This window comes from Populus alba, chromosome 14, assembly GCF_005239225.2.
Source record: "Populus alba chromosome 14, ASM523922v2, whole genome shotgun sequence".
NCBI lineage: Eukaryota > Viridiplantae > Streptophyta > Magnoliopsida > Malpighiales > Salicaceae > Populus > Populus alba.
This window is the reverse complement of record NC_133297.1, coordinates 16,852,820-16,906,180: the sequence shown is the minus strand read 5'-3', so window position 1 is coordinate 16,906,180 and position 53,361 is coordinate 16,852,820. Positions and strand designations below refer to the sequence as shown.

The window sequence follows — 53,361 nt, the reverse complement described above, 5'->3', positions numbered from 1 at the left end:
TAGCTGGCTACTCTACAGCAGGTAAGTGCGTCTTTATTTATTATTTGTTCTTACAACTGTAAATTTTTATTTTTTTGAAGAAGATCTTAACCCAGAAGGAAGATGCCCACCCTATTCGTGCTATCTCCGTATCTCTAGTTATGCAAGTGACTATTCATTGCTAGGTGGCATCGAACCTCCTAAAGCTCATTGAAAGTCTGAAGCGGTTGGCCAAGTCTGCTCCCATGTTCGACTGTTCCATCGAGGGATCTCCTTTGCTGGAAACCAAACCATCACTGCAGCTATTTCAATGTCCTTTCCATCACCAACCAAGTCTTTATCAATGTCAATAGCATCAGATTTATGACCATCAATGTTGACCGGAGCAGAGTTGTGACCCTTAATTCCAATTGCATCAGATCCTTTGCCATCAAACTTTATCCACTAATTTGGCTTTCGGCCTGTAGACCCTTTTGACACCTATTGCTTTCTTCTTTTCTGGTGGATAAGTCAGCTTCCAGGTATCTTTCTTCTCAATGGCATGTATTTCTTCATCCATTGCTTTAATCCATTTCTTTTCTGTGACAGCTTTATTGAAGCTTAATGGGTCACTATCTGCATGAAAACAAAACAGAGTTGTATCTTCCATAACCTGAGTGGTATCGTACAACTCTTTAAGATTTCGCATCCTTCTTGGTCCTTCTGATGAGAATGCTGATGGTGGTGTTGATGATGATGCTCCTGGTGTGTTCCTCCTGTTGAATACAGGGAAACTGTGTACCGGACTTTGTGGTTCAGCTGCTGGTATAAACACTGGACTTTGTGGTTCAGCTGCTGGCACAATCGGTTCTTCTACAGGTACAATCGGTTCTTCGACAAGTATTGTTGGTACTTCTTCACCTTCAAGGATCAAATCAAGATTGATCCATTTGATTGCTTCTTGATCACCATTCCATTCCCAAGATTTATCTTCTTCAAAGATAACATCTCTACTCGTAATCACCTTCTTCGTGATGGGATTATACAGCCTGTATCCCATCCTTCTTTCACCATATCCGACAAAGATGCATTTCTCGCTCTTATCATCGAGCTTTCTCCTTCTTGCATCTGGGATCTTTGCATATGCCACACAACCAAAGACTCGTAGATGAGTAACACTTGGCTTCCTGCTTGAGTGGTGTAGCCACTTGATGAAGTCTCCCCTTGCTCATATCTGTCCTTGAGAGACAGCTTTGCTTGTAAGGCATGTTCGATGGCCTTATCTCCACTTCGCTTTATAATCTTCTGCTCATGAGCTTGCAAAGAACTCATAAGCTCATCAACTGTCAACTTGTCCACTTCTTTGGACTCTTCAATGGCGACAACAACATGATCAAATTTTGGATCTAGGGATCTCAAAATTTTCTCAGTAATTCGAGAATCGATGAGGGCTTCTCCATTTCTTCTCATCTGGTTGACTATCACCATAATCCTTGTGTGATAATCAGAAATAAATTCTGAGGACTTCATTTGCAATAACTCAAATTCTCCTCGCAAAGATTGAAGACGAATCTTCTTGATTCTGTCAGCACCTTTGTATTTCTGTTGGAGAGCCTCCCATATATCATGTGATGTTTCAGCAGAAGCTATGATCTCGAATGTATCTTCATCAAGACCTTGGTAGATGATGGTCTTTGCTTTGTTGTCCTTCTTTCTGTTGACTTTCAAGGCTTGCTTTTGTGCCTCTTGTAAAACATCTTCTCTTTCTTTGGACTCTGGTTCATCATAACCAGTTTGTACAATATCCAAACACTCTTGTGACCCAAGGAATGCCTTCAATCTGATGCACCAACTATCATAGTTGTCTTTGGTCAGTTTTGGGATAAGTGTATGTGTACCTTCTGTAGTCATTTTGCTCTTTGAATGACTATATCACCTTTCTGGGAGCCGAATTTGGCCAAACGGACACTGTAGATCGATCCGGAATGGTCCAAATAGTAGGGAACCGGTCTGACTTTGTTGAAATCGGGTCAGAAAATAGGTGAACCGGTCCAAAAAACAATTATGTACGGCGGGCGGTTCGCTGGGTTGAACCGGGAATATTCTGTGGAATATTCGGGGAATATTCTCTCGCTCGGTTGCGGCTGGAACGCGGCTCGGCTCGGCTTGGGGCTCGGCTGAACTCGGCTATCGACTCGGCTGGCTCTCGGCTTAGGCGGCTTAAGCGGCTCAAATATGGCGCGCGTGGACGGCACTCGTCGTCTTCCTCTGGCGCGAGTGGCTGCGCGTGGGATACAGTCACCGGATCTTCAGGCGGCGCGTGGGTGCTACCTCCGTCTCCGATGAAGCTGATTCTTGTGACAGTGAGTTCGTCTTGATGAGCTCTACACTGTGGAATGATCAAAACTTGTTTTGGACAACTTTCAAAATTCGGTTATACCCCAAAACTCTTCTGTTTTCCAACGAACGGGGCTCTGATACCAATTGTTGGTGGGAGAAACCACTGGTGGTGGCTTTGAAACACTCAGAGGGGATAAAACACACTGTTTTATTACACAAAACCGAAGCTTACAATAACTTAACAAAAGCTTAACAATTACACGCCCTCTCTCTCTCTATTCTCTTACTTGTGTTCCTCTCAATTCTCTCCACACAAATAAACACAAGCTGGGCACTCTATTTATAGACAAAATCAGAATACGAAAATTCAAACTTTCTTCAAGTGTGAAGGCGGCTGGCGGTCGGTGGAGTGAAGGCGGCTGGCGGCTGCGGCTGGTGGCTGGTCGGCGACTAGTGGCTGGTTGCCTTCCTTGACCTTCTGGGAGCTTCTGGATTGAGTTTAGATTCAACAAATCTCCCCTTTAAACTCAATCGAGAGATATCATGTCAAGCATGAACACTTCTCCTTTCAATGCCTTCTCTCTGCTTGTAGCCTTTATCCACTAATTTGGCTTTCGTCTTGTAGACCCTTTTGACACCTATTGCTTTCTTCTTTTCTGGTGGATAAGTCAGCTTCCAGGTATCTTTCTTCTCAATGGCATGTATTTCTTCATCCATTGCTTTAATCCATTTCTTTTCTGTGACAGCTTTATTGAAGCTTAATGGGTCACTATCTGCATGAAAACAAAACAGAGTTGTATCTTCCATAACCTGAGTGGTATCGTACAACTCTTCAAGATTTTGCATCCTTCTTGGTCCTTCTGATGAGGATGTTGATGGTGGTGTTGATGATGATGCTCCTGGTGTGGACAAGTAGAGCTTGCTAATAGGGAGATCAAACAGATCTTGGAGAAAATGGTGAACCCTAATCAGAAAGACTGGTCTTTAAGACTTAATGATGCACTTTGGGCTTATCGAACTACATATAAAACATCATTAGGTATGTCACCTTATAGACTAGTCTATGGAAAACCTTGTCACTTGCCTGTGGAAATTGAACATAAAGCTTATTGGGCTATTAAAGCTTTCAATTCAAACATTGATGATGCTAATCAAGCTACGAAAATTGCAAATAAATGAGCTTGAGGAAATTAGAAATGATGCATATGACAATTCAAGAATTCATAAAGCAAGAATCAAAGAGTTTCATGACAAGAAAATACTGAGAAAAACATTCAATGTTGATCAAAAAGTCTTACTTTATAATTCTCGACTCCATTTATTTCCTGGAAAACTAAGATCAAGATGGAGCGGTCCTTTTATTGTGAAACATGTGTATCCATATGGGGCCTGTGATATCGAGAATCCAAAGAATGGCAATGTTTTCAAGGTAAATGGGCATCGGTTGAAAGTTTATTTTGACAATTTTTCAGTTGAAAATGACTCTACTAAATTGAGTGATCCTGTATATAAAGATTGATTCTTTTTCTCACATTGTTTTGTGTTTGTTTTGGTGTATCTTTTGTTTTGCTAGTTTCTCTCACCCCGGTCAAATGGCGGATAACGGTACTCCGTGACTCTTAAGTCGGTTCTTTCAGTTTCCTATGATTATTGATATGTGTGTATATAATTGTGCAATTCTTTGCTCTTTCTTCTTTCTTTGAATCTCCCATCAAATTCTCATTTGAAAATGGACACCACTCTTGAAAAATTAAAAAAGTATTTTCCCGCTCTGCCTCAGAATGCGATTACAAAAATTTACCGTGCTAGGTGTGAAAGATTGAGGTTGTTAATGAACCATGGAATTCCTGAAGATATTCGTTGGCTGATTGAAGCAAAGGTCTGATTATCAGGTGAGTCCTCCAATTCTTTCATTTCACACATGCCTGGAACAGGTAAAAGCACTTTTGCAAAGAAACGTTGTGCAAAACGACTGAAAGTCTGTCACAGATGTGCCAGATGGACTTGTAATGCAACATGTCGTTCTTTAGGAATGGTATCTGTAAACCGTGAAGATAAAATACAATTCATTAAGGATGGCCTGAGTAAGGGGTCTTTAGATAATCTTTTGTTGACCCTTGAGTCGCATCCTAGTGGAGATGTGCATCGTGTAATTCATGATTTATGGCCACAATTCCATAAAGAAAATGATCGACTTAGTCTTGGGAATTTGACTAAAAACGACCCTGTTTGTCAGTTTTTAAGAAAACTGGATGGGAAGCCTATCCCCGACCCATAGAGGGCGTTTAAGCCGTTCTTGGACGTAAAACCAAGGGAAGATGTGAGCCACAATCATAACTACTTGTACATACATGCTTTGTCAAATTAAATAAATAAAGAGAGAGAGAGTGTGAGACTACAGCTGGCCTACATATAGGTGGTACGATTGCATTTTCACTTTTTCATCTATAAATTCTTCTCTTCCTTCCCTTCATTTTTACTCATCCCATACATTCATCAAATATAGAAGTGTGTAGAAATGGCAGGTTCCTCAAGTCATCACATAAGAAATATTTGTGTTTTCGGTGGATCCAGCCCTGAGAAAGAAAAAGAGTTTTTAGAATCAGCAAATCATCTTGGTCAAGTACTAGCTGAGAGAAAGATTCATTTAGTGTATGGGGGAGGCAGCCTTGAGTTAATGGGAGGTGTGTCAATGGCTGCATTTTTAGGAGGCAGTCAAGTTTTGGGGGTTGTCCCCAAAGCTTTAGCAAATGGAGACATCATTGGAAAAACAATTGAAGAGGAATTACAGGTCCCAACAATGTTTGATCGACTGAATTCCATGTTTAGCCATGCTGATGCTTTCATTGCCTTACCAGGTGGTCTGGGCACATTGGAAGAGATCTTTCATATTTCATCTTAGGCCCAACTGCACATTCACCATAAACCTATAGGTTTGTTAAATGTTAATGGTTTTTATGATAAGTTGTTGTCTTTCCTTGATCAAGCTATGAAACAGGAATTTCTAACATCTTCAGCACGACAAATCATAATCTCTGCTGCTACTGCTGAACAATTGATTGACCAACTACAATCTTTCATCCCTGTCATTGATCCTTGCATGAGTCGCCTAGATTGGTCAGCTAAGGAAAGCCGTAAAAAGCTTAGATTAGATTTGAGCCTTCATCTGTGAAACCTTGTGTCTTTTGGTTTTATTAATAGCATATTATTTTGTTTTGTTACTTCTTATATTTGTTTAAGTGTGTTTCAGGTTTATCATTATTCGTTGTTTCAGGTGATGTCTTCTATACTCTATCTTTCTACCTTAGGACATTGAGGACAATGTCTCGTTTTGGTTGGGGGGAGAGGGTAGTAGTTTAAAAAAAAAAAAAAAAAACCTAATCCAACTAACTGTTTTTGTTTTTAAAAAACCATTTGGCAAAACTGTTATTACTAGGATGGCAGAGTAAAGAGGAATTATTCTTTAGACGCATCTTAGTAAAAATTTTCTAATGGTTATTTGCAATATTCATAACAAGGCCTATTAGAATACTTCTTGAAATATTCAGGTTTACAAACTCTCGCATTATTATCACTTAATTTTGCTCCTATACTCATTTAACAAGTATTATTAAACCTTCATTTTCACACACACACTTTAACATATGATTTTGGGTTGCACATTGGATTGTTACATTATTTATGTTTTTTTGTTGAAGGTAACAACTAAGGGTAAGGGATAGTATATAATTTGCAAAAAAAAAAAAATTATGATAATATTGATGATAATAAAAACGTAGATAAGTTTGGTTTCGTAGCCTCCCTAACCTAAGCAATTAAGCCCGAAGGGGTGTTTTAACACCTAATACCCTAAAGTCAACTGACTTGGGAGCTATTGGCCCAAAGCTTGTTACATGGGTTAAGGAGAAAAGCTTAAGGGAATCAAATATTGCACTATCTACGTATCAGTATCTGCAACCCGAGTTGTTAAGCTCGTAGGAGTGTCTCAACACCTAATGCCCTAAGACCAACTGGTCTGGGAGTCATTAGCCTAAAACTCATTACATGGGTTAAAGATACATTGTGTTTTAAGTTGTACGTGTATATATAAAAATAAAAAAAAAAAACAAAACAAAAAAGAGAAAAAAAAAAGTAATAATAATAATAATCCCAACCCAAGGAAGTTCACCTTAAACATTTGAACATAATATTGTTTTCTTCCAACAAAAGCCCCATCATCTATGTTTTCATAAATTGAGCACATAAAAAGAAGGTTTATTAATATCTTGTTTAAGAAGTATGAAGCAGTAATATAAATTTAATGAGAGTTTGTTTATCTGGATAGATTAATAGAAGTTGAATGATGAATGCCTTGCTTTGTGATACTTGCAAATTGTTTCTCTATTTTAACGCTTTAGATTACTAGGGACTAGTAATAAGCTGGTTGGGGGGTGTAATTAGTACTTAAAACTGCATGTTTATCAAGGTTTTGTATCATCATTTTGCACTTGAAGTATCAATAACTCCTTAACTAAAGCATGTTTTATAATAACAAGTTTGATACTATAAGATACCTTAATTTATGGTAAATGCTCATCTTAAATGCAAGCCTATCACATAAATAAAAGGATTGATTGATGAGTTTAAGTATTGAAAGTGAAAGGACAAAGAGATGGCCAAACTTAGAAAAGAGATACCGGTGCAGTCCAAACCGGAACATTGCTCAATAATTGAATCATATATGGAGCTCTAGATCTCGGATTTAGGTCCATTTTATATGGATGGAAAGGTAAGATAAAGGCCTACAACTTTCATGAGGAGCCCAAGATTTAAAAAGGCCGTTTTGAAGTCCAAACTGAAGGAACAACAAAGAAGTCCGAAGCTGTCCTGCAGCTCAGACACTATTTAGTGTTCAGCCCATATCTTGAGTTCTAGAAGTTCAAATGACCTCATCTTTTTTTTTGTTGGAAAGCTGAGACAATTTCCTAGAACATTCCTGAGGATTCTGGGCAAATTATGATGTTAGTAATGACATCTTGTTCAGACAAGAAGATAAGGATTGTCACCAAGTCAAGATGTGGCCACCCACTCATCAATTAATTAACAAATCAATAGTTCCAAATTTTGGCCTATAAAAGGAGGCACTTATCATGTATTGAGGCATCTTGGTTTCCAGATCAAGATCATGCTCTTGTTTTCTCTCTTTGTATTGCTTATGTTTTGCTTTCGTTAATATCAAGTTTATGCACTTCATTTCCTTTTCTTTACTTAGTTAACTTCTTTCTCATTTATGTTCTTATCTTGTTCATTTATGTTTCTTTCTTTCATTATGTTTAGCTAAGTTAATTATGTCAAGGTGAAAAGGGTACACTAATGGTGTAAAAATAAGTATAATATAAACTTAACATGGACCTTAACGTTGGATACTAACATGTTTTATATTTGTTATCTTGTTCACTTTTAATACTTTGCTTGTTAAATGGTTAATCTAGATTTATGTTGTATAACACTTGGTACAACAAATACTTGGTACTTTCATAGCCCATACTGTATGGTATAACCGACACCTGAGCTATGAAAGGAACTTGATTTGTTGTTAACATAAGTTATAATCATGAATGCCTGCCAACATTTACAAGTATTAGCTTTATTCGAATAAAATAACTAATGTAATCATGTTAACAATGTATAATCTGATTGGAACCTCCTTTATGTGTGGTTTCCAATTGAGTAATAAGAGTTTATACTATACTTGTTTGAAGTATCATTAGTGGATCCTCTAACCTTGGCATTTGTTTTTATCATTGTTTAATCCTTACATTAATCTTCCAACTCAAAGTTCTCATTAATTTCTTCCTTCTCTTCTTTATTATTGTTATTACTATTACTATTACTATTACTATTACTATTATTATTATTATTATTATTATTATTATTATTATTATTATTATTATCTGTTCATAAACTCAGTATATAGGCTGGAAACCTGTGACCCGATCTTTTAGATCATTCTCAGGTGTAACAACGCCACGTACTGAGTATTATTATTATTATTATTATTATTATTATTATTATTATATTATTGTTATTATTGTTGTTGTTGTTATTGTTGTTGTATTGTTATTTATAATTTATACAATAAACCTCTCTGTGGTTCGACCTCGGTCTTGCCGGGTTATTTATTACTTCGACACTCCTGCACTTGGGAGAAGACATCAATCTTTTGGTCGTGTCAGTAAACATCAATGAAGGCCTTCTTTTGGGTGTCATAAGTCATTGCTCGTGCTGCTTACTAGGGGTGATCTTTTTCGGTTCGGTTCAGTTTTTATCCAAAAAAAAAGTAACCATACCGAAATTTTTCCGGTTTGGCTCGGTTTTTTTCGGTTTGGGTTCAGTTCAGTTTGGTTTTTTCGATTCCAGGCTTAAAAAACCAAAACCGGACCGAACCGGTCGATTTTTTCAAAATTTTAATCGGTTTTTTTTCACGGTTCTGTTTTTTCTGTTATTTTTTTTCAATTTTCTTGGTTTAATTAGTTTTTCAGTTTTTTTGCTCACCCCTACAGCTTACATAAGGCAAAACAACTTACTCGCTTGTGTGTTTTACAAACAAGCCAACCACTTTTTTTATTTTTTTATCACAAAAAAAAAACAAAAAAAAAATAAAAAACCAAAAGCATGAATAAGCCCTTGAAGACAAGGTAATTATTTTTAATTTTAAAGGAAATAAAATTATTTTATTGCACCCTAAGAAGTGAAAAATCTTAAAAAAAAACCCCTATAACTAATTTATTTATTTTTTGCTTTTTAAAAGCAACTAAGTAATTATATCGTAAAAAAAAAAACCTCACTAACCCTATCAATTCTATAATGACTATTGGCCCTTATAAAAAAGACCTTAATATCCCTAAGTAGTTTATTTTTTTAAGAATGAAAAATTAGTAAATTAATTGTTACAATCCATTAGTAAATCAAAGACATTTCTCAAGGATTTTAAATTTTTGTTAATACAATCGATAAAGTTATCCTTTATTATTCTATAATACAATCAGGAAAAAATATTCTAATGATACTAAAAATCTCTTTGTAATATTGACTTTTCTAAAGATGCCTCAATAAATTCAATTTAGATAATTGAAATTTTATTATTCGATTTATTAAACAATAGAAATTAGCAAAAAGTTCAAGAATTTTTTTAATTTGTTTTCAATTTTTATTTTATAAAAAATTGTGACGATTGAGATTTGAGACGTGCTCCTCTTTTATTTTAAAAGTCAAAATTAAAGAAAAATTAGGTTGATCATAGACAAAAGGGTCGTTAAAATGGTATTTAATGAATCAAAAATATATACTAATAATTATTTACTCAAGAATTAGTTTTGAAACTCTTGTTGTATTGTGATTATTTCGATATTTAATCACACGTTTAAATTGAAAAACATCGTAAAAAGAAGCTATGATCATCATTGAAACAATACAGGGAGGATTTGAGAATAAGCTATGTTAGATTGATAGATGATTTACCTATTCCGTACGTCCCAGCCTGATAGATTGGTCACCGTAGAGAGATAATCTTTCCAGATCTGGACCTTCTCCAAATTTTCCTTGAAATTATGTTCATGATCAACGAAGGCTTTCTCATATGTCTCTGAGGGATCCACATAATAAAAAACTGGCAGAACAGTGTGCCCCATCTCTTTCTTGCACTGAACAATCTTGACAAGTTCATCCAAGCACCATGGTGAAGAAGCGTAATCTCTTGAAAATATAATGACTGAAAACCTTGATTCTTCGATGGCCTTCCAGAGAGCAGGTTCGATGGTCTTTCCTCTCTCGAGCTCCCTATCATCCATGTACACATAGATGCCTCTCTGTGCCAGATTAGAATATAGATGACTAGTAAAGTTGTTCCGCGTGTCTTTGCCTCTAAAACTAAGGAACACATCATACATATATAGTGGAGGAGGAGAAGATGAAGATGAGGTTATTCCTTTGACGCTGGTGGAAGCCATGAAAATCCCTATAGCGATAAACTAGTACCGATCCCTTCTGGCCTCAACTAGCTCGCTTGGTTCAGCAATTGTTTACCACGCTATTTTGTATCAGGCCTGCTCCTGTGGTCAAACATGAAACAGAAGGTAAGATCAAGAAATTCGGCAATTACATCTACCAATTAGCAATTTCAAGCTCGAACATGTACAATTCTACTTAGAAATCAGAAAACACCGAATTTCTACAAGTATTTCACGAATCCAGACGAAAACAAACCGTGTGGTAAGTGTCGACTAAAGAGGCACAAGATCCAGCCAAGCCCAATATTTTTTCTTTCTTTTTATTGCAATGACTTCGAATTTCTTCCGGTTTCTTTAGATCAAGAACTCGTACTGGTAAGTTTCCTGGATTTTCTTACTAATCTTTTTCTTACACTGTAAAGAAGATGGAGTTTCCCGTGGAGAAAAAGCAAAAAGAGAAATGAAAAAGATATCGAAATTTGAGTTGCACTGGGCGGCAGAGGCACCTTCCTGTCAAGAGCAGGGGTTGGGCCACACACATCACAATTGAGTCTCTTTCCCTTTGTTGCCTTCCTCACTAACACATGTAAAAAAGTCCTACAAAAATATCTAATTATTTTCAAAATTATTATTATTATTAAACTAATAACTATAAATTTACATTGAGGAAAGTTAGAAAAGATACTCACATTACAGTCTACCAAATCAGCAAGACAGCCTCCATTACTCCATATTCTATCAGCAACACTAAGTACCCTCTTATTTACCCTCCATTTGGTTTTCCCTAGTGTATCTAAACATGAGATGAGCATGTGATAGCATGTGAAGGTATACAAAATTATCAGTATGAGATTTTGTTCAAAGAACATCACATGTTAGTACCAAAAGATGATTTAGCTCAAACAATAAACTATGCATCAGTAACCATGCAATGCATCTAATATGTACAGACCTCAAAAACTGGTTGTAGCTGCTTCCTAGGTGCCCTCTTAACTGCTTCACGTTGCTGTTTAGCACCATGTATCCGCATGACATAGGATGGTAAGAACAAGTGAGCTCCTTTATCATAACTGCAAAGGGCATTGAGGTAAATATCACAAGCTATGACACAATTATCTAAGAAGAGCTTAGAACACACCAAAAAGCTACTTAAATGCCAGGTCCTGATTTGTTGCTAGAAGCAATAGTGGTGTTAAGAGTTGCTACAACTACATGGGAACCAGAATCCAACCACAAAATCATTAAATTCCAGATTAAAGTAGCGTATGTAAGGAACTTGTATGAAGAATTTGTATCCTCCAAATTTGTATACAAGGATCTAAAATTAATTTTAGTTGGGACTATGCTAATGTGCCTCCTGAAACTTGCATGATGATTGAGTGAAAGAGCCAAGACCCACTATAAACTTGCTAGTAAACAAAGTGCTCTTTCCCCGAAACCAATTCATGAAATGGTTTTCGTCGGCTCAATTGATCAATTTAAGATATTCAGAGTTTCTTTTCTTTTTGTAGATAGAAAGTGTGTCCAGGAATCTCATTCCTAATGGGCAATTTACAACCAAAAGCGCTAGGGAACTTATTGTTAAACTTATTGAGATCAAACACAAAAAAAAGGCTAAAATTCTGAATAATCTGTATATTATGAATGCATTGACTTAACCTAAATATAAATAAAGTATATATAGGTTAAACTGAAAGTACTATTCTACCCTTAATAAATAAGACTACATAAATATTATTTAACATCTCCCCTCAAACTCACGATGCGGCAGCTACGAGCATCGAGAGTTTGCCAACTAGAAAACGAAAATGAGAGATGGAATGCGCCTTGGTAAAGAAATCTACAATCTGCAAGGAAGAAGGAACAAAAGGCAAAGTAATGGTGTCATGCTTGAGATGATGACGAGTAAGATGACAATCGATCTCAATGTGCTTAGTTCGCTCATGAAAAACCGAGTTGTGAGCAATCTGAATAGAACTCTGGTTATCACAATACATAGGAGTAGAATGAAAAAAGAAAACTCTCATATTAGCAAGTAACCAACGTAACCAAACAATCTCTTTGGTAGTAGATGCCATGGCACGATATTCTGCTTCGGTGGATGATTGAGAAACAATAGATTGTTTCTTGCTCTTCCAAGAAATAAAAGAATCACCTAAAAATATACAAAACCCGGTAATAGACTTGCGATCTGTGAGATCACTACCATGATCAGCATCAGAGTATGCACGCAACTCCAATGAAGAGGTGGATGAAAGTAAAAGACTCTGAAAAACTGTACCCCGAAGATATTGCAAAATACGAAGAACAGCTGCCCAGTGAACAGTAGTAGGAGAAGCAACAAACTGACTAACAACATGAACAGCATATGCAATAACTGGACGAGTAATGGTGAGATATACCAAACTCCCAACAATAGTGCGGTATAAAGTAGGATCTATCAAAGGTAAACCATCAGAAGAAGAGTACCTTGCATTAACCTCAATATGAGTATCTACAGTCTTGTTATCGGTAAGTCTAGCCCGCTCAAGAATATCTGCAACTATTTCGACTGAGAAAAAAGGTAACCTCTAGGTGAGTATGCTACCTCAATACCTAGGAAATATCGAAGATAACCTAAATCCTTCATTTCAAATCGTCTAGCCAACTCTGTCTTCAAAACTGAAATACCATCAATGTCATCAACATATAAAGACAGAATGATACGACTTACATCAGTGCACTTAATAAAAAGAGCAGAATCATGACTGCTAGGAACAAAGCCAAGAGACGAGATCACAATAGAGAATTTCTCAAACCAAGCACGAAGTGCTTGTTTGAGACCATATAATGCTTTCTTAAGCTTACAAACATATCCAAAGTCATATAAAATACCAGAAGGGGGTGCCATGTAAACTTCTTCTTGAAGATCTCCATTCAAGAAGGCATTTTTAACATCAAGCTGAGAAATATGCCACTGACGAATCGAAGCTACGACAATAAGAGTACGAATAGTAGTCATTTTTGCAACCGGGGCAAATGTCTCTTCATAGTCCATACCATACTGTTGAGAGTATTTTTTTTTGCAACCAGCCTAGCTTTGTATCGCTCAATAGACCCATCAAAATTAGTCTTGATCTTATACACCCAACGACAACCAACAACACTCTTACCAGGAGGTAGAGGAACCAGATCCCAAATATATGTCTTATGCAAAGCAGAAAGTTCCTCATCCATAGCATGCTGCCAAAGCGGATCAAGAATTGCCTCTTTATAGGAAGCGGGCTCAAAGAGACAATGAATAGAACCTAAAAAGGAAGTAAATGATGAAGAATAACAAGAATAAGCAAAATCTGGTAGTTTTATAGACTTACGAATATGGATGGATTGACGTGGAGGTGGATCCACAATCTCAGATGAAGCTTGAGGGGTTGTAGATGAGAATGGAGCTTCAGGTGTGCCAGAGAGTAAAGTACCAGTACCTGCAGAGTTATGAGTACAAATTGATTGAACATGGGGAGAGATATCATTATCAGAATCCTCAGAAAATGGATCTATACTAATAACATCAGATTTATTCGGGTTATGAGTAGTGGATGGAATAGAAAAGAAAGGTATATGCTCAAGGAAAACAACATGATGAGACATATAAAGTTTCTGAGTTATTGGATCAAAACAACGATAACTCTTTTTACCTTCACCATAGCCTAGAAAAACACAAATAGCGGATCGAGAGGATAACTTACTTCATTCTACATGAGGACGAAGAATGAAACAAGTACAACCAAATACTCTAAATGAGAAATAATCAGGAACATACCCATATAACTTTTCAAAAGGAGATAGACCCAAACTATGAGAAGATGGAATTGTATTAATTAAACTTACAGCAGTAAGAACAGCTTCTCCTCAAAACTCACTAGGAACAAAGGCAAACAACAAGAGAGAACGAGCAGCTTCAACAATGTGCCTATGTTTTCTTTCAGCAACACCATTTTGCTCAGGAGTATCTGTACAAGAAGTTTGGTGGATGGTTCCATCTAAGGCAAGCAATTGGCAAAATTTATTAGAGGTGTATTCCCCACCCAAATCACATCTAAAACATTTAATCACAGTAGAATGTTGAGTTTTGATAAGAGCTCGAAAAGCTTTATATATCTCAAAGAATTCAGAACAATGTTTCATTAAATAAACCCAACAATAGCGAGTATGATCATCAATAAAAGAGACATAATATCGAGACCCTCCTTTTGTGGCAACATGAGAAGGTCCTCATACATTAGAATGAATCAAATCAAATGGTGAAGAAGAAACAGAAATACTTCGATTAAAAAGTACAGCAGAAAATTTTGCCAATTTACATCCACTCAATCAGAAATGTCACAAGTTTTTAAATTTCCTAAAGCTCCTATGGATGCCAAAAATCTCAAACGATAAGATGAAACATAACCTAGACAGGAATGCCATAAATAAAAACTAGAAGATGAAAGACTCAAACGAAAGGAAGACAAATCAACGGTAGTAGAAGCAGCGGCAGCAACTGACACTTTTAACTCATCTAAAATATATAGTCCATTCTCTCTATACAACTATCCCAATCAGCTTCTAAGACTGTAGATCCTGTATATAACAAAACAAACTAGAAAACATGACTAAATAATCACCAGAATCACATATTTGACCAACAGACGCAAGATTCAATTTGAGTTTTGGAATAAGATAAACATTAGGGAGAGACAAGTGAGGTGTGACAACAAAACCAACACCTGCTAAAGGCATAGGAGTTCCATCAGCAGTCATAACAGGAATGGAGGACAAAGGGGATATAAATGTAAAAGATGAAAAATCTGGAGACATATGATGAGAAGCACCAGAATCCAAGACCCATTTAGAGTGTGACATACCTGAGGAACTATGAGGCAACTGACCTATGAAAGAAAAAGCGGACACTGCTTGTGGCTGCAAGGAGAGAAACTTCTGAAATTGCTCAACCAAAATATTAGGATTGGTAATAGAGCTTGAGGAAGCTACTGTTGCAGTAATGTGGTGTGGTGGTTTATAACCCTGAGGTGGCCTATGAGCATTAGATTGTGACTGATTTCCAAACTTCCAAGCTTGATTCTGCTATCTCAACTTAGGACATTGAGTCTTCCAATGACCTTTCTGCTTACAAAAACTGCACTCATCGAAGCCAACCTTTGTGTAAGGCTTATTCTGATGATTAGAGAATGGCTTAGAAGGCACTGCTAATACTGAAGGATTTGAAGCAGAAAGAATTCCCTTTTCAGAATAAGACTGAAGGCGTATTTCTTCAACTAATAACTCACTAACAACAGAGTCAACAGAAGGCAGTGGAAAACGATGCAGAATTGAACCTCTAAGTCCTTCGAAATCACTGCAAAGTGCTGTTAAAAACTGTACCAATCATTGCTGCTCTTTACACTTAATATAGGCACCACATGCCTTTAATTGTGCTAATTCTGTAAGAGCTAATTGATCCCAAAGATCTATCATAGCAGAATAAAACTCTTGAATACTCATATTCTTTTGATGAAGAGCTCATATGTCATTCTCTAATTGATACTGTTTTGTAAAATTTGATTGTGTGAATAACCTTTGCAGATGATCCCAAACCTTTTTTGTTGTCTCATACTTTGCCAACTGCATACCTATCGAATGCTCAATAGAATTATTAATCCAAGTAATAATCTTTTCATTATTTGCTTCCCATGTATCTATCAAAAAAGCATCCCCCTCCTCAATATTCTTAGATATCATATAAGTTCCACTAACATACCCCCACATCTTCTTACCCTTAAGGAAATTTCGTATTACATAACTCCAATACGAATAGTTCTTCCCATCCAACCTCACACTCACATACTGAAGCGAATTATCTCTTTCAGTAGCCATAATCAACAGTCACAAAGAACCAAAATGCAAAAGCAGTGGAAAACTAAATACCAATTTGCAGAAACTGAATAGAGATTGCAGAAAACTAAAAAAAAAATCTTCTCGAAATTATACGATTACTCCAAAACACAAAACAAATTTACAGAAACTGAACGCAAATATCAAATTGCAGAAGTTGAAGGGAAGACGAAATACCAAAATAATTACAGAAACTGTCGAAATACCAAATTTTGCAGAAGCGGAAGACAAAATATGACTCCAAAAAAAATTGGATCCGCGAAGCTGTATTCGAGATTAAGCCTCGTTCCATAAAACTAGCCCCGATACCATGTTAAAATAATTGAGATCAAATACAAAAAAGAGGCTAGAATTCTGAATAATCTGTATATTATGAATGCATAGTCTTAACCTAAATACAAATAAAGTATATATAGGTTAAACTGAAAGTATTATTCTACCCTTAATAAATAAGACTACATAAATATTATTTAACATAATTCTCTAAGTAGGACTAGAGATCAATAATGGACCTTTATTCAAGTAAAATATTTCCTTTCTATAGCCAGATGATTAGGATGCCAGTGTTCTAACAGTGGAGGAATCCACATGCGTTGTAATGATGTATTGATATTTTAATGAAGAAGAACTAATGATGTTATGGAATGTTTGAGATTGGTTGGAATATTATAATGTGGAATAAGTGGGTTGATGAGGGTTATGTTTGGAAATGTAGAGAATAAAAAACATATGAAATGGTAGGTTCATGTAAATATATAAAAGGCCACCCCGCGTAGATAGAGACTAATTATTTGTAGTTGTATCGTGCATGCATGATGGCAATCATGTTTCCAGTGGATCAAATAAATAATTGAAGTCCCATGCTATTGTCTTCTTATGGGATGAGTGGGCGGCGGCGGCGGATCAATCTGACAGAGTGGAGGTTGTCTTGTTAGCTAACTTCGATGCCTTCTGCCGCTTCCTAGCCTCTAATGTCAGTTCCATCGGATGCAAGTTTCCAATGCAATGAATGTAGATAAAGATGTTCTTCTGCATATGAATCTGAAATCTTTCTGGATAGGAAGCTACACATTCATTGGTTTATTAAGCTGAACTTCGAGGAAGAATCTCAAATATAATTGATGCGAAAAAGCAAGAAACTAGAAAAGGAAAATGATACATGGAGAAGAAGCATCAGCAAGAGCTTCGGGAGAGAACCAAATTAACCACAAATTCATCAATGTTTATATCTGAACTACCACCTTCTTTCACTGCTTCCTTGGCCAGTTCCTTCCATTTACTAGCATTTCTTTTGATCTCCTCCCCTTCCTCCCCCTCCAATATTTCTCTTATGCAACTCTCTATTGTTTCCCGCATCCACCGCAGCTTTGACTCCCATGTTCCAAACATCTGTGATGTACTTTGCGTTGGTGCTTTGGTCTGTTCGTTGAGGCATTGCCACCATTAGGACTCCTAAACTCAAAGCCTCCAGGCTAGAGTTCCAGCCACAGAGTGTAACAAAGCATCCCACTGCCTCGTGAGCTAAAACCTCCAACTGTGAACACCATCTGACCACCAAACTTTTTGCAGAGCTTTCTTCTGCGAAATCTTTCGACAGTTTAGATTCTTCAGATGCTCTTACCACCCTCAAGAAATAACAATCACTCGTCTTCAATCCCCAAGCTAGCTCTTCCATTTGCTCTGCTTTGAGATCTACCAGGCTCCCAAATGACACAGGTACAACCGAGCCTTTAGGCCTATCATTAAGCCAATTCATGCAAACATCATTTTTCTGCATGAAGAAGCTGAAACCATAGTCATTGTCAAACTCAAGTTGTTTATCTAAATACATAGACGGTATAGTTTGTCCAATGCTTTAAAATGGCCAAAGCTTGGCAAACCAATCTGCCACCTGTAAACCCAAAATGAAAAGAAAAGAAAAGAAAATAAACCAATTTAAGTTAGATTTAATTTGATTTACAGAGCACAAAGAAATGTACATGTGGTGTATACCACACCTCTCTTTTCAACATATAAAATGAGTTGCAGAAGACCCAATCCGCTCGATCAATATTGGAGAACTGATCCAAAAGCATGTCAAAGAAATCTGGGTAAGTCCCCGTATGATAAATGAAAGAGGGCAAATCTTGAGGCTCTAGAGGAGGCAATCCAGGAACCAAAATTTGAGTCTCCGTGACAGGAAGTTTGATCAACCCTCGATGGACATGATAGTGTATGCTATCAACAACACAAGTGTCATGATCCGATTCCCGGATTCATGACCAGTACATAGGCAAAATTCCTCTTCAAGGTTCCATACCTATGCGAACCCAAACTTATATACAAACTTATCCTTTAAGCAACTCAATCAGAGTTCAACGCAGCATTCACAACAAACTAACTTCATAATATAATTTAATTATCTTAATACAAGAGTTCATATAAACTCATAGTTTTGGAGCACTAATTAGACATAAAAGGAATGTACAAATTACAACAACAAAAAATAAAAAAGCAGGTTCGAACGGTTCAATAAAAATAACCCGGTATTAAACTATAAGCCTGAAAAGATAAATAATGAGAGGGTGAGTTCAACAACTCAGTAAGTAGATAACGTTAAATATACACACACGAGGTAATACAACAATGAAAATATATTATATATATATATAATATATATATATATATATAATAATATATATATATATATATATATATATGGTTGTAGATTTTTATAGGAAGGTTTCTCAAATAGGCCATAACAAAAATATCATAAGGTAAAGCTCGTCAGAAAATCAAAATGCAATGAGTATGAGGCTCCGTATTGTGGGATGATTAGTCCACATAGGTTGGTGACTCCCTCGACCAACTAGGGTTCAGATACGATGTGTATAAAGACTAACATTACCCTGTTAGCATGGGTATTCTGATTGATATACCATAGGTTCATAATCATAATCAAACAGACATATTCATATCTCAAAGCTCAACTCATGACATCAATCAAATGAGGAGTTATCAATTCAAAAGTCAATTCAAAATATATATTGGTTTATATCAAGAATTCAGATTCAACAATTGATCATGCTTTATCATAACAAAGATAATAATCAACATATATGTTATCAAGAAGTATGATCCAATTCATATTAACAAATCAAATATTTATAATATTTCTCATGCATATGGAAAATTATTCATTTACTTGACTCGAAAACAAACAAAACTCAAAGCTAATATCAAAGGCAATCCTACTGACATCCCGCCAGTAGAATATCAGGATTATCTGAATACAAATGAGACATATTAAAAAATGACTCAAAAAAACATACAACCTATTTAATACACTTATCTAAGGGTATATTCCATAACCCTATATGTTTTTAGACTAAACTAGATATTTTCTAAAAACCTAAAAATTAACAGTTTTTCCAAAATCTAATCCATAATAAAACAAATAATAAAAATGATAATAATTCACTAAATAAACCTCAATTATTCATCAAACCAATCTGCAAACCTAAAATATTAACCGAACTGGAAAATAACATTATTTATTAAAGGTCAAATTGTTTTTTCGGTTTTTTCATAAAAACCAGAAAAAACTGATCTTCATCACTGACTATACTGAGATTTTCTCGCATGAATTTCAATTCCATTGCTGTTGACGCGCATAGTTCATTCTAAATTTTCAAGCACAAACATTTGGTCAGACAGCATTTAAAAAAACAAAGAAAAAGAAAACATTGAGTACACCAAGACTAGCACATGTTGAATTCCCCTCTCAAAAACTTTCATCTTTTAATACCTATCTCGATTTTGGTGACACAGGTTTTTTTTTGGGGACTAAATTGTAATTTTCAAAAATTAAAGGACCAAACCGAAATTTTATCAATCTTCAACCTCCAGCCCAGAATTTCAATAGAAAACCTATTGTTCTTTCCAAATTTATAACTCAAAATTCACCATTTACACAAATCATATCTCAAATCATCATCTTTACCTACAATCGACTAAACAATCCCTCAAAATGGACTAAACAATCCATTACCCACAACAATCAACCTCATAACATTCAAATTAATTCATCAATTAAACCCAAAACACAATCTTTAAAACCTTAATATTTATTAAAATATAAATTAAAAGCTCAATTAACATACATTTATACATTTAACAACCTAAATCTTATCTTTAAACTTATTTCGTCCAACTCCGTTCTATTACCCTTATAATTTCCCTCTTTTCTTTTCTTTTTCTTCTTTTCCCTTCTCTTCTCACGTTTGCTCTCTAAGAACACAGCTCTCTCTATTTTTTTTCCTATTTATATTTATCATCTCTTTATTCAATTACTACAATACCCCTCATTTAATTATACTTACTCCTTAAGCCTCCAAGGGCTTTATTGTCTTTTCCTACTCTTTAATTAAAAACATTACAACAAGACTGAGTGAAAAAAGCAGCACCAACCAACCCAAATTTCTTAGCCACGTCAAAACCCCAAGGCATAAAGGCGTCATAAATGATGCAATCAACAGGGCAGTCTGAACTACTAAGCTTCTCGATAAGATTGTCAAGAGTTTGCAATCCCACCTTCCAAAAGCGATCAAGGTATGACTTGATGCTTTCTGCGTGATCTATACCTCCTTCATCATATCCATCAGATATAGTTTAGAGTGAAATAGAACTGGAGGATGATCTAAACAAGATGGAATTGGAGATAAAAACGAGTAGTAATTGGAGTTACTTTAACTCCTTTGTGTTCTAAGCGTTTGGAGAATTGAAGCATGGGGTTTATATGGCCTTGGGCTGGAAAGGATAGGACTAAGTAGTCAGCTTTACAACGCTTCTCTATTTTTTATTTTTTTGGTTTTACACCAATTCTCAATTTCTTGTCTGGACTGTTCTTCTCTTGTCAATTTGTCGGGGTTATGTGATCTGTCGGCATTACGCATCAGCTCATTAATGTCAGCTAATTAGTGTTGTGATGATTGTTTTTTTATTTTTTTTTTAAATGTATAAAATTATTTTTATATTTATTATATTTATTTTTAACATAATCATATTTAAAAAAATCTAAAAAAATTTATAAAAATAGATAAAAGGATCAAAAGTGAAAAGAAATAAAAATTAGATTGCTTGGGAGCCAAGCAATTGAGGAGACATAAATTTTTACTTATAAATAGATGGTTATACACACATAAAAGACAAGAGAATTTATGGAGGAGAGCCATAAAAAAAAAACCTAGTGGGGAGAACAAAAAAAATAAAAATAAATGAGGCCAAAAATAAAAATAAAAAAAAAAACTCTTTCTCACATTCTCTCATGAGATACACCAAAAAAACCTAGTCCCTATTATACCTAAACTTAGCCACCAGCTACACATAAAAAAAAAAAAAAAAAAAAAAAAACAAACTACACATCCACATACCCGTTTCCCTTTATCTCTCGGCCTCTACGCCACCATCAACACAAACTAGCCTCCATGCTATTACCAACAACTTCTCTAACAACCCCTATACAAAGTTTCCATCTTGAAAGCAAAACTCGATGCGAAAGATTGTTTCTCTTTACAATCCCTCATTTTTTATTGTGAAGAGACCAAACCTAAAAGTTCACACCCCTTCACCACAATGCCGACCTTTATCCTTTTCACCATAGCTCACAACTATTCTGAGTAGCTCCTTACTATGCAAACCTCAACATTACAGTGCTCTCCTCTCATTTATCCATCAAAAACCACCACAGATTGACCCATCATCGTCAACCAAATTCCACCAACAGTAGGCACCAGCTCTTCAACATCAAAGCAACCTCTACCAGCAATAGATTTGACAACGCCAGCTTTAGCAGCATCGTTGCTGTAAATACCACCACCAATGACTTCTTCTCTCTTTCTAGCAATGAACTAATGACCCATCAATAGCCATTGAACTGGCCCTCCCCACACACGATGCTCCACCTATTTTAGTAGCGACGATGACCATTTAAAGAAAAAATAGTGAGAGATAAGAAGATATAAAAAAAAGGAAAAAAAAAAAGAACCAAAGTGTGTTGTGTTTGTTTCTTGCTTTTACAAGTTTCCCTTTATTACATTACTGGCATATGAATGAAAAGGAGTGGAAGAGCTGCTTAATCCATGCCATCACACACCTCCTCAAATGTCGAAGTGTCACCTACACAATCGCCAATAGCAGAGGCGTGTGAGACCCACGCATTGTTACTCTTCTAATAATCTTGGAATCAAGAAATCATTGATCAACATCTCAAAATTTTGTTGATCTCGGAGGTAAAAGAATATTTTTACTATATAAAAATTAAAAAGGACTTAAATATCCTCGAACAATCTTTTAATGATTAATAGCTTGTAAAAAAACACCAAAACACTCCCAAAATCAATACCATTATTTTTTCACTCAAGAGTAAATTAATAATTTTATTATATAGTAAATTATTTATTATTATAAGGAAACATTTACGCCCTGTATATTTTGTTAAATGTTTGGAAAAATGGGAATAACAAAAGAAGCCATTAAACATTGCATTAGCCAAATCATCAAGGGAGAAAGAGGGAAAGAGATCAAAAGAAATAAAAGAAATTAGCCATAGAGGTTATGGATGAAGGTGGAAGTTCTGATAAGAAGAACATCAATGAATTGGTCTGATTGGCTGCTAAAGTTTTTTTGAATAATATTATTGATTTTATTATGTTGGTACCTAACATAACAAGGAGTTAATCAAGGTCATTTCCGTCATTGTCATCCATGAGATGGGCCATATATTTATTTTAATGTCCATCATTTGATTAAAATAACTATTCCCTGTACCTGTGACTTGCTGAAAAAATAGACATTAATAATGCTTTATATATACAAACACACACTAATTTAATATTTCTTTCATTTCATATTATCTCTAATATTATTTCATATTATCTGAAATATTAATATTTTTAAATATCATTTTATAATTTACTAAAAATTAATTTTATAAAATTAAACTATAACTGTTAAATAAAAAAGCAAAATAATCCAAATTGAAAAATGAGAATGAAAAAAAAAAAAAAACTTGTGATGGTTCATCTTCATTGTTTATATTATTTATATGAAAAATGTTTTCATTCCAAGTTTTTTAATATGTAGAATATACTATATATTTCAACAATAAATACTAATTTAATTTTGAACCACTTTACATGGAAACAATATTTATGTAAATTAACTATGAGGGGTGTAGCTCAATTGGTCAGGCTCTAAGTTTGCTTTTTAGAAGTCATCAGTTTGAGTTTTACAAACTTTAGGGCCACTTGAGGCTTACATGGTTGTTAACTTCAAGACTCATAGAATTAGTCAAGGTTCGCGCAAACTAACCCGGACACTCATATATATATATATACACACACACCACACTCGCTCAATGTTTGAACAAGTGTTAACATGATGCAGAGTTAACAAGTTGAGAATACCTGTATGTGTGTGTATTATGAATTATATGCGTATAGTTAGACAAATTTCAATTGTTTTCATTTAGGTTTATACAATTTTGGTCCCCCTCTAGACAAATTAGTACAATCTGGTAATTTACTACAAAGCATTTAAAGTTAGTTGTGTCATTAGACAAAATTAGAGTGGAATTAGTGCCTCCCTCAACTCTAATACGGGGAATTACTTACCAAGTTTACTTTGACATGTAATATTTTTTAAAAAAGATTAATTTTTCAAATCAATTAAAATGTTTTTATTTATTTTTTATTTCCTTGATCTTCTTTGCATAAATTTTTTTAGAATTTGGTTGTATGCAAAAAATACAAACATATTTTTGTATTTTTTAAATAAAGAATTTTTTTTTTTTTTTGTATTTTTTTCAAAATTTTGAACAAAAAAAACTATTTTTAATATTAGGTTAGTATATTACAGTAAAAGCCTAGAACCCTGATATTAAGTGAAATGATTGAAAAAATATGCAAAGAGCCTATAATTAATTTTACAATGATTCCTAGGTTTTTTCAGAATTTTCGGAAATCATTTGGGGTTTATTTGGCAAAACAAGAAAACAAGGGGAAAATCAATGTTAAAACAAAACAGTGGGGCTTGTTTGCTAAAAACACTCTTATTCAAAAATCAAAGGCACAAAAAATACCTTAAGGTCGTGTTTGGCAAACATGCCTTAAAAATGAAAAAAATCATTTGTTTCCTTTGGTGAAAATCGGATATGCCAAACACGCCCTTATACCTGGAAAGGGCTCAGCCCAAACCACATGGGTTGGGCTTCTTGGCCTGAAACTTAAGCCTAAAAACACGGCCCAAAAAAATCAAAAAAGGGGTTTTATTGAAAATCGATTGACAGCACGAAGAACAAAATGAAGAACCCAGAAATGTGGATCCTTACTCGGATTGAATTTCATGAAATCAAAGACACGCAAATATGTAAAATCATCAATTAAACAAGATTATGAGGTTAGATTAGGACAATAATCAACCAATCATCACAATTATTTGATTTTTTATGGAAAAATATGAATGCAAAACCAAGGATTAAATGATAGGATTTAAGTATTTTAAAGTGATTAGGACTCTAGATTAGTAATCAAAAATCTTATGTTCATGTGTAAGAACTAACAACTAATCAAAAAAGACACGAAAATCAAAGACTTAAGACAATCTTCAACTGAGAAACCCAAAAAACTTGATAGAGCCTAAACCTAGGAAAGGTTTAAAGAGCCTAGAAAACAATCTAAAACTTGAAATCATAACTCAAGCATGCTTAAAACAATTTGTTTGAACCATCAAAATAACAAACAAAAAAAAACAAAAAAATTAAAGCAAGATAGTAATCAAGGCCAAATCAACAAGCAAAATTTGCATCCCATATGCGTATACATTGTTCCATTATTTATTTCCATTTTTTTCAAATTCAAACCTCATGCTTGCAACTTCAAACAAACTTAGCAAGCTATCCAAACAGCTTAATCCAACAACAACATTAATAATTAACATTTCTTGTCATAACTTTAAAATTGATTAACTAATCATTAAAACATGTTAAAATGTATCTCAAACTGACATTTAATCCAATAAACAATCCTAAACATCAAACCAAGCTTAAAAAAAAACTTAAACATACATGTATATTCTAAATTATGGCATAACTAGACTTCTTAAAAACAAACACTCATTCCATTTAAACTAATAAAAAAAATTTAAATGATGTCTGATACAACCAAAAAATTAATGTCTTATCTCAAGTGCAATAGTGTCGAAGTAATAAATAACTCGGCAAGACTAGGGGTCAAACCATAGGGAGGTTAACTATATAAATTACAAATAATAATAATAATAATAATAATAATAATAATAATGAGATGTAAGATTAATGTGAGGATTAATCAAAGATAAAAGCAATTGTCAAGATTAGAGGATCCACTTATAGTATTAGAAATAAGTATAGTATAAACTTTTTTTTATTAATCAACTAAAAACCACACACAAAGGAGGTTCCAATCGGATGATTTATCCTTAATAGTTCATTATAAATTTTTAACATGATCATATTAATTATTTTATTTTAGTAACACCATACTTTTAAATATTGTCAAGAATTTATGATGTTAACTTATGTTAACAATAAATCAAGTTCCTTTCATAACACAAGTGTAGGTTATACCATACGGTTGGCTATCAAAGTGCCAAGCATTTGTTGTACCAAGTGTTATACAACACAAATCTAGATTAACCATTTAACAATCAAGGTATTAAGAATTAATAAGATAAAAAAATAAGACATGTTAATAACAAACTTTCTTGGATATAAACATTGAAGTCCATGCTGAGTTTATATTATACATATTCTAACACCATTAGTGAAACCTTTTTCACCTTGACATAATAAACTTAGCTAAACATAATGAAGAAGAGAAACATAAATAAACAACTTAAGAACATAAGTATAGTAAAGGCAATGAAAAGCATAAACAACAGATTAAGAAAAATATAACATGAAATAAAACTTAAACATTATAAAAATATAAAGAAAAGAAATAAAAAGCATGATCTTGATCTGAACAACCAAGATGCCTAAATGCATGGCAAATGCCTACTTTTAAAGACTAAAATTTGAAACTATTGATTTGATAACCAATTGTTGAGTGGGTGGCCACATCTTGACTTGATGACAATCCTTATCTTCTTGTCTAAACAAAACGTCATTGATAACGTCCGAATTTGAACCAACTTCACTCATGAAAGTTCTAAGAAATTGTCTCAGCTTTTCAGGAAAAAAAAATTAAGGTTATTTGGATTTTTAGAACTTGAGATATGGGCTGAACAGTGTCTAGGCTGCAAGACAGATTCGTACTTCTCTGTTGTTGCTATAATTTAGACTTGAAAACGGTCTTTTTAAATCTTGGACTCCACATGAAAGTTTTAGGCCTATGTCTTAGCTTTCCATCCATATAAAGCAAACCTAAATCCGAGATCTACAGCTCCAAATATGATGTAATTACATAACAGTGTTCTAGTTTGGACTAAACCAGCATCTTTTTTCTAAGTTTGGCCCTCTCTTTGTCCTTTCAATTTCAGTACTTAAACTCATCAATAAATCCTTTCATTTATGTTTTCTAGTTAAGGATTTATTGATACTTCAAGCGCAAAATGATGATATTAAACCTTGTAGAGATTAGATTTGAGTATTAGTACTTAAAAGTGCATTTTTATCAAGGTTTTATATCATCATTTTGCACTTGAAGTATTAATAACTCCTTAACTAAAGCATGCTTTATAATAACATATCTAATAATATAATATACCTTTAATTTATGGTAAATTTTCATCTTAAATGCAGGCCTATCACATAAATAAAAGGATTTATTGACAAGTTTAAGTACTGAAATTGAAATGACAAAGAGAGGGCCAAACTTAGAAAAGAGATGTTGGTTCAGTTCAAACTGGAACACTGTTTGGTAATTGGGTCATATTTGGAGCTGTAGATCTCGGATTTAGGTCTTATTTATATGGATGGAAATCTAAGACATAGGCCTAAAACTTTCATGTGGAGTCTAAGATTTAAAAATATCGTTTTCAAGTCCAAATTATAGCAACAACGGAGAAGTTTGAATCTGTCCTGCAACCCAAACACTGTTCAATGTTCAGCCCATATCTCGAGTTCTAGAAATCTAAATGACCTCAACTTTTTTATATATAGAAAGCTGAGACAATTTCCTAGAACTTTCATAAGTAAAGTTGGTTCAAATTTGGACATTATTAATGATGTTTTCTCAAACAAGAAGATAAGGATTGTCACTAAGTCAAGATGTGGTCACCCACTCAACAATTAGTCATCAAATCAATAGTTTCAAATTTTGGCCTATAAAAGGAGGCATTTGCCATGCATTTAGGCATCTTGGTTGTTCAGATCAAGATCATACTCTTTATTTCTTTCTTTTTATTTTTGTAATTTTTAAGTTTTATTTCATGTTATATTTTCCTTAATCTCTTGTTTATGCTTTTCATTTCCTTCACTATACTTATGTTCTTATATTGTTTATTTATGTTTATCTTCTTCATTATGTTTAGCTAAGTTTATTATGTCAAGGTAAAAAGGTTTTACTAATGGTGTTAGAATATGTATAATATAAACTCAACATAGACTTCAATGTTTATATCCAAGAAAGTTTGTTATTAACATGTCTTATCTTTTTATCTTACTAATTCCTAATACCTTGCTTGTTAAATGGTTAATCTAGATTTGTGTTGTATAACACTTGGTACAACAAATGCTTGGCACTTTTATAGCTAAACGTATGGTATAACCTACACATGTGCTATGAAAGGAACTTGATTTATTGTTAACATAAGTTAGCATTATGAATTTCTGACAATATTTAAAAGTATGGTATTACTTAAATAAGATAATTAATATGATCATGTTAAAAATTTATAATAAACTATTAAGGATAAATCATCCAATTGAAACCTTCTTTGTGTGTGGTTTCTAGTTGATTAATAAAAAGAGTTTATAATATACTTATTTCTAATACTATTAGTAGATCCTCTAATATTGATATTTATTTTTATTATTGTTGAATTATCACATTAATCTTACATCTCAAAGTTCTCTTTAAATTATTATTATTATTATTATTATTATTATTATTATTATTATTATATAGTTAACCTCCTTATGGTTCGAACCCGGTCTTGCCGGGTTGTTTATTACTTTGACACTCCTGCACTTGGAAAAAGACATCAATCTTTTGGTCGTGTCACTTAGATATCTTTGAAAAAAATTGACCCTAAACCCCTATTTTATTCAACTGTAATCCTTTAAGGATGTAATTGATTTTTCATTTTCATCAAAGATCCAGTTTGGTTTCTTCATCTCTCACTCATTTATGCATTTAAATCTCTTTTCGTCTTGTTCTTGCTAACCAAGTTGCTTCTCTCTTTATAAAAAAAGAACAAGAAGAAGAAGAAGAAAACAATTTTGAGGAGCCAAAAATTAGGCTATGACAGCTTATATCATTAATAATATCCTAATTTAAATGTTCATATAGTATTTTGTCTGCTCAAGGACGCGTCCTGAAAATATTTTTGAATTTTGAATTTTATTTTTAGAAAAATGGTGGCCCATCATCTAGCTAATCAAAGATAAATGCCGTTGGGTAGATCCTATTGTAGAAGAGTAAATTAATAGATAGTTCTTGTTAACATATTGAAATAAACAAGGCAGCTGAGCAGCAAAATTGAAATCCATAGTACATAAATGTCACGGGAAAAGATATATTACCATGTAATTTATTTGTGTATCCATCCTCAATCTGTACTGCATTCTCCCAACAATTACATTTATTTTATTAATTTTTTTTTAAATTGTTGCAAATGTGTAATATTTAATATACAGATATTTTTATTATTAAATGAGATATAATTACAATTATGTAAGTAATTATATATTTTTTATTAATGTTTTTTGTCAAGATATAATTACAATTATGTAAGTAATTATATATTTTATTTATTAAAAAGAAATAAGAAGAAGAAAAAGAAAATTTTGAGAAACTAAAAATTAGATTATGACAACTTGTATCATCAATAATATCCCAATTTGAATGTTCATATAGGGTTTTGTCTGCTCAAGGATGCATCCGAAAATATTTTTGAATTTTGAATTTAAAAAAAAAAAATGGTGGCCCAGCGTCCAGCTAATTAAAAATAAATGTTGTTGGGTAGATCCTCTTGTAGAAGAGTTAATTAATAGATATTTCTTGTTGACATATTAGAATAAACAAGGCAGCTGAGCAGCAAAATTGAAATCCATAATACATAAATGTCAGTCGCAGCTCGGGAAAAGATATATGACCATGTAATTTATTTATGTTGTATCCATCCTCCATCTGTACTGCATTTTCCCAACAATTACATTTATTTTATTTTTAAATTGATGCAAATGTATAATATTTAATACAAAGATATTTTTATTATTAAATGAGATATAATTACAATTATGTAAGTAATTATATATTTTTTATTAATATTTTTTGTCAAGATGTTAATTGTTAGCGAGCATAAAAATTTCAAGATGTAAATTATAATTTTACAAAATTTAATTGATAAATGCAATTTTAACCAAATTATAGGATATTAGGGTTGATTTTTTCTAATTAAAATGATGTTAACAAAAAAGATGGAATAAGTAAACAAATTACATTAATTTGATAAAACACTCATTATTTTAAAAATCTCAAAAAAAATTATATATATTTTGATCAAAAAAAATCTTTGCATTTAAAAAATACATACAATCCATAATAATATATAGATAAATAGATCATATCCATGAAAAATTGATTTTTAGAACGACGTTCATTTTAGTTTAATAGAGCTAAGTACTTAATTTTTAGGTATCAAAATATTTCAAAAATAATTAAATACTTCTTTAAATAAGGTTGATGATTGTCAACTTATTTTTTTATTTTCAATTATACATTTTTTTCCCATCTTATCTCCCTCTATTTTCCAAAAGAGAAATAAATAAATTTCTTAGAAACGTGAAATAGATGAAAGGACTAAATTATAAAGATATTAAAAACTATGGGGATTAAAGTACATTTTCTGAAACCATGAGACTATTTTTTTTTTTTTGTCAAAACGACAAGGACTGAATTATACGGGGGGGTAAAACAACAAAATAAGAATCCCTTGTTGGGACTTGAAATCGGGTCTCTCAGATGAAAGTCGAGTCAGCTGATCATCTAGACTGCAAGGCAAACTAATAAGTGAGGCACATTAAATTATATAAATATGTAAAAATCAGAATGCAATTCCCACATTTATGGAAGTGAAGGGGCCCACAAAGCTGAGAAACAGTCGTAGTGTTTTACCAAATCAACACCCAATTCCAAAGCAAAATTTCCTTTCTATCTTCATCTCTGATCACTGATCTATGAAGGAGGAATCCAATTCCCAAAATTTGGAGAAGGAAATGGAATTCAATTCCTCCTCTCCAAGAACCATCCCTGTAGTCTCCACATTGACCAACCCCTTTGACAACAGCAACTCCCTTGCTTGCGTCAACGGCCACACACGAAAGCCCATAGCTTTTTGGCCAGGAATGTACCATTCACCAGTAACCAATGCTCTGTGGGAAACAAGGTCCGAGACCTTTGAAAGACTTCTTGACCCACCTGAAGATGCAACTCCACAGAGTGAATTATTGACTAAAACTCCAAAACAGAGCCGTACTAAAATCTTGTATGGTTTTTCTACTGATTATATTTTAAGAGAGCAGTATAGGGATCCTTGGAATGAGGTTAGGATTGGTAAACTGCTTGAGGATCTTGATGCTTTGGCTGGCACCATCTCTGTCAAGGTACTCCCTTTATTTCTTTCTTCTTTTAAATGAATTTATCTGTGTAGTGATTCGAAGTTAGTTTTTTGAATTGTTCTGGAACAATAGGTGGGTTAGGTTGTAATGAAAGCTCCGGCTTTTTTCTTTGTCTGTGGTCTCAAGGCAAGATTTATGCCTAATCTTATATATATATCGGTTGACGAGTAAGCCATGTTGAGGACCTCTTGCCGTTAAATAAATAAATAATAATAATTTTAAAGTTAGCAATGTTGTGGTTACATTGGCTGTCTTTAATACTACGACATGGGAAATGGATAATGGACCGTATCATATGCTTTGGTTTGTTGGCTTTTTTTTTTAATCTTCTGTATTCCTGTTTTTGATGCGTAAAGAAATTTGATGTGGAACCCCCAACTACACATATTTTTGGATGATTACGTCTGTTAGTTGAGTGTTTCTCAACAATGATTGAATATTTTGAAATGAAATGCTAGTTCATGTAATTTGGATGGAATTTTCATTGCAGTATACAATTCACATGCATCTTCCTTTCCATTTGTGATTGAATGTTTGTTGTTGTATTAGCACTGTTCCGACGATGATAGCACAACACGGCCACTGCTGCTGGTGACTGCTTCCGTGGATAAGATTGTCCTGAAGAAGCCAATTAGTGTTGACGTCGATCTTAAAATAGTTGGTTCTGCCATATGGGTTGGTCGGTCATCAATTGATATTCAACTGGAGGTCATTCAATCCACAAAAGGTACTTTATTCTGGTACCAACTTTAGCTTTAAGATATAGTGTTCCTTGACTTTTAAGAGAGTGGAAATAAAAAGGCAAGACAGAACTGATCCTGATGGAGTGTTCGCAAGTGGGTTTGAGTGTTAGGCCCTTTAGTTATACTATTAGTAAGAATCTTTATACTATTAGTAAGAATCTTACTGTTGCTTTAAGCTGTCTTGTGTGATTCATTCAATCTGAATGCTTCAACATACATTTTGAAGAAGCGAATGAAGAAATGTAAGCAGGACGGCAATTATTTTCTATTATCTCAAACTACATGGAAGTTTTAATATCTGGCTAACCAAATATATTGTTGAAAATCCAATAAAATGGCTCTTTTTTTGCGTTGTCTTTATATTTCTTAATCACGGTAAGTAAATTTGTTTTGCAGAGGGCTCTGACACTTCAGACTCCGTAGCTTTGACAGCCAACTTCATATTTGTGGCCCGTGACTCTAAGACTGGGAAAGCTGCTCCAGTGAATAGGCTGTCGCCTGAAACAGAGAAGGAAAAGTTACTTTTTGAAGAAGCTGAAGCAAGGAGCAAGCTCAGAAAGAGGAAGAGTGTAGAAAAAAAGAAGGAAATTCAGAATGGGGAGGTAAATAGACTTGAAGCATTGTTGGCTGAGGGACGAATCTTCTGTGACATGCCAGCCTTAGCGGACAGAAATAGCATTCTTCTAAGGGATACATGCCTTGAAAACTCTTTAATTTGCCAGCCACAGCAAAGGAACATACATGGTCGAATCTTTGGAGGGTTTTTGATGCATCGGGCTTTCGAGTTGGCTTTCTCAACTGCTTATGCCTTTGCTGGATTGGTTCCTTACTTTCTTGAAGTTGATCATGTTGATTTCTTAAGACCTGTGAGTACCAGCATCTTTTCTTTCACCAGTCATAAGCTTTTACTTCATTCTTATTATGTCTCAAAATGAAATATAAGCAACTGCTCTAGACCTCCCCCAAGTACCATCTCCTTACATCGTTGACTGAGTTTAAATTTTTGTGTGAAGCTAAGACGTGATTTGCTCATATAAATGTCTTGAAGTTCAACCATCCAATTCAACTAGTACATTGTATTTGAAATTTAAAATGCAGATGGTGATTTCTTTGCACATGTTGTGATTAAAAGTGTTTGTGTGTGTGTGTGTGTGATAACTCTGAGAGAGAGAGAGAGAGAGAGAGAATTCACAGGTATATCAACTACAGAAGTTGTGCATGTGAACTGCAGTCCCCATGGTCCATGCAATTAATTTTGAGTCATAGTTTACATCAAGAAAATTTGTTTGGTGAACAGGTTGATGTTGGAGACTTCCTGCGCATCAAATCCTGTGTTCTTTACACGGAACATGAAAACTCAGAAAAGCCTCTGATCAACATTGAAGTTGTTGCCCATGTTACCAGGCCTGAGTTGAGGTCCAGTGAGGTAAGTGCCCATATTCCTTTCTTTCATACAACAGAAAATGCTTTCAGAGTAATTGCTAGTCCTTGAAAAGGGTCACTGTCTAGAACTTTTACAGTATGGATTTGAAGCTCAAGTTAACATGAAACTTCCCTCACATATTTCCTATCTTTTTAATTGTGTGCTTCTATTTGCCTTGGCCATATTTGAAACAGGTATCAAATACATTTTACTTCACTTTCACTGCACGTCCAGAGGCAAAAGCCACAAATAATGGATTTAGGATCCGGAAAGTGGTTCCTGCAACAGAGGAAGAAGCGCGCCGTATTTTAGAGCACATGGGTGCAGAGTCCCTGCAATCTAGCGAAGGCAAAAGCAAATAGGAATGTACATTGCAAATTAAAGACAACAAGAAGCGAAGATATTTGGCATAGCTCTGTATCCACTCGACTGGTGTCTAGTTCCACGCATTGGAGGGATCATCAATCTCACTTGATGTAAAAATTAGTCAATCTTGGTGAGCCTGCTCATCCACGAATTCAGGAGTATTACCATGGAAAAAGAATTCCTAATAAATATAGTTTCCTTATCACTAGGATACGAATTCCTGGGGTGAAATTTAGTCACCTCTATTTTATATATTTTGAAATACAGTCATGTTTCAGTGCCTTTACTGGAAAATAAAAAATGCCCCCCTTCCTGATTTAATATTTGGACGGGGAAAGAAAATGCGATAGTAATTGCATGGAAATATGGTTCTAACTTCAAAATATTTGAACTGAAAACAGAATTTCATGGAAAGAAATTTACGACAGTTAGCATTGATATGAAAATTACGGTGGTAGCGGTAAATTAATGGTGAGATAGATGCGGTTGTGGTGATGAATAGGGTATTGATGATGTGGTGGCTATGGTTTATAGTGGTGGTGGCAGCAGCGAAGGTGAGGTGGTGGAATGTTGTTGAAAGATGTTTCAGGTTTCGCACACCAAAACCGAGTACAGAAGCTCCATGGGAGGGTAAGCTGTTAACACCAGTCATTCTCAAGGTCTGTGAGTGCTAGCTAGTTCTGTATGAGATTTGAAATAAATACAATGCTTTTGCCAAACATATGATGAGATTAAAATTTCAGAAAAAGACAACAATTACTAAATAGGTACAGTACAGATATACAACAGGAATACATCCTATGCTCATGACTTGCATAACTGAACAGCTTAGCTTTCCTATAATTGAAGTTTTCGACAGGCTTACGTGACGACATTGCCATTGTCGACTGCTAGTCAAGCCAGCATATTGCCCTACTTCACCCAAAGAAAACCTCGTCGTATACTATCTATATGACAAAAGCAAATTACAAAATCTTTGTCATGGATTTATACAAATATTGAAGAAAAATAAATTACAGAAATCTGGTAAGCCAGATGCCAGCCCATGAGAACCCCACCCTGCCCAATTCACCCACCTTAGGCATTTCCTGGCTAGGTGCAACAATAAGTTTACCCTGATATGAACAAGAGACACAAATATTAAGGAGATGCACTCTCATCATCGGAGGAATCACACTGCTTCCTTGAATTGGATCCAGAAAAAACCTGTGGCAGCGTTGGATTTACAGGAACTGGAAGCATTGGATTAACTGGAACTGGAAATTTATGGGCAGAACTAACAACTGTTCGCTCATTTATCATACCAACTTCTTTGCACACACGATCAAGAACACTAAGAAAGTCTCTGACCACCATGAAGATTCTGAAGGGGTGAGCCTCTTCCTTGGCTGAATTGCCATGGAAGTATTCCGTGATCTCCTTTACTAGTGACAAAGCAACACTTTCTTGGGCTTGAATCCTTATAATCTCCCCCTCAGCCATTTTCATGAACCTCGTCATTGACTCTGAAAATCTCTGACAGCTTTCCACCATTCCCACTGTTTCATTTAATCGCACCACCTCGCTGATATTCTCAATCCCTCTAGAAAGCTTGGAGACATCACTGCTAAGTACATCAGAATCCATAGCAGCTGCTTTCTTCACATCACCGAGCTCTGAACTCAGACCAGAAACAACTTGCAGGCCGAGTTTCCTACACTTGGCATCTTCACTGGAAGTGGAGTTTGGAGTGTTGTTGGTCCCAGAGAGACGAGCACCTTCGGTTCTTATAATCTCCTGTACAACAAAATGCAAGAGTGTGGTCTTTCCATCTGCACCCTTGACATCAACAAGCTTAAGGAGCGTGTCAAGCTTGAAGGCATGGGCATCACCACGGTTAGTGCCAACATTCATGCGGTTTCCTGTCTTGAGCACAGCTTCTAAAAGTTTCAAAAACATCCTGCTATTTCTCAGTTCTTCACAGGCTGCCTGTAAAAAGGAAAAAACAATGAGACTTGGGCGGTGACATCTCAGATCCACCAACACCAAACAATAATGACAAGAAATCACATGGATTAATTTAGAAAGAAAGAAGCACAAGGACTGGTGGTTGCTAAGCGCACAGAATTTTCCATTGGATAGCTGACAAGGTAGCACCTTTGGGCCATTCAACAATCATCCATAATAAGTTTGAGCAGCTATCTCGAGAATTGCAGAACCAAATGGCTACTAAATGTTTTTAGGTGTTGAGGAATGTACAATTACATAAATTGTAGGCTTGATGACCACAATTATACCACAACCAAAAAGAAGCAACAAAGAATCAAAGGAAAAGGATTATAAGACTCCGTTTACCTCCAGAGTTTCAAAGGACCTTTTGAGGTATTCAACCTCGGACTCAAAATTGGCTACGTAAAGCATTGCATCCACTCGTTTAAATGCAAAAGGTACATCAATCACTGCCTTCAGGAATTTCTCAGCATGACCAAGCTTGGTTGGAGAATCATCTTTGTAGTCTTTCAATTTACGCTCCTCTTCTTTGGTAGGAGCCATCTTCAATAAACTTTCCAGAAGTTCAGTTCCTAGAGCATCAACATTTCCTGCATAACAAGTGGGACTTGCTTTAGTTGCGGGATCAGTAATAAATAATTGCGCATGTCACTGCACGCTCATCATACAAATTAAAAGGGCCCGAGAGAAGCAGTAGTAGATGATGGAGGTAACAAATCCAACACAAAATGACAAGATGAGGCATTTAGTGAATTAGGAGCTCTCCATAAGTTAGCAGATCTCAGGATGTCAAATGTAATCGAACGCAGGCTGGCTCATAAAAATTAAATGCATTGTGTAAGTCCAAAGGCCAGAAGCAACCGAAGATGTTTCAGTAAAGTTAAGCAATGATGAAAAGAGACCTCGACAATAAAATACTGGTTCATCTGCGAGTCAAATATGTTAAAAAAAAAAAAAAAAAAAAAAAAAAAAAAAAAAAAACCAGCCTAGAAAGGTTATTTTCAAGCAACAAAGAAATAAGCCAAGAATTCATTCCCCAGACAGAACCCCAAGACATGAAATAAAACAAGACACTTGGACCATGTCTACTATATTAATGGACATTTACCTTCTAAAAGGCCTTCACAAACTTCCTCAATTGTCACATTGAGTGCCCGGAGCAAAATTGCAATGTTCTGCGCCTTTTTGGGATCAAGTACCCTATTTTCTTGGTTGGGTGTTAGGTTAACTGAATGAGGAGTGGCTGGCTTTGGTTTTGGCGTATTGACAACGAACAATGTCTCAATCATTTCCTCGTTCAATCTGCGGAATACCCAATTCAACCAATTATTCAGGAGAGAAGAGAATATAATCCATATTTGAACTAGAAATTTAGACCTATTTTACTTTTAAAAAAAAGAAAGAGAGAGCACGAAAACACCGATTACAAGTAAATAGGTAACAGAGGGTTCAGAGTCTTACTTAAAAGAGCTGGACCTCAGATGATCCCACACCATTTCACGATCAGAGCTTGCTCTAACTTTATCCCAATGCAAGGGCTTTAACTTTGGTTTAGGAGTTTCGTCGGCCTCCTCCAATGATTTAGAACTAGGTGGCAACTCAATGGGCGATACATTGGTTGTGCTTTGTAATACAAAAGGCCTTGAGGGTGGTATAAGCGCTGGAGGCTTTGAAATTGGCTGGTCTGTTGGTGTTGATAATACATTAACACAGGGAGATTCCCATTGTCTTCGCGGTAGCTGCATTGGCGGAGGCGGAGGCGGAGGCGGGGGTGGAGGAGGCGGAACTGACATAAGCTGCTCGAAAACATTACTAATTCTTGCATTTAGACCCAAAACACTAGAAGTCATTGTTGGTGATACATCTGGGCTCTTTCTATCCGGCGAAGAAGAAGGTGAAGACAATAATGTAGGAGACATCTTAGTATGATCTGAAACATTCGAGATTCTGGGAGATGAAAACGTGCTCTTAGCTACAGACAATGAAGGAGACATCTCAATTCGATCCAAAACATTTGAAACTATTGGAGATGTAGGTAGGCTCTTCTCGAAACCTCTTTCTGGTGAAGAAGCAACAGACAGTGAAGGAGACCGCGCAGTTCGATCCAAATCAATTGATATTTTCGGTGATGGGGTCCTTTCCAAATCTCTATCAGGTGATGAAGAAACAGAGGACAACGACGGAGAATTCACATTAAATCGAGCCAAATCGTTCAGTACTCTATCAGGTGAAGTTGAAACAGAAGAAGGTGAGCTAGAAGGTCTATTTTGGGCCAAATTGCTATTCAATATTCTAGCTGGAGATAAAGATGGAGACCGCATAATCACATTGTTTCGATCCAAATCATTCAACACTCTAGGAGAAGTAGAAGCCGAAGACAGCACATTTCTTTCCAAATTTAGTGTAATTTTAGGCGAAGCATATGGAGATGAAGCACAAGATGATGAAGAAGATTTCCTCTCATTATGAGCATCCATTATTGATGGCGATGGTGGTGGCAACGATTGAGCAGAAAGTACAGTACCAGATTCCGGCGATTTTGGTCTGGGACTCAAACTTACTGGCGGAGAAATACTGAGAGAATGAGACCGAGCAGGAGAAGCTGAAGTGGAAGACGAATGCGAGCTCGAAGATTCAATACTTTTTGCATCAAAACCGGCAGCAGCAGCAGAAAAACCTCTTCTAGACCCGCTGGAGCTTTCTCTACCGCCTGAAGATCCTCTCGGTGAGTAAAACTCCTCTTCCTCCTCCTCTTCATTCCCATCCCTATCAAAATTGCCACTTCCATAGTTCTGCCTCGAATTATCCCTGTTGAAGCGGTGGAAGGGGCCGGAGCTCCGGGGACTCCAGTTTATGATGATCAGACCTGACATTAGTGTTGTCATTGGAGCTTTCATGCTAACCTGCCTTGAATTTTACTAAAAGTTCCCAAGTACAGAAACTTCGGAACTAGTTGAAAGAGGCTCTTAGTTTATTGGCTGTTGCTACTTGCTCTAAGTCTCTCTGCAGTTACTTGGAGTCTGTTACTGTTACTGGATCCACCGTAAGTCTTGCAGTCGGAGAAGTTAGTTTGGTTTCTCCGGCGGTGAGCGTAATAAAAGGCGATGATGCCCAGGACAATGAGAGCCGAGATGACAGCCGAGATGGCGACAACGAGGAGTTTTTGGGATTTGGGTTTGGGTTTAGAGGACTGAGGGAGGATGAGAGAGGAGATGTTGGCTGGGAAAGATGCGAATGCGGTAGGGGACGGAGGGGGTGGAGGGGAAGGGTAGGAAGGGAAAAAGGGGGATTGGTTAGGGGTAGGCGTGGGAAAATGGGATTTGGGAATGGTGGCGATGGTGGCGATGGTGGTTTAAGGTGGGGAAGGAGATGGAGGTTCGGTGGGAAGGAAGGAGTCCTGTGGCTTAAATGGCTGATGAAGAATCCGACGGTTAGTGGTCGTGGAAGAGCACAAGTGGGGCGGTGCGTAGGATAAGAGGAAGAGTGATGTAGTGATGAAGGAAGCGAGGAAAGAGGTGGGCATTTTGTGGTTTCTCGGCTCTATGTTTCAAGAGCAGGGAGGAGGAGGAAGAAGAAGAGGAAAGAAATGTGCTGTGGGTGTGATTTGTGGGGACTGTTTGCTTTGTTGAAAGAGAGAGGGAGAGAAAGGAAAATGGGAAAGGGTTGAATCATGAGAGAGGAAAAGGAAGAGGAAGGGAAAGTGTGGAGGAGAAGGAGGAGGAGGAGGAGGAGGAGGTGATGCATCCAGCTAAGATTCTGCTGGTGAGTTTGTCTGATATTTGCTACTGCTATTAGTGAAGTGAAAAAGGGAGACTTGAGTCTTTGACTGTTTGCGTATGAGCTACAAAAAAATATGTTTGCTTTCTTTGCTCCTTTTATTGGGTTTTGTATTAATTCTAACGGCGTGCTTTTTTCTACGTAATCAGACCTACTCTCAATTTTCTTACTCAGCACAAAAACATCATCATATCAAACATGTATATTTCGTTGACAAATATATTTGAATAATATATTTTTAAAATTTAAATTTTATTTTTTAATACCTTACAGTAAAATAATTTAAAATAAAAATTAATAATTTAAATTTTTTGACAAACACATTCTCGGTTTCTAAATATTTATACACACGAAAACAATAAACAAAATTACTTTGAGGATCTCTAAGATTTGTTTGACAGATCTAAATTGTTTAGGAATTTATTACCTGAAGACTCTGATCTGTTTTATAATTCAAATAAATAAGTTTATCATAAACAAGTTGTTTATTGTTCAACCTCCAATAATAATTCACACAAACCACTATTAAAAAATCTTCCTAATATTAGAAAAGTCATTATTAGTTTCAGTGATAAATTTCTTGATGTATAATATTATTTCATCAATAATATTTATTTAACATTAAAGCATAGAAAATGCATGTTATTTTAAATCATGTTTGTTCTCTACATGATAGTTATTGATTGTTCGAATAAGATTTGAAATTCTTTTTCAAATCTCATTTCACATTAACTAAGAATTTCTCAATCAATACTATTTAAAAAACATATAAATATATATATTTTTTTTTAATTTACATAAGATGATGAATCATCTCTCGATTACTCAATACTTCATATTAGTTCTCGATATACACCAATGTATGTCCTTCATCACATCGATTAAATAATTATAACATGATCAAAGTATACACATTTTTTTATATATAAGATCATTTTACATAACCGTTATATGAGTTTTTTCATTGATATAAATGATCTCTCCATGTGGATTTTTCATGAAGATAAGTTTAATGTACTGTCTTATAATAAACACTTATATATTAGTTTGGTATTTCTTATACCTAACTTATGAAAATAATGTTTCATTTCATACAAAAAAGAATATGATATATAACCAGCGTCTACTTTCTAATAAATAGAAGAGTATTTAAGAGGACATCGACCAAGAATATTTAGAAAACAATGTTTCGATACAATAAAAACTATAATAACTACACAACTTTGTAATTTTTCCTTGCAAAGTATTTTTTGTCTCATTAACTTTATATTCACTCTAGATTCATAGATCGAGTACTAGACTTATCAATATAATATGATATAAATATTAAGATAAACCAAAATCTTATTAATAGTAAATATATATTCATACAGTGCATAATATTTCTCAACCAATCAATCGGCTACAAGACTTGTTGAACTAACCCTCGGCCGCATAGCAAAACGGTGCCATTTTCTCTCTGAGGGCAGTTTGAAATTGAAATTCAGCCCCTTCTGTCGGTTCAAGTTTGATGCTTTTGAAGGAATCATAGACGTAACAAAGACAAGAGAGCCAAGAGTGAGGGCTTACGTCATTCATAGTTGAAATTGACAACCTCAACAAACAGTACTATAAAAATAAGCCTTTTTAAAATAGCAATATGTTTATTTGTTAATGATTAATGTAACCCTAGCCTCGTTGGAGTCCGCACCTCCTAACCGATGTTGAAAACGGGAAAAGCAATCGAGATTCATCACATCACAACCAAGAGAGAAAATGAAAATGATTGATTTTCGTTGCTAGAGACTAGGATGCTTTTGCTGTTGCAATGAAGGTAGAATTAATTATATTTTCAGGTTGGACTCCCCTAGGGGTTTAATTCGCCCGTAACTAGAGGTCAGAAAAACGGTCGCGTACAGTGGCCATGAAAAAATAAATCATAAATTTATCTTTACGTCCTTAAAATTAATTGTTGCCCGCCACCCAGCAAGTTATTCCAAGTCATATTGTGGTAAGAGAGAAGATCGAAATTATTTGTATACTCTCGAAATTGCACAACTATATTCTTTTTAATATATATATAGAAAAATTATTCAACTATCCACGAAAAATTCCTTCGTAATTACAATAACGCACTATAAAAATAAATCATTAAACCTACCCATTCTAATAATTCTATTTTTTTTGGAATTATTTTTATTAATAAGATGATAACATAGACAATAATTTTTTAAAAAAAACCTGGCTGCCCATTCCACAATATCGAATATATTTTTTATTCATGATCTGGATATTTTAGAAAATTTATAGAGAAATATGAGAATATGAAAAGTCAAATAATTAATTTAATAGTTTTTATCTAAAAAAAACTTAAAATTTCTTTCACTACAATGTAACATTGAAATATTCAATAATATGATAGTGCCAAAAAATGATAGTACAGAAAAGTGTAGATAACCTCTAATACCACTGAGACTGTTTTTATAAGATCATAATAACCCTTATAAAAAAATCAAACAAGTTTAATCCATAACAATAAGTTCAATTCCTCAGTTTGCTATTAGTTAGTAGAGTTGCTTGACACTATTTCTACACAGACATCTCTGAGGTTGAACGAGCTTAAATTAGTGTTTTCTTGGGTTATTTTTTTTTCCCTTTTTTTTTCCTCTTTTGGGTAGAGAGTGTTTCAGAGTGAGATATTGGTTTGTTTGTTCACGTCCCAAGAATAATTAATTGCTACTAGCCCGAATATATACTTATATTTCTTTATTTTTATTAACTTAAAATATTCGTCCTAATACATAAACACTTAAAATCTAAAAAACAAGTAATTTTTTTTAGCTTGGAGAGACTATGAAGTAGAAGGTTTCTACAAAAGGTGATGTTGTATATATATATCTATATAACGCTGGACAAAACAGAATAATTAAAATATTGATAAAGTTAACATGGGACAATTTTTTTTTTTTTCCTTTAAATATAAAAAAAATGACACATCTGTTAAATATAAAAAATGAAGAACAATGTTTACATAGGACTGTCTATGGAATGGACATGTTTGACTTTGAAAGAGACTACATATAACTCGCGTTGATTCAGATTACTTTTGCGATAATTGTTGGCCAGAGTTTTTCCATTGTGTTCGGATTGCGAAAACCTGGAAACGTAACACTGCGATTTAAGGGCTTTTAATTACTCACACACACAAATGAATAGGTTCAAAACATGCACTCTTAAGTATCGAAGATCTATAGATACTTTACACTGCACCTGTTATTTATCATGTTAGTCTTTAAAAATAAATAAGGTATCCTATAAACTAGTTTGAAGTAAAAAAAATATCAATTAAATTAAAAATGAAAAAACAGAAAAAAACGCCAAGTGTCCAGTTTCAAATTATCTGTTGAGAGAGCTTTTGTTTTATAAACCACCTGAATCAAAAAAAAATCGAACCAAACTAAACCACAACATTAAAAAAAAAAGCCAAACAGGAAACACGATTGATAAAACAAGCAAATCGGTTGAACAAGTTTTTATTCGTAAAAAAACCAAACTAAACGATATCAAGTTAGTTGGTTTGAGCTGATTTCAGTTTGGTTATCTTTGATTATAAAATCAATATGAATACTTTTATCCAATTTATGTTATAAAAAAAAATAGTAATTAAATACAATAGGTCATGAGTAATAAGAAATGAAGAAAAGAGTTTCAATCACACATAAAAATGGCTATAAAAATCGAGTTTTAAAAAAACATGTTTTTCTAGTTTTCTTTTCTTTAAAAAAGCTAAGTTTTAATGCAAGCTATTCTATAATTCTTTTAGAGATAGTATTATATGTATATAATAAAATGTTCAAGGTTAATTTAAATATCTATGTTAATAAAAATATATAAATTATTATTGTATATTTCAATTACTCATGTATTAATAAAATGAAGAAAAGAGTTCAATCACACATTAAAAAACTATAAAATCAAGTTTAAAAAACATGTTCTAGTTTTCTTTTCTTAAAAAAAAAAGCTAGTTTTAATGCAAATCTATTTATAATTCTTTTTAGAGATAGTCTTATTGTATTATAATAAAATGTCCAGTTTAGTCAAATAATTTGATACAAGTTTTATTTTATTTTACTTTTCTTGTTGACACGATCACATCACGACTGATATCATCTAAATTGCCTATTCCACGAATCAATGTTCGTATGATCACGTAATGATAGATTAAAATAAAAGATATTGAACATCAAATTAAATAACATTAAAGAGCAGGCATTCCAGTTAAAAATCATATAAACGCAAGGCATGCATTCAATTAAAAATCACTACTTGGTCTTCTTTATTTTTTTTCATTTCAATTTTTTTTAAATTAATACCTTTTAGTATTTAAAATTATTTTGATATATAATATCAATAACTAAATTTTTTTAAAATAGAAAAACAATTATTATTTTAATATATTTCCAAAATAAAAAAATATTCTAAAAAATAGATCATCATCCCTCCCAAAAACCCCCCTTAAAATCCCAATTTATCTTTTTTTCCCATCCTAGACTGACAAAGCAGGCAAGCAATAAAATATAAATTATAAAAATTTTGAGAAGTGTTACTTAACTGACCAAATATACGCTCTTGAGTTTGTTCTTTTAGAGGTTAATTAGTTCGAGTTTTGCAAATTTCAGGATCACTGAAGATTTATATATGTGTCTAACTTCATGGTTTATGGAATTAGTTGAGTGCGAACAAGTTGGCCAAACATCCATTTTATTAAAACAACAAATACAATGCTTAGGATATGTTTGGTATATAAATATATTGTTTGGAAGGTATGACAAACCCTTTAAGTTAAGGGAGTCGAATATCAACGCCCTTTCTCCCAAAAAAAAAAAATGCAAATAATAAAAACGAAAAAGCAAAAGACTGACCGATCCGCCCCTCTGGCAAGACAGGGGCGCGACCTGACACTTTGACGCTGGCTTTTTGCTACTTTTATTTCTCCTCGGGGCTTGGACCGCTTTGAAAAATAAATAATTGGAAAAGCAATGGACATAATGACCAGTAAGTAAGTGCTCCATGGGGAGGTTGAAGCATGGACGACACTGTAACTTCCAAATCTTGGAAAATATATTAATTTAGTACTATAATATATATGATGCTCTTTTATTTATCATACCAAGTTCTTTTCAAATTATCATGGAACCAAGATGACAGCAAGTTATATTATTATAAAGTTATAAGCATGATTATACAATAATTATTGGCGGGCTGTCTTATCCTTAATATTTTGAAAGCTGTTTATATATATATATATATATATATTATATATATATATATATAATATATAGTATATATATATAAACTGAGAAATATAGCCTCAACTGGTCAGGTTTTAATTTACTCCTTAAAGATCATTAATTCAAGTCTCACAAATCATTAGATCACTGGAGAGCGGTGTGCCATGGTCGTTAAACTTCAGGATTTGTTAGATTAGTCGATTAGTACTCTGCAAGCTGGTTTCGAAGACACCCATTAATATAATAATAAAAAAGCTGTTTTATGAGAGTATTTCTATTTTATTAAAAATATATTAATATCAACTGTATAACATGAGTTAAATTAAGTTTAATTTTTAAAGTAATGTCTTAATTGAATCTATAACATAAAATAAAAGAGAAGATGTGAGAATACCACCCTGACCATTCCAACCCATTTCCTATTCGCAAACCAACTTCTATTTATTTTAAAATATTTTGAAACGAATATGGGCAAGCATGGTAGCAACTCAATTTAAAAGAGAATCACAATATCAGTTATTAAATTTTTATTAAATAAATAAAAATAATAAAATTTAAATATAAAGTGTTGATTAATTAATACAGATGTCAAGAGAAATTATCTTAACCCAATACTGTAAGCTATCATAAAAATTCATTCAAAATATGATTTATATTATTCTATAACAAAACTAATGTTATTTTAATTTTTTTAAATTTTTATTTTTAATATTAGTATACTTAAAATAATTTTTAAAAAATTAAAATAATAATTTAAAAACTAAAAATTAAAATTAACATTTTTTTTTTATAAAAAAAAACAGGAATTGAGATATGGAATAAACCTTTGAGCAAATAAAACCAGCACATACACACACAGTGTACTTCCCTTCTGTTTCTCACTTCTCTGGGCGTGCATTGCAATCCCTCCATCGTCAGGTAGTTCCTTTTCAAAAGCACTGCCAGTACTCTGTAGTAAAATGCTGTCTGTGGCAGTTCAATGAACGCCATGCATGGACGCATACATTACGGTAGTGTTGGGGCTGCGTTTCTACCTGTGTTTCATAAAATTTTAAAATTTTTTTTTGTTAAAATTAAGTGCGGTTTGTACTTTTTGGATCGTTTTGATGTGCTGATATCAAAAATGATTTTTAAAAAATAAAAAAAATCATTAAAATATATTTCGATATGAAAAGCTATTTTAAAAGTAACCGCTACCACATATGGATTCTTCGACGAGAGAAAGGAAGTGAAATCAAGCTCTGAAAGCTGCTTTCCCTTTGCTGTCCAGACGATTGTTCTCTGGTTTAAAGCTCTTCTTTTTTATTGCTACACTGCGAATGTTTCCAAACGGCAATAGACATTCCAATTATTGTTGTTGTTATTGTTCTTATTATTATTATTATTATTATTTCATGAGAGTGACAATACATGCCGAAAGTGATGATATTTCTTGACAATAGTCTCTATCCCTGTTTTTGGCAACTTCTTGGGATTTTTTTTTTCCAGGAAAAACATGTATTGTGTTTTATTAGTTCTAACATACAAGATGCCTAGAGAAATCCTAACTTTTGGATTTGTTTAATTTCTTTTAGTTTAAACAATCTAATTCATTTTTAATAATTACATATCTAGTAATTTAATATAAAAAGTATAAAGAGTTAGTATCTATATTTTGTAAAGATTTTTTTTGATAGTTGTGGAGACATTTTGATAATAAAATTAGTAATTTTATAAAAAAAATAAAATAAATTAATATTTAAAGGAGAGATATTCTGAAAATATCATGTACCAAAGAATGAAGATATTGAGAACTTTTTAACCTTAAAAAGATTTATGATGTAATTTTTAAATTTATGAATCTTTTTTTTGTGGAGCGAAGGAATTTAATATAATTTTATTTTTATATATATTTAAATTGTATTTTACTTTAAAATATACATATTAAATTAATATAAAAATACTAAAAAAACTTGCTGAAGATCCCAAAAAATCTTTAGTTACATTAAAAAATGAGAAATGAGTGCACAATTGACTGGACCCAAGCATGTTATAACAAAAAGAAAAAAGTAATGGTGTGTGTAAATTACAAGAAAATAAAGTATCCACCACGAGGGCATAAATAAATAAAGTAATAAACGCTTAGCATCCAAAGCAGGAAGACGGACATGCAAGGAAAAACAAATTAAGAAGAAAAACGCTTTGATACATATATATATATAAATATAATTATATATATATATATATATATATATATATATATATATATATATATAGATTTAAAATAAAAGAAAAAAGAAAAAAGCAGAATTCCATTACCAACACATCACGTGAGGTCTCACCTTGATAGTATAGTTACAGTTGCTTTTTAAATAACATTTCATGTCAAAATACAATGTTAATAATATTTTTTTTATTTTTTAAAAAAAATTATTTTTGTATTAGTACATCAAAATAATTTAAAAACACTAAAAACATTATTAATTTGAAGTTAATAAAAAAAAATAAAAATTTTAAAATTTTTTAAAAATGTTTTTAAAAGACAGAAACAAACATATTAAGTTTCTGTTTCTGGTTCTTTTAGGGGTAATATTTCTCTAATAAAACCTTTCATCTTCTCTTTAGATTAGCTTTCTAGCAATTGATATGTTTTTTTTTTTCTCTCAACTCCTCATGACATTTCTACTTATTACTTTAGACTTTAAACCTTAGAAAGCACCAAAAAGCCTTGCAAAAGTGAGATTTCCAAACCAGGAGAAAAAGTTGCTGGTAGATTTAACAATGGCGCCAGTAACTAAAGCATGAAGGTGCAAAGCCTTTATTTTTATTTTTATCTTTGTTGTCTTTTGGGCAAAGCATCTCTTGTAACTTTAGAGGAAGGCCAGTCCCCCTCCCTGAAGAACCAGGCCATGAAAACAACGAAAAGGAAGCTCTAATCAGTAACATAAATGGGATAAAAACGCTTCTGGAAGCAATTAAACATGCTTTTTTTCTACCGTAATACAACACAGTAATGCTCCTAAAGGTGACCACATGATATCTTGAAGCTTGCAACTTGTGAAGAAGAAATCTGCTGTTGCTGTGGACAGTCCGCCACGCCCTCTCTCGCTTTTGGTAATAGCATCTTGAGGGGATTAACCTTTTTCAGTAGCCATAATAAAAGAAGACGAAGAAAAGGAAAAAGAAGAGAGTAAAAAGCAATAAAGTGAGTGGCTAAAGATGTGGAGCCACTGACCACTGATGATATACATGGGCGAGTGAGTGTGTGTTGATTTTACTGTGCAATTAATGGAGATTTAGAGATCGGCGACGATGAACAGTACTGCCCAGCGGTGGATTCTCAACAGCAGGAAAAAGAAGGAAACCTGCGTGGATCTATTGCAGCAGTAGCAATGATTCTCAAAATGAGCTGTTGCAGAAATTATCAGTGCCTGCTTCATAATGGTCCTTGAGATATGATTAATTGCATAAGAACATATGTGGAAACGAAGTGAATCTTAATTATTATTAAACCAGATTTAATATATATAAAAAAACTGAATTAAACAAACGCAGTTGCCTAAGTGTATGATGATTTCTTGACTGTCCGTTCATCTCAATTATGGAGTTTCTATCATTTCACATGGGCTACAACCAGAAACCCTTTTTTATATATGTAATTAGCCAACTTATATTCCATTTTTTGTTTGTCATTACGAGCTTCCTTGAAGTTTCGCAAGGATGGAATGCTCCCTGTTGAGGAGGCAAATTACTAAATAAAATGTGGCATCTTCTGCAGAACAAGGATTCAAAAGCTGTGCAAAGAGCTTCCGACCCATGCAGAGGTGTTTGATTTTAGTGTGTTTCCTCCCAATAAAATCTCTTAGATATATAGACAAAACTGTTGGAAGTCCATTGGAACGATATTGCCGCCCTCCTTTTTATATATATATATAGAAAAAAACAAGCCAGTTTTTTTTTTTTTTTTTGGAAATAAAAAATCATTTCCTGCAAACTTATTTTCACCATTGATCTTTTTTCCTTCTTTTCCTTTTTTTTTTTTCTCGTCTAGTATTTGACCAAAATTTCTACATTTCACTACTTCATTGCATAAAGTTTCCTCCTCATGATATTACAAATAATTGTTCACATGTTGTTTTCTGCTCATCTGTCTTTTAGTTATTCATATATTTTTGAATTAGAAATTTAGAGAAAGACAGGTTAAAAAAAAGGATACACGGAGGATATTACAAATTCTTATTAGTCCAGACAACAAAAGCTTACATAATAAGGTTGCATGAATACTTATCGGATCCGGTCCAGGGTTCATCCAGTTAAGGGTCGTGTCCTGAGTTTTATGGGTCAATTCAGATTAACCTAGAAAAATTAAAAATAAATATTTAAAGTTTTAATATTTCATATAAAAAATCAAAAAAAAAAATCCACATAAATATAGGTTATATATGTTATAAATAATAAAGTTTAAAGGAATATTTTAAAAAGTTTTTATTCTACATTAAAAAAACATAATTTTTTTCTTGTGAACATAGAGTATATATACAAAAGGGTTTCAAATTCCACATTGAAAAGATATTATGTTATCCTTTTAAGTTGAAGTATTTAAACCAAATTTTTTTTTATTCCATATTAAAAAAAACATAACTTTTTTCTTGTGAACATATAATATATATATGAAAGGGTTTCAAATCCCATATTGAAAAAAAACTTTTTTCTTGGGAACATATATATATATACACCAAAGGATTTCAAATCCCACATTGAAAAAATAATTTTTTTCTTGGGAACACACACACACACACACACATTAAAGAGTTTCAAATCCCACATTGAAAAAATAAAACATTTTACTAATATTTATACAATGAGCTTTAATATATATTTTCATTCAAGGGTAATTAAGTCATTTTAGTTTAAAAAGTATGAAAATATCCTATTACCCCTAATATTCAGGCCAATTGTTTTTGTTGGCAAAGAAAAAATTATAATTTCATTATTACAATCTATAGTGCAAAGGAGTCTAAAGTTACAATATATAACATTGTTTAAGACCCCTCTCTATTTATTTATTTTATTTATTTATTTATGTATTATTATTATTATTATTATTATTATTATTATTTTACCATATTGACCTTGTGCATAACTCAAAGTAGTGTATAATCTAAAATTGAAATAGATAAGAGATGCAAAAAAAAAAAAAAAAACATATGAACAATTAGATAATTGAGTAAATGTACAATTATAAAGAGATTTTGATGAGTTTTTTTTTATATAAAAAAAATAGCTAAGTGGTTAAAAAAATATATCCAATCTTGCACAACTAAAAGCTTATTTCTCAAAATAACATAGTTTTATAAGATGTGCAGGTCACATATATGACCCATCTATATACATAAGTATGACCTGTGAGACCTCAATACACGCAAGTGAGACCTACGTAACCTCAACATTGTCATACTAGTAGCATTTTTCTAGCCTTTTAACTCTTTAGCAAAAAAATCCAATAAACTTAAAAAGTCATATTCAACTCAATTCAGCACAAATCACATACATGTAATTCAATTTCATTTCAAGTCAATTCATAATTATACAAAGAAAATTCATAAATGGAAAACTTAATTAATTTATTATATATAAAAAATCAATTCTCATAACATTAATGTACATCATTTAACTACATCTAATAAATCATGTTGTGGATGAGCTTGCACCATCAGAACCATGAATATGTCATCATCGTGCATGAGAAAGGCCTTATCCTTTTTTTATTGCAATGCCTAGATGCCTAGTCTCCCTAACCTCATCAAGTCCATAACAATATAACTAGAACTAAGTAGTGAAAATGGTGTGCATGACATTATCACTATCATCACAAATTGAGACAACAACAACAACTCTTCGACCCTCCTATATAAAATAATTCACCAATTATATATATATATATATATATATAATCATCTATAATATATAAATAAGATGTTTACTAAATGTTATACAAAACTAATGCATACCAATTTATTATATTTGTATGCATAGGGCATATAATTCATTAGATTACATGGACACCTCGAAATATGCTTCCATATTGTTGTAATAAATTATCATGTTATGTTCATGTGTCATGTCATGTAGGTATCTAAATTAATTAGTGGATGCTACTCTACAAATATCTAAGCTCTCTTAGTATACCAAAGGCTCATATATTCTAAATGAATCACTCACCAATTGATGTTCCTTTACCTCGATAATTAGCAATATGCAACTTATAAATTGTATCAACATCATCAAGGATGTGTTAGTGTAATCCATACTATCATATAATCCTGCTATAAAAATACATGCATAAGCAAAAAAAAATTATCTTGTTCGTCATGCTTTTTTTATGTTATTGTTCGAGTATTTGCACATATATTAAGACTGAGTTTTTTTTTAATGATTTTAAAGACATATACCTTGCTCAATCTTTATAAGAATTCAATAAATTATTATAGATGCTAATCTTAAAGTTTGAACCCAAGAAGTCAAGAATGGGAACAAACTTCTTTAACCACCAGATAAACCCTATAATATTTTGTTATCCACCATAGTGAATTCAAATAAGTCATATGTTCAACATTCGTGTATATGTTTTTAGCATCCCATCTTACTAGCCACTTACAAAGAAAAGAGAGTTGTGAATTTTACTAGCAAATTTCATAGTAGACGTCTAATTATCTATAAGGTTCTATTTTTGTATCCATCTATTATAGATACGGCCTCATATTAGGATAATAAGTTATTGTGTATGATTTATAATATTCTCTTTGATGATTTAGAATTCTTTTTTTTCTATTTAGTCTAAAATTCTTTTTTATTTTTTTATTTTTTAGGAATTTTATGGTATATAAGCACCTTATAAAAGTTTTACTATTCAATTTTAACCAGAGCCAATATTAGGTAATAAAAATTTAAATTAGATTTATTATGGTTGAGACCATTTTCAATAAAATTCTTTCTTTATGCTTACAATCTTTATTATGTTGTTTCTATATATTTTGATTGGTATTAGAGCTACATTAATTGGTATCAGAGTTGTATCTATCAGTTTTAAAGCCCAATAATTTATAGTAGTTACTTGTTGTCTATTGTTGAATAACCATGACTAGAAGAGGTAACAAAACAAGATGTGCTCATGTAGAAAAGCGATGGGGATGTTCCTTTTCAAAAAAAAAAATGATGTGTTAGGAAATGGTGACAAAAGACATGCTGAGACATAATGCATAATTAACCTACTAAATGGCAACGATAAGGAATCTAGAGGATTGTGAGGAGAATGATTACATATTCATGTCCAGCTTTGAAAACCCATTTAAAATGTGAGTGTAAATGAGTTTGCTTCTTAATTGGGATAAGTATAATTAAGATTTAAAATTTTGGATTAAACTTCCTAGGTTCATAAGAACCTTACAGGTGTAGGAGTTTATTAATTAGTTGTACAAGGTAGAACATGCCTTTAAGTATAAGGAGATCTCGAAGAGGATGAATGTGAATTTGGTAGCAATTAGTATAAGAGGTTATGCCTCTGTGTGGTGGGAGCAATTAAAGCAAACTTGTAAGAGACAAGGCATACCTAAGATTTGTGAATGAGAGAAGACTAAAAAGAAGATAAAATCTCACTTTCTTCATTTAGGATATACTCAAATCATGGATTTTTCAAAAAGAAAATCTTTCCATAATTTAACCTTAGAAAAGCCATCATTGTACACTCATTATGGTGTTTCAGACACCAAAGGTAATGCTCAAGTTTCTACACCAACTAAAGGCCTTTGGGTTTGAAACTTTAAAAGACTTAAGCGAAGTGAATATTTAGGTGGATGAGGATATGACTTTTGGTAATCTTTTTTATGACAAGATATATGCGAGTTGGTATTGTCTACTAATTTATGATATTTATTTTAATGATAATAATGATAGCATAAACAATCACAGTAGCGGGAGTGGTGATAATGGTGTTATAATTGATATGTTAAAGATTGAGCACAAAGATAATATGAAATGTACTCAACAAAAGAAAAGTGTTGATTTAGGCTATCTTGATCCTTTAGATTACAAGTTTATTATTATCATAATGGTATATTTTTTCAAAGGCTATATAGACATATCACGTGTTAATAAAAGACTAGAGTTGATATATAAAATTGTTATACACCTTCAATTAAGAAAAAAAAGGAATTAGAGAGCCTTGATTAGACATCCACAAGATTAAGGCACGAATAGTTTGAACTCAAAGACTAGTTCTTTCCGATATGGAGAGATTGATGCATGAAATTTTGGTCAAATATGTAGTCTTATAGTAATGAGCATAAACTTTTTTTTTTTACTTTTATATTAGGATGAATTCTTTTGAAGATACTCTGGAAACCATATTCCCTATAAGATCATTTTTTTTTTATATAGCCATTTGAGGTCGTTAAGGCTCCATATTAGGTCTATAATTTATCATTTAGAATTTATCATATTTCCTAATTGATTTATGATTTTGTTTTCTATTTGGTTAACAATGCTTTGTTATTTTTCAACTTTAAAGATACCTTTTCTAATCTATAAGCAGTCTATAAAAGCTTTAATATTCAGTTTTGATTAGAGAAAGTATTGAGTGATAAGAATTCAAATAATGTTTCTTATGGTTTAGACCTTTGTCAACATAATTATGTATTTCTTTGGGCTTGTAGTCTTTCTTATGTTATATGTGTTTGTATTGATTGATATCAAAGCTATA

The 53,361-nt window shown here is 33.3% G+C and overlaps 2 protein-coding genes and 1 pseudogene across 2 annotated transcripts; 1 reads left to right on the top strand and 2 right to left on the bottom strand.

Moving 5' to 3' along the window:
• Positions 1-17,245: 17,245 nt before the first annotated feature.
• Positions 17,246-22,394, bottom strand: LOC118048597 (flavonol 7-O-beta-glucosyltransferase UGT74F1-like; annotated as a pseudogene).
• An 8,155-nt stretch (positions 22,395-30,549) lies between these two features.
• Positions 30,550-33,870, top strand: LOC118041166 (acyl-coenzyme A thioesterase 2, chloroplastic). The gene is made up of 5 exons (XM_035048354.2): positions 30,550-31,041; positions 31,606-31,783; positions 32,196-32,665; positions 33,097-33,225; positions 33,417-33,870. The coding sequence occupies exons 1-5, from the start codon at positions 30,616-30,618 to the stop codon at positions 33,582-33,584; spliced, it is 1,371 nt and encodes a 456-aa protein (XP_034904245.1). The 5' UTR covers positions 30,550-30,615; the 3' UTR covers positions 33,585-33,870.
• A 455-nt stretch (positions 33,871-34,325) lies between these two features.
• On the bottom strand, positions 34,326-38,468 carry LOC118041160 (formin-like protein 1). Its single transcript, XM_035048340.2, has 4 exons — positions 37,039-38,468; positions 36,686-36,879; positions 35,923-36,167; positions 34,326-35,556 (listed from the first exon to the last, which is right to left on the bottom strand). Exons 1-4 carry the CDS (start codon positions 38,460-38,462, stop codon positions 34,729-34,731), a joined length of 2,691 nt encoding a protein of 896 aa, XP_034904231.2. The 5' UTR covers positions 38,463-38,468; the 3' UTR covers positions 34,326-34,728.
• Between the last annotated feature and the right edge of the window lie 14,893 nt (positions 38,469-53,361).

Bases quoted from the DNA above. Each gene is read 5' to 3' on its own strand.
- LOC118041160 (XM_035048340.2), bottom strand. From the start codon at position 38,462: ATGACAACACTAATGTCAGGTCTGATCATCATAAACTGGAGTCCCCGG. The intron at 36,880-37,038 runs GTAAGACTCTGA...GGTATTCCGCAG, and splicing joins CTGAGGTCCAGCTCTTTTAA to ATTGAACGAGGAAATGATTG. The intron at 36,168-36,685 runs GTAAATGTCCAT...CTTGTTATGCAG, and splicing joins TTGTGAAGGCCTTTTAGAAG to GAAATGTTGATGCTCTAGGA.
- LOC118041166 (XM_035048354.2), top strand. From the start codon at position 30,616: ATGAAGGAGGAATCCAATTCCCAAAATTTGGAGAAGGAAATGGAATTC. The intron at 31,042-31,605 runs GTACTCCCTTTA...TTGTTGTATTAG, and splicing joins CTGGCACCATCTCTGTCAAG to CACTGTTCCGACGATGATAG. The intron at 33,226-33,416 runs GTAAGTGCCCAT...TATTTGAAACAG, and splicing joins CTGAGTTGAGGTCCAGTGAG to GTATCAAATACATTTTACTT.